Source organism: Oryctolagus cuniculus, chromosome Y (assembly GCF_051225735.1).
Source record: "Oryctolagus cuniculus isolate XC-2025 breed Fujian yellow rabbit chromosome Y, ASM5122573v1, whole genome shotgun sequence".
Taxonomy (NCBI): Eukaryota; Metazoa; Chordata; class Mammalia; order Lagomorpha; family Leporidae; genus Oryctolagus; species Oryctolagus cuniculus.
In genome coordinates this window covers 3,440,784-3,510,767 of record NC_142889.1, presented here as the reverse complement: position 1 = coordinate 3,510,767, position 69,984 = coordinate 3,440,784, and the positions used below count along the sequence as shown (strand labels likewise).

At 53.5% G+C, this 69,984-nt stretch overlaps 1 protein-coding gene and 3 long non-coding RNA genes across 7 annotated transcripts; 3 read left to right on the top strand and 1 right to left on the bottom strand.

Annotated features, from left to right (window-relative positions):
- The first annotated feature begins 1,123 nt into the window (after window positions 1-1,123).
- Window positions 1,124-4,404, top strand: LOC149119121 (uncharacterized). 4 transcript variants are annotated; one of them, XR_016228675.1, is made up of 3 exons: window positions 1,205-1,346; window positions 1,995-2,495; window positions 3,139-3,430. It is a non-coding gene; the product is annotated as an uncharacterized LOC149119121 (long non-coding RNA). The 4 variants fall into 4 exon arrangements; XR_016228676.1 differs by lacking the exon at window positions 1,995-2,495 and adding an exon at window positions 3,502-4,404 and having other exon boundaries at window positions 1,208-1,346; window positions 3,139-3,295; XR_016228674.1 differs by having other exon boundaries at window positions 1,208-1,346; window positions 1,834-2,495.
- Window positions 4,405-26,347: 21,943 nt separating this feature from the next.
- LOC149119120 (heat shock transcription factor, Y-linked-like) lies at window positions 26,348-39,671 on the top strand. Its single transcript, XM_089325276.1, has 3 exons — window positions 26,348-26,860; window positions 27,290-27,435; window positions 39,668-39,671. Exons 1-3 carry the CDS (start codon window positions 26,348-26,350, stop codon window positions 39,669-39,671), a joined length of 663 nt encoding a protein of 220 aa, XP_089181402.1.
- A 14,500-nt stretch (window positions 39,672-54,171) lies between these two features.
- LOC149119119 (uncharacterized) lies at window positions 54,172-56,804 on the bottom strand. The gene is made up of 2 exons (XR_016228753.1): window positions 56,220-56,804; window positions 54,172-55,581 (listed from the first exon to the last, which is right to left on the bottom strand). It is a non-coding gene; the product is annotated as an uncharacterized LOC149119119 (long non-coding RNA).
- Window positions 56,805-56,931: 127 nt separating this feature from the next.
- On the top strand, window positions 56,932-58,665 carry LOC149119118 (uncharacterized). Its single transcript, XR_016228752.1, has 2 exons — window positions 56,932-57,732; window positions 58,374-58,665. It is a non-coding gene; the product is annotated as an uncharacterized LOC149119118 (long non-coding RNA).
- The last annotated feature ends 11,319 nt before the right edge of the window (window positions 58,666-69,984 follow it).

The window sequence follows — 69,984 nt, the reverse complement described above, 5'->3', positions numbered from 1 at the left end:
AGACTCTCGGGTCGTGGTGCGTATCCCTAGCGGGCACCGGCAGTGTACATGTGTGTGTGAGGGGGGCTCACCCACAAGGAAGCTGAGGCGGCTGGTGGTGCCGCTGGACCCCATGTTATTGATGAAGACGAAGAGCCTAGCGGGATCCAATACGTGGAACTGGAAGGAGGTCTGGCCCTCGACTGTAGGGAGAGAGGTGGGTGTTCTGGATGTGCCGGGGCATGCTGGGACATTCTAGCGCATTCTGGAACATTCTAGAACATTGAGGAACTGGAGCATCCTGGGACATTTGCAGCATCCTGGAACATTTCTGGGAACATTCTCGAACATTCTGGAACACACCGGACATTCCCTGGGGTCGTCTGGAATTGTCTGGAACTTTCCGAAATGCTCTGTACTCACAGTCAGTGGTGTAGATGCCGTCTGCGTTCTTCTGGGCCACAACCGTGTGCGGGGTGCATACCTCGTTCTTCCTGAAGGAGAGACCGGGAACATGGCCACTCGCTGTGGGCTCAACTGCTCCTGTCTGCTCTCCCTCTGGGCTCGCCTGGTCCACCATGGCCTGCTCTTTGACTCTGGGATCGGCTGGTCCTGTCTGCTCTCTCTCAGCTCCATTACTCCCCTCTAGCCCACCTGTTCTCTGACTCTGGGCTCAACTGCTCCTGTCTACTCTTTCTCTGGGCTCGGCTGGTCCACCATGGCCTGCTCTTTGACTCTGGGATCGGCTGGTCCTGTCTGCTCACTCTCAGCTCCATTACTCCCCTCTAGCCCACATGCTCTCTGACTCTGGGCTCAACTACTCCTGTCTGCTCACTCTCCCTGGGCTCGGCTGGTCCCCCCTAGCTTGCTCTTTGTCTCTGGGCTCAACTACTCCTGTCTGCTCACTCTCAGCTCCATTACTCCCCTCTAGCCCACATGCTCTCTGACTCTGGGCTCAACTACTCCTGTCTGCTATCTCTCTCTCTGGGCTCGGCTGGTCGCCCTGGCCTGCTCTGTCTCTCTCTCTGGGATCGCTTGGGCTTGGCGGCGCCTGTCTTCCCCGCTCTGTGGGCTCGATTGCTCCCCCCTGGCTCTCTGTCTCTGGCCTTGGCTTGTCTCCCCTGGCCCCGCCCCTCACTTGACATAGAAGAAGACGTTCAGGGCGTTGCAGTCCTCGTTGCACTCCATCTCGCGGAACAGCATCCGGAGTGGCCCATCCTCCAGGATCATTTCCAGGTTGTCGGAGGCCATGGCGGAGGTGCGCCAGGGCCCGGAGAGCTGGGGAGTGTAGGACCCCAAAAGCGGTGTCCTCTTGTGACGACCCCAGAAACACAGACTCCAGACCAGACGATGCAATAGAGCAGGAGGTAATTTTTATTTCATTTGCGCAAATGGGCCCCCTACTGCTGCAAGCAGCAAGCAAGCGAGAGGAGCCCCGAGCAGCTATCTCACACAGCTTTTAAGGGGCAAAACCACAAAATTAACATACCATAGGGTGGCGTAAGTTTATTGGGTAACTACAAGGGGAGGAGGTCGTCGAGGAGGAGGAGAGAACAGAAACCGGGGCTACGTGCCCTACGTGTCTAAGCTTGGACAAGGGGAGGGGGTCCTTGAAGAGCAGAAAGGGGTGGCTACGTGCCCTACGTGTCTCGCGGTTTCTTTGTTAAGCTTGAACAAGCACAGGGGAGGGGGCTTATGTGCATACCAGGATGTTCTGTCGCCCTTATCTCTGGCTAGTAGCCCTTATCTCTGGCTAGTAGCTATCTGCTTTCTCTGTGAACTTAGTTTACTCCCCATTTCCCAGGACTGTTTTATTAAGGCCATTTTATGGCGGCTCTCGGCCGCTCCTTTCAGGGAGGTGAAGAAATGACGCGCATTAATGATACGGCTGAAGAAACAATGCAAAGTAGTGATGCGAATTAGTGATGCGAAGTAATGATGTGAAGAAATGATATGAATTCATGACGAGAATTAATACTGGGAACTAATGATGCAAATTTATGATACCTGGGCAGGGTCGATGTCCGCACAGGCCACGCCCACCGTGAGGGCGAGGAGGAGAGCCTTCGTCACCGTCATCTTCATCACCATCGTCTTCGTTGTCGTCTGAGCCGGCGGGGACCCGGCGTCTATTTATTGCCAGGGCTGGGGGAGGAGTTGGCGGGGCCGAAGGTTGTGCAAACATCCTGGTGGACACCAGGGACGTTCCGGAACGGTCAGTGCTCCCAGGGAATTCTGGGAGAGTCTGTCGTGCGTTCTTGGGCCTTGGAATTTTCCAGAACCCCTGGTGGGTGTTTCCAGGATTCCAGAATGTTCTAGAATGCCCAGGGAATGTCCTTGGAATCGCGAGGAATTCTGTGGAATGTTCCAGAATGTTCCAGAACACGTCCAGAGAGCCCGGCGCACGTCCTCGGGGCCTTAGAGTATTCTAGAGCGCCTGGTCTTGGAGTGTTCCGGAATACTGGCGGATGACGTAGAATTTTCTAGAATGTTCGTAGGATGCCCTGGACCGCTTGGTGAGTGTCTTTGGGGTCTTGAAATGTTGTAGAATGTTCCAGTATGTTCCAGAGAACCCAGCGAGCGTCCTGGGGGGTCTGAGACCCTCTGCCGACGTGCTGGAAGTTTCCGCAGCCCCGGTGGGCGCGGGATGTCACGTCAATGTCCGCAGGGCCAGGCCGGCACCAGGTCACCCGTCACACCCAGCCGGGAAACTTCTACTCAGACCCGTATCCCAGAATCCCCCCAGACTCACTTGGTGATGTTCTGGTACATTCTAGAACACCTCGGAAAAATTCTAGGGATCCCGGAACATTCTAGAATGTCCTAGAATGTTCCAGAACCTGGATTTTTTTAGCTTTTTTCGTGCCCAGGCACCCAGACGTGACCTTGAGAGCTCCAGGGAGGTCACTCTAGTTTCTGTCTCTCGATGGGAAAAACCGACTTGACCGGTTCTGCGTTGTGTAATCCTTTAACCTGGTTTTCTGCTCCACTCACTCCATGGCTCAGGCTGGCTCTTCTCTCAGGGAGAGGAGGGTCATCAACGTGGCGTGTAGAGCACGTTGGACAAGGCAGATTCATAACTACAAAGTTTGCTCATCTTCTAATACCAAGACCCCCAATATCTCAGTTATTTTTTTTTTTTATTTTTTTTTTTGACAGGCAGTCAGATCCATCGGAAATGCCTTGAAAACATGGTCGTGTATAGACACGACTTCTTGAAAGGGTTTGCAGCTTCGTCGTCAGTACTGTCTCCTCAGTGACTTTAGAGCAGGAGAGAACAGGACACAGCGGACACTCTGAACAGCAACTTCAGTGAGTGAGTGATGAAGTGCCCAGACGAGGGAGGCGCAGTGGGTGACACGTCGATTCAGAAACGAGAGCAACTAGCCTGGAATTACCATGAGTGTGTTGGCAGAAGAATTAAAACTTGAAATAAGACTCCCGAAACGTACGCGCGGTCTTCACCACCTTGAACGAGTCTTGGTTTTTGCTGATAGGCTCTTTTTTTTTTTTTTTTCACAGGCAGAGTGGACAGTGAGAGACAGAGAGACAGAGAGAAAGGTCTTCCTTTGCCGTTGGTTCACCCTCCAATGGCCGCCGCGGCCGGCGCACCGCGCTGATCCGATGGCAGGAGCCAGGTGCTTTTCCTGGTCTCCCATGTGGTGCAGGGCCCAGGCACTTGGGCCATCCTCCACTACATTCTCTGGTCACAGCAGAGAGCTGGCCTGGAAGAGGGGCAACCGGGACAGAATCCGGCGTCCCGACCGGGACTAGAACCCGGCGTGCCGGCACCGCAGGTGGAGGATTAGCCTGGTGAGCCGCGGCGCAGGCTTGTATGATTATTTTCATAAACTATGCTTTGAACAGGGACACAAGTGATTGAGCACAAGCCATGCAGTGTCCTCTGAGCCACTCAGTGAAAGCTGAGGGTCTCCGTCCTTTATAGACTTCAAGTTGTGAGCCAGGGGTTAGTGTCTGAAGGCACGCTACATGAAGAGGTAGGGAGAGATCACCTGTTGTGGGCCACTTTGTAAACCATCTTGAATGTCACACACTTGCCATCTGACCAGATGTGTGCACTGTCTGTTCTTCCCTAGTTTCTGCACCCAGCTGGACTTTCACATTCAGATATGGCGGAGAAACCACTCCCTTAGGATCCACTGAGTGCCCCTGACTGGATCAGGAACTGTCGCAGAGTGACAGGTTCTGGGTCAGTCAGGGGCAGGCAGGAGAGCTAAGGACTTGGGGTTCCTGCCGCAGACTGACAGGTTCCCGGTCCTGTCAGGGGCAGGCAGGGGAGCCAAAGACGGCGTTTCTGGCCCTAGACTGGCAAGCTACCAGTCCCATCAGCGGCAGGCAGGGGAGACAAGGAGGTGGGGTTCTGGCCCCAGACGGACAGGTTCCCAGTTCCATCAAGGGCCGGCAGGGGATCCAAGAGGTGGGGTTGTAGTCCGAGACTGTCCGGTTCTCAGGCCAGAAAGAGGCAGTCAGGGGAGCCAAGGAGGTGGGGTTCTGGCCGCAGAATGACAGGCTCTGGTTCCAGTCAGGGGCAGGCAGGGTAGTGTAAGAGGATGGTGTTCCTGCCACAGACATACAAGTTCCCTGTCTAGTCAGGGACAAGCCGGGGAGCTAAGCATGTGGGGTTCTGGCCGCACATGGACAGGTTCCCGGTCCATATGGCCAGGCAGGGAAGCTAAGGCGTTCTGGCTAAGGTTCTGGCAGCAGCATGACAGGTTCCTGGTCCCATCGCGGGCAGTCAGGGGAGCCAAGGAGGTTGGTTCTGGCCACAGACTGACAGGTTCAGGTCTATCAGGGGCAGGCAGGGGAGCTGAGGACATGGGGATCTGGCCACAGGCTGACAGGTTCCCGTTGCTGTCAGGGGAGCCCAATGAGGTGGGGTTCTGGCTACAGAGTGACAGGTTCCTGGCCCCCTCAGGGAAAGTCAGGGGAGCCACGCAGGTTAGGCTCTGGTCGAGACTGACAGGTTCCGAGTCCCGTCACAGGTAGGCCGGGGAGCCTAAGGAAGCGGGGTTCTGGCCACTGGTGACAGTTGCAGGTCCATCAAGGGTAGGGAGGGGTGCTGATGGGGTGGGGTTCTGGCTGCAGACTCACAAGTTCCTGGTCCAGTCAGGGGCGGGCAGCGTAGCCTACGGAGGTGGGGTTCTGGCCACAGAATGACGACAGGTCTCTGGTCCCATCAGGAGTAGGCAGGGAGCTAAGGACATGGGGTTCCTTCCGCAGACTGACTGACAGATTCCAGGTCCAGTCAGGGGCAGGCAGGGGAGCTAAGGAGTGGAGTTCTGGCCACAGACTACCAGGTTCCTGGTCCAGTCAGGGACAGTCAGAGGAGCCAAGGATGTGGGGTTCTGGCCACAGACTGACAGGTTCCCAGTCCAGTCAGGGACAGTCAGAGGAGCCAAGGAGGTGGGGTTCTGGCCACAGACTGACAGGTTCCTGGTCTAGTCAGGGGCAGGCCTGGGAGCTAAGGGGTGGAGTTCTGTCCGCAGACTGAAAGGATCCCAGTCCCATCAGGGGGACTCACTGGAGCCTCAAGGTTGGGGTTCTGGCTGCAGACTGATGGGTTCCCGGTCCCATCAGTGGCAGTCAGGGGAGCCAAGGAGGGTGGTTCTGGCCTCAGAGTGACACGTTTCGGTCCAGTGACGCCAGGAAGGGGAGTTAGCTACGTGTGGTTCTGGCCACAGACTGACAGATTCCTGGTCCAGTATGGTCAGGCAAGGGAGCTAAGGGGGTGGAGTTTTGGCCGCAGACTGACTGGTGCCCGGTCCTGTCAGGAGCACTCAGCAGAGACTAGAGGGTGGGGTTCTGGCTGCAGACTGACAGGTTCCTGCTCCAGTTAGGGGCAAGTCAGGGGAGCAAAGAAGTTAGGGTTCTAGTGGCAGACTGACACATTCCGGGTCCATCTGGGGCGGGAAATGAGCCCAGGAGCTGGGCTTCTAGCCGCAGACTTACAGGTACTGGGTCCAACAGAGGCAGGCAGTGGAGCTAAGGATGTGGGGTTCTGGCTGCACACTGACAGGTTCCCGGTCCAGTCAGGGGCAGGAAGGGCAGCTAAGGACATGGGGTTCTGGCCGCAACTGACAGGTTCCCAGTCCTGTCAAGGGCAGGCAGGGGAGCCAAAGTGGGTGGGGTTCTGGCCACAGACTCACGGGTTCCATTTCCAACAGGGGTAGGCAGTGGAGCTAAGGATGTGGGGTTTGGCTGCACACTGACAGGTTCCTGGTCCAGTCAGGGGCAATAAGGGGAGCTAAGGACATGAAGTCTGCATGCAGACTGACAGGCTCCTGGTCCCATCAGGGGCAGCCAAAGGAGCTAAGGATGTGGGGTTCTGGCGGCAGACTTACAGGTTCCATGTGCGTGTGGAGTAGGACAGGGAGGCACGGTGGTGAGGTTCTTTCTGCAGACTACAGGTTCCAGGTCTATCAAAGGCGGGCGGGCAGCTAAGGACGTGGGGTTCTGGCCACAGACTGACAGGTTCCCGGTCCTGTCAAGAGCACTCAGTGGAGCCAAGCTGGGTGGGGCTTTGGCTGCAGACTGACAGGTTCCTGGTCCAGTCAGGGGCAGACAGGGGAGCCTAAGGAGGTGTGGTTCTGGTCACAGTCTGACAGGTTCCTGCTCCTGTCATGGGCAGGCGAGGGAGCTCATGGTGTGGGGTTTGGGCTGCAGACCGACAGTTCCCCTGTCCAGTCAGGGGCAGGCAGGGAACCAAGAGGTGGGTTTCTGGCCGCAGACCAACAGGTTCCCATTCTCCTCGGGGGCAGGCAGGGGAGCTAAGCAGGTGCAGTTCTGGCGGCAGACTGACAGGTTCCTGTGCCAGTCAGGGGCGGGCAGGGGAGCCCAGGAGGTGGGGTTCTGGCGGGAGACTGGCAGGTTCCGGGTGCCGTTAGGGGCGTCAGGAGAGCTAAGGGGCTGGGTTTTGATAGCAAACTGACAGATTTCTGGTTCAGTCAGTGGACCCGCGAGGGAGCGAAGGGTGTGGGGTTCTGGCTGCAGACTGACAGGTTCCCTGTCCAGTCAGGGGTACTCAGTGGAGCTTAAGGGGGTGGGGTTATGGTGGCAGACTGACCGGTTCCTGGTCGTGAATGGATAGGCAGGGGAGCTAAGGGGGTGGAGTTCTGAACAGACTGAGGTTTCCTGGTCCCATCAGGGGCAGGCAGGGGAGCTGAGGATGTGGGGTTCTGGCCACAGACTGACGAGATCACAGTCCTCTCAGGGGCATGCTGGGGAACTAACAAGGTGGGGTTCTATGTGCTGACTGACAGGTGTCCGGTCCTGTCAGGGGCACTCAGTGGAGCCTAAGAGGGTGGGGGTTCTGGCTGCAGCCTGACAGTATGGACGGCCCAGTATGGACAGGCAGGGGAACTAAGGACCCTGGTTTCCTGCCGCAGCCTGACAGTTCCAAGTACCGTCAGGGGCATGTGGGGAGCTGGCGAGTGGGGGTTCTAGATGCTAGCTAACAGGTTCCTCATCCAGTCAGGGGCATTCAGTGGATCCTAAGGCAGTGGGTTTCTGGCTGCAGACCGAGAGGTTCCCCGTCCCATCAGGGGCAGGCAGGGGAGCTAAGGGGGTGGGGTCCTGGCGGCAGACTGACAGGTTCCCGGTGCAGTCGAGAGCAGGCAGTGGAGCCTCAGGGGGTGGGGTTCTGGGCGCAGAATGACGAGTTCACAGCCAATGGCTCCCCCCGTCTCAGACGCGGGGACCAATCAGACGCTGGGCGGGCGTGTGCTTCCTGTTTCAGCGGCTCGGGGCGGAAGTGGTGTTGAACCGCGATTCCACACAGCTCTCTTCTCTCTTTTCTTTTAAAAAAAAAAGCTCCTTGATCTAATTTTGCTGACCGAAATTATCATTTTGCTTCTATCATCTGTGGGCCATATGTCCTGGTTTCACACCGTCCAGCCACAGTAGGCTTGGACAGGGAGGAGCGGGGAGACTACAACTCCCAAACGGCTCAGCGAGAGCGTCGCTTTGCGTCTGGGCTGGACTCGCCTGGGTGACACGTCGGGCAGCCAATGGCTTCCCCCTGTCTCAGACCCGGGGGCCAATCACAGGCCGGGTTGGTGTGTGCGTCCTGTTTCTGCGACTCGGTGCAGACATGGTCTTGAAAGGAACCCCGTTTCAACACAGATCTCTCCCTTTCTTGGAAAAAAAAAAAAGGCTCTATGATCTAATTTTCCTGACCTAAGTTATCATTTTTCTTTTATCATCTGTGGGCCATATTCCCTGGTTTCACATTGTCCAGCCACGCTCGGCTTGCACAGAGCGGGGCGGGGAGACTTCCACCTCCCCGAAGCCTCAGCGGCGGCGGCGACGCTCTACGTGTGGGCTGTACTGGCCTGAGTGACAGGTAGCCCACCCAATGGCTTCCCCGGTCTCAGACTCCGGACCACTCAGACGTGGGGTGTGTGTGTGCTTCCTGTTTCGGAGGCGTCTGCTCGGGGCGGAAATGGTGTGGAAAGGAACCGTGTTTCAACCCAGCTGTCTTCTTTCTCTTCTTTGAAAAAAAGCTCTGAGGCCTAATTTTCCTGACCTAAATGATCATTTTTCGTCTGTCACCTGTGGGCCATATTTCCTGATTTCACATTGTCCAGCCGCCCTATGCTTGGACAGGGCGGAGCGGGGAGACTACAACTCCCGGAAGCCTCGCCGCCGACCTCGCCCTCCGTCTGGGCTGGACTCACCTGGGTGACACGTCAGGCAGCCAATGGCTTCCCCCTGTCTCAGACCCGGGGGCCAATCACAGGCCGGGTTGGTGTGTGCGTCCTGTTTCTGCGACTCGGGGCGGACATGGTCTTGAACCCAGCTCACTTCTCTCTTTTCTTATTTTTATTTTATTTTATTTTTTTAATTCTATTTTATTTTATTTTATTTTTTGAAGGCAGAGTGGACAGTGAGAGAGAGACAGAGAGAAAGGTCTTCCTTTGCCGTTGGTTCACCCTCCAATGGCTGCTGCGGCCGGCGCACCGCGCTGATCCGATGGCAGGAGCCAGGTGCTTTTCCTGGTCTCCCATGGGGTGCAGGGCCCAGGCACTTGGGCCATCCTCCACTGCACTCCCGGGCCACAGCAGAGAGCTGGCCTGGAAGAGGGGCAACCGGGACAGAATCCGGCGCCCCGACCGGGACTAGAACCCGGGTGCCAGCGCCGCTAGGCGGAGGATTAGCCTAGTGAGCCGCGGCGCCGCCTTTTATTTTTTTGACAGGCAGCGTGGACAGTGAGAGAGAGAGACAGAGAAAGGTCTTTCTTTTGCCGTTGGTTCACCCTCCAATGGCCGCTGCGGTGGGGCACTGTGGCCAGTGCACAGTGCTGATGCGATGGCAGGAGCCAGGTGCTTAACCTGGTCTCCCATGGGGTGCAGGGCCCAACACTTGGGCCATCCTCCACTGCACTCCCGGGCCACAGCAGAGAGCTGGCCTGGAAGAGGGGCCACCGGGACAGAATCCGGCGCCCCGATCGGGACTAGAACCCGGTGTGCCAGCGCCGCAAGGCGGAGGATTAGCCTAGTGAGCCGCGGCGCTAGCCTTCTCTCTTTTCTTGAAAATAAAAGCTCTATGATCTAATTTTCCTGACCTAAGTTATCATTTTTCTTTTATCATCTGTGGGCCATATTCCCTGGTTTCACATTGTCCAGCCACGCTCGGCTTGCACAGAGCGGGGCGGGGAGACTACAACTCCCAGAAGCCTCAGCGGTGGCGGCGACGCTCTACGTGTGGGCTGTACTGGCCTGAGTGACAGGTAGCCCACCCAATGGCTTCCCCGGTCTCAGACTCCGGACCGCTCAGACGCGGGGTGGGTGTGTGCTTCCTGTTTCGGAGGCGTCTGCTCGGGGCGGAAATTCTATATGTAAGAGCTGAGAAAGCTTTCTTTTCTTTCAAAAAAAAAAAAAAAAAGCTGTGAGGCCTAATTTTCCTGACCTGAGCTATCATTTTCCTGTTATCATCTGTGGGCCATATTTCCTGGTTTCACATTGCCCAGCCACCCTCTGCTTGGACAGGGTGGACCGGGGAGACTACAACTCCCCAAAGCCTCAGCGGCAGGGCGCTCTGCGGCTGGGCTCGTCTGAGTGACAGGTCGGGCAGCCATTGGCTTCACGCGGTCTCAGACTCCGTTGCCAATCAGATGCTGAGTGGTTGTGTCGCCCTGTTTCTGCGGCTCGGGGCGGAAATGGTGTGGAAAGGAACCGCCTCGAGCCACGCCCCTCGCGGCTCCTGACTGGACGCGGGAAGTGACGTCTGCGCGCACCACGCGGCAGTCGTCCCGCCCATGTCCAGCTCGGAACAGACCGGGCAGCTTCGGGTCTGGGTCCCGCACGTCCCTGGCAGCCCCTGAGCGGGCGCGTACCCGCCTGTCCGTCCGCCAGAACCTCGCCCTGTAGCTTGGCCCTGCCTGCCCTTGTCTGGGAGGAGGAACACGCAGTAGGAGCCCAGACCCTGTCTTCTGCCACGGTGCCTGCCCGCGCCCAGCACGGGCGGGACAGGCCGGACTGTTCCTCCTCATCCAGCAGAGCCACTCAGGGCCGGGCAGAGGGCGAGGTTCTGAACCTAGACCTGCGCCTCACTCGTCCAGGGAGGCCAGGCAGCCACCGGCGAGGAAGGAGGTGGCGTTCTGAGCGCGCACTGGAAAAAGTCATTAGCGGCAGTGCAGAGGGCGGGAGGAGGCGCCCTCCGGCAGATTCCGGGTCGCGTTAGGGGCAGCAGGAGCGCTAAGGGGGTGGGTGCTGGCGGGAGACTGACAGATTCCCGGTCCAGTCAGGGGCAGAAGGAGCGCCAAGGGGGTGGGGTGCTGGCGGGAGAGTGACAGGATCCCGGTCCAGTCAGGGGCAGGCAGCACCGCCAAGGGGATGGGGTTTAGGCGGGAGACTGACAGGTTCCCCGTCCAGTCAGGGGCAGAAGGAGCGCCACGGGGGTGGGGTGCTTGCGGGAGAGTGACAGGATCCCGGTCCAGTTAAGGGCAGGCAGAACGGCCAAGGGGGTGGGGTTTAGGCGACCGACTGACAGGTTCCCCGTACAGTCAGGGGTAGGCAGGGGAACGCTAAAGGGGTGGGGTTTAGGCGGGAGACTGACAGGTTCCCCGTCCAGTCAGGGGCAGAAGGAGCGCCACGGGGGTGGGGTGCTGGCGGGAGAGTGACAGGATCCCGGTCCAGTCAAGGGCAGGCAGAACGGCCAAGGGGGTGGGGTTTAGGCGGGAGACTGACAGGTTCCCCGTCCAGTCAGGGGCAGAAGGAGCGCCGAGGGGCTGGGGTTCAGACGGGAGACTGACAGGATCCCAGTCCAATCAGGGGCAGGGAGTGGAGCCTAAAGGGGTGGGGTTTAGGCGGGAGACTGACAGGTTCCCGATCCAGGCAGGGGCAGGCAGGGGAGCTAAGGGGGTGGGCTTCTGGCTGGAGACTGACAGGGTCCTGTCCAGTCTGGGGCAGGCAGGACCGCCAAGGGGGTGGGGTTCTGGCGGCAGAGTGACAGTTTCCCGGTGCAGTTGTGGGCCGGCAGGGGAGCTAAGGCCTTGGGGTTTGGGCGCAGACTGACAGGTTCCTGGTCCAGTCAGGGGCAGGAAGGGGAACCAAGGAGGTGGGGTTCTGGCGGGAGACTGACAGGTTGCGGGTCCATCAGGGGCAGGCAGAGGAGCTGAGGTGGTGGGTTTCTGGTCGTCCACTGAGAGCTTCCCGGTCCCGTCAGTGGCAGTCAGGGGAGCCAATGGGGGTGGGGGTTCTGGCTGCAGACTGACAGTATGGACGGCCCAGTATGGACAGGCAGGGGAACTAAGGACCCTGGTTTCCTGCTGCAGCCTGACAGTTCCAAGTACCGTCAGGGGCATGTGGGGAGCTGGCGAGTGGGGGGTTCTAGATGCTAGCTAACAGGTTCCTCATCCAGTCAGGGGCATTCAGTGGATCCTAAGGGAGTGGGTTTCTGGCTGCAGACCGAGAGGTTCCCCGTCCCATCAGGGGCAGGCAGGGGAGCTAAGGGGGTGGGGTCCTGGCGGCAGACTGACAGGTTCCCCGTCCAGTCGAGAGCAGGCAGTGGAGCCTCAGGGGGTGGGGTTCTGGGCGCAGAATGACGAGTTCACAGCCAATGGCTCCCCCCGTCTCAGACGCGGGGACCAATGAGACGCTGGGCGGGCGTGTGCTTCCTGTTTCAGCGGTTCGGGGCGGAAGTGGTGTTGAACCGCGATTCCACACAGCTCTCTTCTCTCTTTTCTTTTAAAAAAAGCTCCTTGATCTAATTTTCCTGACCGAAATTATCATGTTGCTTTTATCATCTGTGGGCCATATGTCCTGGTTTCACACCGTCCAGCCACAGTAGGCTTGGACAGGGCGGAGCGGGGAGACTACAACTCCCGGAAGCCTCGCCGCCGACCTCGCTCTCCGTCTGGGTTGGACACGCCTGGGTGACACGTCGGGCAGCCAATGGCTTCCCCCTGTCTCAGACCCGGGGGCCAATCACAGGCCGGGTTGGTGTGTGCTCCTGTTTCTGCGACTCGGGGCGGACATGGTCTTGAACCCAGCTCACTTCTGTCTTTTCTTATTTTTATTTTATTTTATTTTTTTTATTTTTTAAAGGCAGAGTGGACAGTGAGAGAGAGACAGAGAGAAAGGTCTTCCTTTTGCCGTTGGTTCACCCTCCAATGGCCGCTGCGGTCGGTGCGCTGTGACCAGCGCACCGTGCTGATGCGATGGCAGGAGCCAGGTGCTTAACCTGGTCTCCCATGGGGTGCAGGGCCCAAGCACTTGGACCATCCTCCACTGCACTCCCTGGCCACAGCAGAGAGCTGGCCTGGAAGAGGGGCAACCGGGACAGAATCCGGCGCCCCCACCGGGACTAGAACCCGGCGTGCCGGCGCCGCAAGGCGGAGGATTAGCCTAGTGAGCCGCGGCGCTGGCCTTCTCTCTTTTCTTGAAAATAAAAGCTCTATGATCTAATTTTCCTGACCTAAGTTATCATTTTTCTTTTATCATCTGTGGGCCATATTCCCTGGTTTCACATTGTCCAGCCACGCTCGGCTTGCACAGAGCGGGGCCGGGAGACTACAACTCCCAGAAGCCTCAGCGGCGGCGGCGACGCTCTACGTGTGGGCTGTACTGGCCTGAGTGACAGGTAGCCGACCCAATGGCTTTCCCGGTCTCAGACTCCGGACCGCTCAGACGCGGGGTGGGTGTGTGCTTCCTGTTTCAGAGGCGTCTGCTCGGGGCGGAAATTCTATATGTAAGAGCTGAGAAAGCATTCTTTTCTTTCAAAAAAAAAAAAAAAAGCTGTGAGGCCTAATTTTCCTGACCTGAGCTATCATTTTTCTGTTATCATCTGTGGGCCATATTTCCTGGTTTCACATTGCCCAGCCACGCTAGGCTTGAACTGGGCGGAGCGGGGAGACCACAACTCCCAAACGGCTCAGCGAGAGCGTCGCTTTGCGTCTGAGCTGGACTCGCCTGAGTGACAGGTCCGCAAGCCAATGGCTTCACGTGTCTCAGACCCGGGGGGGCCAATCAGATGCTGGGTGGTTGCTGGCTTCCTGTTTCTGCGGCTCCGGACGGACGTGGTCTTGAAACAAACCACGTTCAACCCAGCTCACTTCTCTCTATTCTTGAAAATAAAAGCTCTATGATCTAATTTCCCGGACCTAAGTTATCATTTTTCTTTTATCATTTTTGGGCCATCTTTCCTGATTTCAAATTGTGCAGGCACACTTCCTTGTCTGAACGCAGCCCTGAACTACAGCTGCCAGGAGCCCTAGCGGCGGCGGATGCGGCGCTCTACGACTGGGCTGGGCACGTACGAGTGACAGGTAGCACAGCCTATGGCTTCTCCTGTCTCAGACGCGGGGACCAATCAGACGCTGGGCGGGCGTGTGCTTCCTGTTTCAGCGGCTCGGGGCGGAGGTGGTGCTGAACCGCATTTCACACAGCTCTCTCCTCTCTTTTCTGTTAAAAAAAGCTCCTTGATCTAATTTTCCTGACCTAAATTATCATTTTGCTTTTATCATCTGTGGGCCATATGTCCTGGTTTCACACCGTCCAGACACAGTAGGCTTGGACAGGGAGGAGCGGGAAGACTACAACTCCCAAAGGGCTCAGCGAGAGCGTGGCTTTGCGTCTGGGCTGGACTCGCCTGGGTGACACTTCAGGCAGCCAATGGCTTCCCCCTGTCTCAGACCCGGGGGCCAATCACAGGCCGGGTTGGTGTGTGCGTCCTGTTTCAGCGACTCGGGGCGGACATGGTCTTGAAAAGGACCCCGTTTCAACCCAGATCTCTCCTTTTCTTGGAAAAAAAAAAAAAACTCTATGATCTAATTTTCCTGACCTAAGTTATCATTTTTCTTTTATCATCTGTGGGCCATATTTCCTGGTTTCACATTGTGCAGCCACGTTAGGCTTGCACAGAGCGGGGCCGGGAGACTTACACCTCCCCGAAGCCTCAGGGGCGGTGGCGACGCTCTACGTGTGGGCTGTACTGGCCTGAGTGACAGGTAGCCGACACAATGGCTTCCCCGGTCTCAGACTCCGGACCACTCAGACGTGGGGTGGGTGTGTGCTTCCTGTTTCGGAGGCGTCTGCTCGGGGCGGAAATGGTGTGGAAAGGAACCGTGTTTCAACCCAGCTGTCTTCTTTCTCTTCTTTGAAAAAAAGCTCTGAGGCCTAATTTTCTGACCTAAATTATCATTTTTCGTCTGTCACCTGTGGGCCATATTTCCTGATTTCACATTGCCCAGCCACCCTCTGCTTGGACAGGGTGGACCGGGGAGACTACAACTCCCCAAAGCCTCAGCGGCAGGGCGCTCTGCGGCTGGGCTCGTCTGAGTGACAGGTCGGGCAGCCATTGGCTTCACGCGGTCTCAGACTCCGTTGCCAATCAGATGCTGAGTGGTTGTGTCGCCCTGTTTCTGCGGCTCGGGGCGGAAATGGTGTGGAAAGGAACCGCCTCGAGCCACGCCCCTCGCGGCTCCTGACTGGACGCGGGAAGTGACGTCTGCGCGCACCACGCGGCAGTCGTCCCGCCCATGTCCAGCTCGGACCGGACCGGGCAGCTTCGGGCCTGTGTCCCGCACGTCCCTGGCAGCCCCTGAGCGGGCGCGTACCCGCCTGTCCGTCCGCCAGAACCTCGCCCTGTAGCTTGGCCCTGCCTGCCCTTGTCTGGGAGGAGGAACGCGCAGTAGGAGCCTAGAACCTGTCTTCTGCCACGCTGCCTGCCCGCGCCCAGCACGGGCGGGACAGGCCGGACTGTTCCTCCTCATCCAGCAGAGCCACTCAGGGCCGGGCAGAGGGCGAGGTTCTGAACCTAGACCTGCGCCTCACTCGTCCAGGGAGGCCAGGCAGCCACCGGCGAGGAAGGAGGTGGCGTTCTGAGCGCGCACTGGAAAAAGTCATTAGCGGCAGTGCAGAGGGCGGGAGGAGGCGCCCTCCGGCAGCTTCCGGGTCGCGTTAGGGGCAGCAGGAGCGCTAAGGGGGTGGGGTGCTGGCGGGAGACTGACAGGATCCCGGTCCAATCAGGGGCAGGCAGCACCGCCAAGGGGGTGGGGTTTAGGCGGGAGACTAACAGGTTCCCCGTCCAGTCAGGGGCAGAAGGAGCGCCACGGGGGTGGGGTGCTGGCGGGAGAGTGACAGGATCCCGGTCCAGTCCGGGGCAGGCAGCACCGCCAAGGGGATGGGGTTTAGGCGGGTGACTGACAGGTTCCCCGTCCAGTCAGGGGCAGAAGGCGCGCCAAGGGGGTGGGGTGCTGGCGGGAGACTGACAGGATCCCGGTCCAGTCAGGGGCAGGCAGCACCGCCAAGGGGGTGGGGTTTAGGCGGGAGACTGACAGGTTCCCCGTCCAGTCAGGGGCAGAAATAGCGCCAAGAGGGTGGGGTTTAGGCGGAGACTGACAGGTTCCCCGTCCAGTCAGGGGCAGGCAGGGGAACGCTAAAGGGGTTTGGTGGTGGCGGGAGACTGACAGGTTCCCCGTCCAGTCAGGGGCAGAAGGAGCGCCGAGGGGGTGGGGTTTAGGCGGAGACTGACAGGTTCCCCATCCAATCAGGGGCAGGCAGGGGAGCTAAGGGGGTGGGTTTCTGGCGGGAGACTGACAGGTTCCCGGTCCACGCAGGGGCAGGCAGCACCGCCAAGGGGATGTGGTTTAGGCGGGAGACTGACAGGTTCCCCGTCCAGTCAGGGGCAGAAGGAGCGCCAAGGGGGTGGGGTTTAGGCGGGAGACTAACAGGTTCCCCGTCCAGTCAAGGGCAGGCAGGGGAACGCTAAAGGGGTGGGGTGGTGGTGGGAGACTGACAGGTTCCCCGTCCAGTCAGGGGCAGAAGGAGCGCCGAAGGGGTGGGGTTTAGGCGGGAGACTGACAGGATGCCGGTCCAATCAGGGGCAGGCAGGGGAGCTAAGGGGGTTTGGTTTAGGCGGGAGACTGACAGGTTCCCGGTCCAGGCAGGGGCAGGCAGGGGAGCTAGGGATGCGGGGTTCTGGTTGACGACGGGCAGCTTTTGGTCCGAGTCAGGAGCTGGCAGGGGAGCCAAGGAGGTGGGGTTCTGGCGGGAGACTGACAGGGTCCCGTCCAGTCTGGGGCAGGCAGGACCGCCCAGGGGGTGGGGTTCTGGCGGCAGAGTGACAGTTTCCCGGTGCAGTTGTGGGCCGGCAGGGGAGCTAAGGCCTTGGGGTTTGGGCGCAGACTGACAGGTTCCTGGTCCAGTCAGGGGCAGGAAGGGGAACCAAGGAGGTGGGGTTCTGGCGGGAGACTGACAGGTTGCGGGTCCATCAGGGGCAGGCAGAGTAGCTGAGGTGGTGGGTTTCTGGTCGTCCACTGAGAGCTTCCCGGTCCCGTCAGTGGCAGTCAGGGGAGCCAGTGAGCTGTGGTTTGAGCGGCAGACTGACAGGTTCCAGGTCCACTGGGGTAGGGAGGGGAGCTGAGGAGGTGGGGTTCTGGCTGCAGACTTGGAGGTTCCGGGGCCCATCGGGGCAGGCAGAGGAGACGAGGTGGGGTCCAGGCTGCAGAAAGAGAGATTCCTCGTCCAGCAGGGGCAGGCAGAGCAGATAAGGAGGTGGGGTTCTGGCCACAGACTGACAGGTTCCCGTTCGGCGAGTCAGGGGCACTCGGGTGAGCCAAGAAACTGTGGACGTTTATTTCTTCCTGAGAGGATGCGTTCTGAGAGGAGGAGCGTGGTGGGGGCAAGAGGTGCGGAGTCACCGCACGGACGCCGGGAGGCGGGTGAGAGCAGTCCTGAGGCGGGCAGCCAGCAGACTGACTCGTTTATTTCAGTTGCTACAGCTGCTTCTATGGCCAAGACAGCCCATCCAGTCAAGGGGCGGTCTAGGCCCTGACCAATCACAGGCTGTGGCCAGGCGGTTTCCAAAGCCATCCAATCACAGCCTGTGGCCAGGCAGGCTCTTGGTGCCAGGCAGGTTCTGAAACCATCCAGTCACGGCCCGCCATCAGTCAGGCTCTGTTGTCATGTGGTTTTTGAAAGCATCCAATCACGGCCGGCTGTCAGTCAGGCTCTGTTGTCATGTGGTTTCCTCTGTTGTCATGTGGTTTCAGAGGCCATCCAATCACGGCCTGGTGCCAGGCAATTTCTGTGGTCAGCGGCCATCTTGGCATGACCTTTTCTCCTCGGCGGCCATCCTGGCATGACCTTTTTCCCTCAGTGGCTATCTTGACAGGACCTCTTCACCTTAACGACCTTTTCACCTTACCCCTTGCCATAGTGCACAGGGAACCTGTCAGCCTGCGACCAGACACTCCCCCTTAGCTCTCATGCCTGGACGTTTTGGTCCAGGATCCTTTCCGTCTGTGGCCAAACCTGGGAACCTTTCCATCTGCGGCAGGAATCTCACGTCCTTGGCTCACCTGCCTGCCCCTGAGGGGACCAGGAACCTGTCGGTCAGCAGCCAGAGCCCACCCCCTTAGTCTCCACTGAGTGGCCCTGACGGGACCGGGAACCTGTCGGCCTGCCGACAGAACCCCACGTCATTGGCTCCGCTGACTGCCCCTGACAGGATGGGAACCTGTCCGTGAGTGACCGGAAACCAACCGCTTTAGCTCCTCTGCCTGTCCCTGATGGAGGTGGAATCCGTCACTCTGCAGCCAGAACCCCTTGGTTCCACTGACTTCCCCTAATGGACCCAGAACCTCTCAGCCTCTGGCCAGACCCCACCTCCTTGGCTCCCCTTCCTGCCCCTGATGGGACCGGGAATCTGTCAGTCTGCCGCCAAAACCCCACCCCTTAGCTCCCCTGCCTGGCCGTTCTGGACTGGGACCCTGTCAGTCTGCGACCAGAACCCCACCTCCATGGCTTCCCTGACTGCCACTGACAGAACTGAAACCCTGTCAGTCTGCGTCCAGAACCCTGCCTCCTTAGCTCCCCTGCCTTTCCCTGATGGGACCAGGAACCTCTCAGTCTCTGAGCAGAACCCCACTCCATCTGCTCCCCTTCCTGGACATCCTGCACCGGGACCTGTCAGTCTGACTCCAGAACCCAAACTCCTTAGGCTCCCCTGCCTGCCCCTAACAGCACCGGGTCATGTCAGTCTGCGACCAGAGGCTCACCTGTCTGCCCCTGACTCGACCTGGAACCTGTCAGTCTGCGGCAGGAATCCCACGTCCTTAGCTCCCCTGCCTGCCCTGAACAGAACTGGGAACCTGTCAGTCTGTGGCCAGGACCCCACCTCCTTAGGCTCCCCTGCCTGCCCCTGACTGGACCCGGAACCTGTCAGTCTGCAGCCAAAGCCCCACCCAGCTTGGCTCCACTGAGTGCTCTTGACAGGACCAGGAACCTGTCAGTCTGTGGCCAGAACCCCACGTCCTTAGCTGCCTGCCCGCCTTTGATAGACCTGGAACCTGGAGTCTGCAGAAAGAACCCCACCACCCTGCCTCCCTGTCCTACTCCACACGGACATGGAACCTGAAAGTCTGCCGCCAGAACCCCACATCCTCAGCTCCTTTGGCTGCCCCTGAGGGGACCAGGAGCCTGTCAGTCTGCATGCAGACTTCATGTCCTTAGCTCCCCTTAATGCCCCTGACTGGACCAGGAACCTGTCAGTGTGCAGCCAAACCCCACATCCTTAGCTCCACTGCCTACCCCTGTTGGAAATGGAACCCGTGAGTCTGTGGCCAGAACCCCACCCACTTTGGCCCCCCTGCCTGCCCTTGACGGGACTGGGAACCTGTCAGTTGCGGCCAGAACCCCATGTCCTTAGCTGCCCTTACTGCCCCTGACTGGACCGGGAACCTGTCAGTGTGCAGCCAGAACCCCACATCCTTAGCTCCACTGCCTGCCTCTGTTGGACCCAGTACCTGTAAGTCTGCGGCTAGAACCCCAGCTCCTGGGCTCATTTCCCGCCCCAGATGGACCCGGAATGTGTCAGTCTGCCACTAGAACCCTAACTTCTTTGCTCCCCTGACTTGCCCCTAACTAGAGCAGGAACCTTTCAGTCTGCAGCCAGAACCCCACCCTCTAGTCTCTGCTGAGTGCTCCTGACAGGACCGGGCACCAGTCAGTCTGCGGCCAAAACTCCACCCCCTTAGCTCCCTTGCCTGACCATACTGGACCAGGAATCTGTCAGTCTGTGGCCAGAACCACACGTAGCTAACTCCCCTTCCTGGCGTCACTGGACCGAAACGTGTCACTCTGAGGCCAGAACCACCCTCCTTGGCTCCCCTGACCGCCACTGATGGGACCGGGAACCCGTCAGTCTGCAGCCAGAACCCCAACCCTTGAGGCTCCAGTGAGTCCCCCTGATGGGACTGGGATCCTTTCAGTCTGCGGACAGAACTCCACCCCTTAGCTCCCAGGCCTGCCCCTGACTAGACCAGGAACCTGTCAGTCTGTGGCCAGAACCCCACCTCCTTGGCTCCTCTGACTGTCCCTGACTGAACCAGGAACCTGTCAGTCTGTGGCCAGAACTCCACCCCTTAGCTCCCCTGCCTGCCCCTGACTGGACCTGGAATCTGTCAGTCAGTCTGCGGAAGGAACCCCATGTCCTTAGCTCCCTGCCTACTCCTGATGGGACCAGAGACCTGTCGTCATTCTGTGGCCAGAACCCCACCTCCGTAGGCTACGCTGCCCGCCCCTGACTGGGCCAGGAACTTGTGAGTCTGCAGCCAGAACCCCACCCCATCAGCACCCCTACCTACCCTCGATGGACCCGCAACTGTCACCTGTGGCCAGAACCCCACCTCCTTAGGCTCCCCTGCCTACCTGTGACGGGACTCGGAACCTGTCAGTCTCGACCAGAGCCTAACCTGCGTGGCTCCCCTGACTTTCCCTGAGGGGGCCAGGAACCTGTCACTCTGTAGCCAGAACCCCACCTCATTGGGCTCCCCTGACAGCAACGGGAACCTGTCAGCCTGTGGCCAGATCCCCATGTCCTCAGCTCCCCTGCCTGCCCGATAGACCTGAACCTGTCAGTCTGTGGCCAGAACCAACCTCCTTGGCTCCCCTGACTGCCCGCGATGGGACCAGGAACCTGTCATGCTGCTGCCAGAACCTTAGCCAGAACGCCTTAGCTTCCCTGCCTGGCCATATGGACCGGGAACCTGTCCATGTGCGGCCAGAACCCCACATGCTTAGCTCCCCGGCTTGTCCCTGACTAGACAGGGAACTGGTATGTCTGTGGCAGGAACACCATCCTCATACACTACCCTGCCTGCCCCTGACTGGAACCAGAGCCTGTCATTCTGCGGCCAGAACCCCATCTCCTTGGCTCCCCTGACTGCCTCTTTCTGGCCTGAGAACCTGACAGTCTAGGACTACAACCCCACCTCTTGGATCCCCTGCCGGCCCTTGATGGAACTGGGAACCTGTCAGCCTGGGGCCAGAACCCCACCTCCTTGTCTCCCCTGCCTGCCGCTGATGGGACTGGTAGCTTGCCAGTCTAGGGCCAGAAACGCCGTCTTTGGCTCCCCTGCCTGCCCCTGACAGGACCGGGAACCTGTCAGTCTGCGGCAGGAACCCCAAGTCCTTAGCTCTCCTGCCTGCCCCTGACTGACCCAGAACCTGTCACTCTGCGACAGTTCCTGATCCAGTCAGGGGCACTCAGTGGATCCTAAGGGAGTGGTTTCTGGCTGCTGCAGACTGAGAGGTTCCCTTCCCATCAGGGACAGGCAGGGGTCTAAGGAGGTGTGGTTCTGGTCACAGTCTGACAGGTTCCTGGTCCTGTCATGGGCAGGCGAGGGAGCTAATGGTGTGGGGTTTGGGCCGCAGACCGACAGTTTCCCTGTCCAGTCAGGGGCAGGCAGGGAACCAAGAGGTGGGTTTCTGGCCGCAGACCAACAGGTTCCCATTCTCATCGGGGGCAGGCAGGGGAGCTAAGCAGGTGCAGTTCTGGCGGCAGACTGACAGGTTCCTGTGCCAGTCAGGGGCGGGCAGGGTAGTGTATGAGGATGGTGTTCCTGCCACAGACATACCAGTTCCCTGTCTAGTCAGGGACAAGCCGGGGAGCTAAGCATGTGGGGTTCTGGCCGCACATGGACAGGTTCCCGGTCCATATGGCCAGGCAGGGAAGCTAAGGCGTTCTGGCTAAGGTTCTGGCAGCAGCATGACAGGTTCCTGGTCCCATCGCGGGCAGTCAGGGGAGCCAAGGAGGTTGGTTCTGGCCACAGACTGACAGGTTCTTTTAAAGAAAGCTCTGAGGCCTAATTTTCCTGACCTAAATGATCATTTTTCGTCTATCACCTGTGGGCCATATTTCCTGATTTCACATTGTCCAGCCACCCTCTGCTTGGACAGGGTGGACCGGGCAGACTACAACTCCCCAAAGCCTCAGCGGCAGGGCGCTCTGCGGCTGGGCTCGTCTGAGTGACAGGTCGGGCAGCCATTGGCTTCACGCGGTCTCAGACTCCGTTGCCAATCAGATGCTGAGTGGTTGTGTCGCCCTGTTTCTGCGGCTCGGGGCGGAAATGGTGTGGAAAGGAACCGCCTCGAGCCACGCCCTTCGCGGCTCCTGACTGGACGCGGGAAGTGACGTCTGCGCGCACCACGCGGCAGTCGTCCCGCCCATGTCCAGCTCGGACCGGACGGGGCAGCTTCGGGTCTGTGTCCCGCGCACGTCCCTGGCAGCCCCTGAGCGGGCGCGTACCCGCCTGTCCGTCCGCCAGAACCTCGCCCTGTAGCTTGGCCCTGCCTGCCCTTGTCTGGGAGGAGGAACGCGCAGTAGGAGCCCAGAACCTGTCTTCTGCGACGCTGCCTGCCCGCGCCCAGCACGGGCGGGACAGGCCGGACTGTTCCTCCTCATCCAGCAGAGCCAGTCAGGGCCGGGCAGAGGGCGAGGTTCTGAACCTAGACCTGCGCCTCACTCGTCCAGGGAGGCCAGGCAGCCACCGGCGAGGAAGGAGGTGGCGTTCTGAGCGCACACTGGAAAAAGTCATTAGCGGCAGTGCAGAGGGCGGGAGGAGGCGCCCTCCGGCAGCTTCCGGGTCGCGTTAGGGGCAGCAGGAGTGCTAAGGGGGTGGGGTGCTGGCGGGAGACTGACAGGTTCCCGGTCCAGTCAGGGGCAGAAGGAGCGCCAAGGGGGTGGGGTTTAGGCGGGAGAGTTACAGGATCCCCGTCCAGTCAGGGGCAGAAGGAGAGCCAAGGGGGTGGGGTTTAGGCGGGAGACTGACAGGATCCCCGTCCAGTCAGGGGCAGGCAGCACCGCCAAGGGGGTGGGGTTTAGGAGGGAGACACACAGGATCCCCGTCCATTCAGGGGCAGAAGGAGCGTCGAGGGGGTGGGGTTTGGCGGGAGACTGACAGGTTCCCCGTCCAATCAGGGACAGAAGGAGCGCCAAGGGGGTGGGGTGCTGGCGGGAGACTACAGGATTCCGGTCCACTCAGGTGCAGCAGGAGCGCCAAGGGGGTGGGGTTTAGGAGGGAGACTGACAGTTTCCCCGTCCAGTCAGGGGCAGCAGGAGCCCCAAGGGGGTGGGGTGCTGGCGTGAGACTGACAGGATCACGGTCCAGTCAGTGGCAGGCAGCACCGCCTAGGGGGTGGGGTTTAGGCGGGAGACTGACAGGTTCCCCGTCCAGTCAGGGGCAGAAGGAGCGCCAAGGGGGTGGGGTGCTGTCGGGAGACTGACAGGATCACGGTCCAGTCAGGGGCAGGCAGCACCGCCAAGGGGGTGGAGTGTAGGCGGGAGACTGACAGGTTCCCCATCCATTCAGCGGTAGAAATAGCACCAAGAGGGTGTGGTTTAGGCGGGAGACTGACAGGTTCCCCGTCCAGTCAGGGGCAGGCATGCGAACGCTAAAGGGGTGAGGTTTAGGCGGGAGACTGACAGGTTCCCCGTCCAGTCAGGGGCAGAAGGAGCACCGAGGGGGTGGGGCTTACGCGGGATACTGACAGGAACCCCGTCCAATCAGGGGCAGGCATTGAGCCTAAAGGGGTGGGTTTCTGGCGGGAGACTGACAGGTTCCCGGTCCAGGCAGGGGCAGGCAGGGGAGCTAAGGGTGTGGGCTTCTGGCGGGAGACTGACAGGTTCCCCGTCCAGTCAGGGGCAGAAGGAGCGCCGAGGGGCTGGGGTTTAGGCGGGAGACTGACAGGATCCCGGTCCAATCAGGGCCAGGCAGGGGAGCTAAGGGGGTGGGTTTCTGGCGGGAGACTGACAGGTTCCCGGTCCAGGCAGGGTCAGGCAGGGGAGCTAAGGGGGTGGGGTTCTGGCGAGAGACTGACAGGTTCCCGGTCCAGGCAGGGGCAGGCAGGGGAGCTAGGGATGCGGGGTTCTGGTTGACGACGGGCAGCTTTTGGTCCGAGTCAGGAGCTGGCAGGGGAGCCAAGGAGGTGGGGTTCTGGCGGGAGACTGACAGGGTCCCGTCCAGTCTGGGGCAGGCAGGACCGCCAAGGGGGTGGGGTTCTGGCAGCAGAGTGACAGTTTCCCGGTCCAGTTGTGGGCCGGCAGGGGAGCTAAGGCTTGGGGTTTGGGCGCAGACTGACAGGTTCCTGGTCCAGTCAGGGGCAGGAAGGGGACCCAAGGAGGTGGGGTTCTGGTGGGAGACTGACAGGATCCCCGTCCAGTCAGGGGCAGAAGGAACGCCGAGGGGGTGGGCTTTAGGCAGGAGACTGACAGGTTCCCCGTCCAGTCAGGGGCAGAAGGAGCGCCAAGGGGGTGTGGTTTGAGCGGCAGACTGACAGGATCCCGGTCCAGTCAGGGGCAGGCAGCACCGCCAAGGGGGTGGGGTTTAGGCGGAAGACTGACAGGTTCCCCGTCCAGTCAGGGGCAGAAATAGCGCCAAGAGGGTGGGGTTTAGGCGGGAGACTGACAGGTTCCCCATCCATTCAGGAGCAGGCAGGGGAACGCTAAAGGGGTGGGTTTCTGGCGGGAGACTGACAGGTTCCCCGTCCAGTCAGGGGCAGAAGGAGCGCCAAGGGGGTGGGGTTTAGGCGGGAGACTGACAGGTTTCCCGTCCGGTCAGGGGCAGAAATAGCCCCAAGAGGGTGCGGTTTCTGGCGGGAGACTCACAGGTTCCCCGTCCACTCAGGGGCAGAAGGAGCGCCGAGGGGCTGGGGTTTAGGCGGGTGACTGACATGATCCCGGTCCAATCAGGGGCAGGCAGGGGAGCTAAGGGGGTGGGTTTCTGGCGGGAGACTGACAGGTTCCCGGTCCAGGCAGGGGCAGGCAGGGGAGCTAGGGATGCGGGGTTCTGGTTGACGACGGGCAGCTTTTGGTCCGAGTCAGGAGCTGGCAGGGGAGCCAAGGAGGTGGGGTTCTGGCGGGAGACTGACAGGGTCCCGTCCAGTCTGGGGCAGGCAGGACCGCCCAGGGGGTGGGGTTCTGGCGGCAGAGTGACAGTTTCCCGGTCCAGTTGTGGGCCGGCAGGGGAGCTAAGGCCTTGGGGTTTGGGCGCAGACTGACAGGTTCCTAGTCCAGTCAGGGGCAGGAAGGGGAACCAAGGAGGTGGGGTTCTGGCGGGAGACTGACAGGTTGCGGGTCCATCAGGGGCAGGCAAGGGAGCTAAGAACATGGGGTTATGACTGAAGATTGACAGGGTCCGGTCTAGTAAGGCCAGGCAGGGGAACAAAGGAGATATGGTTCTGACTGCAGACTTACATATTCCTGCTCCTTATGGCCTGGCAGGGAGGCTAAGAGTGTGGGGTTCTGCCCTCAGACTCACAGGTTCCTGATCCACTCATGGGCAGGCAGGGGAGCAAAAAGTTGGTGTGATGGCCACAGACAGACAGGTTTCCAGTCCCATCAGGAGCAGTCTGCAGACCTAAGGATGTGGGGTTCCTGTTACAGATTGACATGTACAGTCAATGCTACTCAGCACAGCCACAGGAAGTTGGGTTCTGGGCACAGGCTGTCAGGTCTAGGTACCATCAGGGCCACACAGGGCAGCCTCAGGGAGTGAGGTCCTGGCAGCAGACTGACAGGTTCCCGGTGAAGTCAAGGAAGTGGATTCTGGCTTCAGTACAGTAGAGATTGCTGAACAAAGTAACTCCCTGCATCCAAAGCTTCTGTGCTGTAAGCCCCCCTGTGACTCCCTGTATCCAAAGCTTCCATGTTGTATGTAACTCCGTTTTCCTGCTGATGTAGCCCTTTTTCCCTTTAAAAACTCTCCCTAAGAAAGATCGGGGCCTCACTCCTTCCTCTGCTGTGCTGGTTGGTTGGATGGGGTCCCTGTCGCGGCTTGTACTCCTGAATAAACCTTGCTTTTGCAGTTCGGTGTGATCGACACTCTGGGGGTCTCTGCAGGGATCTAATGATCTGGGCACAGCATACTTTTTGGTACCCAGCAGTTGAATTATTAATAAAGACCCTCCACGACATTGAGAAACTGAGGACTGGATGACTTCAATGCTGAACATGATCCAAAGAAAAATTGATTCCAATTGTTCTCAAGCTTTTGAAAACATGGATATTATCCCAGACTCCTTTTATGAGGCCAGCATCACCTAATTCTAAAACCAGAAAAAGATACAATAAGGAAAGATAATTATAGAGCAATGTCTGATGAATATAGATGCAAAAGTCCTCAACAAAGTACGATATAATTAAATCCAACAATGTATCAGCAAGAATGTGCATCAGGACCAAGTCAAATTTATTCCTGGCATGCAGGAATCATTCAACTTATGAAAGTTTAGTAAAGAATGTAGCTAGAAAGAAGGGAAAACTTCTAATTTAGGCATTTTATCCATTTTATTTAACCAAAATATTTGCTGCGACAAGACTTTGCAACATGTGTATTGTGTAAATTATCTGTGAATGTTTTATTTTAACTTGTTTTGCAGGGAGGAAAACCAACATTAGGCAGAAAGTCATATTTGCATTGCTAAGAGACAAGTCCTCTTATGATGTCACAGTAACTCAGGACCATGGTGATGGCTGACATCAGCTAGTCTTGTGTAAGTCTACTAAAGCAACATTTGAGGCCTCAGTTCTCAAAACCAGGCAGAAGCCAAAGAAAAATTTATTTGAGATGGCCCAGGTTCCCTCAGAAGTTCAAGGTGTCTCTCCTCAGAGTGGAACAACTGATTCAGAAAACACCACTGAAGCTCCAGGCTGGTATCCCACAATTGATAATGACTTGGATTTAAGGTCTGTAGTTGAAGAAAATGCCTTTCAAGCTTTATCTGAAGGACCCTTGATAAAAAGACCACGCTATACACTTTGTATGTCTGACACCCCAGAAGGGAATGATTTTGTTTCTCTGACCTTTCCTGTAAAACTTTGGAAGATAGTTGAAAGTGATCAATTTAAGTCAATTTGGTGGGACGAAAATGGGACTTCTATTGTGATAAATGAAGAATACTTTAAGAAAGAAGTGTTGGAAAGAAAGACCCCTTTTAAGATATTTGAAGCAGACAGCATGAAAAGTTTAGTTCGACAGCTTAACCTTTATGGATTTAGAAAAATACGACAAGATTTCCAAAGCTCTGCATCCCTGACTGACTTTCTGGAAGAAGAAAACAACATACCTATTTTTAGCAAGGTATTCAACATATTCACTTACAACTAATGTAGGCATCACAACTAAGTTTAGTTTGTACCTCACTTAATATATTTATTTATGGAGTAAGACACAAAGTTTAAAATTAGCTGGATCAACATTAAATTTTTATGAGAAGAAAGTTTGAAATTCAAAAATATAAGCAATGTTACTAGTTATTTTGAATCTTATCAATGAGCTCCACACAAAGAAGTTAAGGTCAGTTTAGTGGAACGGTTATCATATTTAAATGTTTGCTAACTTTTACATTTAGGAATAATCAAGTTTTATTTGTTGTAATTATGTTGAACCTGATATTTTAGATTTAATAATTTTATCTATTCATTTATTCATAGATTGCATATATTCATATATATTAATTTGTGACTCTTGGTTTGAAGTATCACTAAATGCTTTCTCCTTTGGTTTCAGTTACAGTTCTATCAGAATCCAAATTTTAAGCGAGGATGTCCCCAACTTCTAGTAAGAATGAAGCGCAGAGTTGGGATTAAACACACATCTCCACCATCTGCTTCTTTAGTTCACAATCTTGACAAGACATACCACAGTGCAGGCGAGTATGTGCATACTCAAAATCCTAGCTCATCTACAGAAACTAATGAAGAAAGGTTACTTTCAACTTCTACAAATTTAAATGTGCCTCCTACTAGCCACAGAATTGCTAATTCAAATGATCCAGTGACAAGTAATATTTTGACTCCATCATCAACTTTAATTGCACCATCAGTACAATTTGTAACAAATCAACATGCTCTTTTAAATCAAATGACCACTTCTCATAGGCATTCATATAGCACCTACTCTCAAGCACATGGCCATATCCTGAATGTTGTGACAACTACAACTTCTATTTCCCAATTTCAAATATTGTCTCCAGTACAGAATAATTATTTTGGACTGATGGCAAACCGTCCTGTTTTTGCACCTAGACATCCTTCTTTAGCAACAATTGTGGGTCCTTTTTCTAGCACGTTAACAGCAAGCAATCCATGGTTCACTATGCCAATGATAGCTAGTAGAACTGCTGCCTCCCCGCCAATGTCAACTAATCAACCATCCTCAATATACCAATATCCTAATTTTAACTGACCTTCGACTAAATGAAAATTAGACACGGAAAGGTGTTATGTTCATCAGTTCTGAAAAAATAACTGAAATTCTATTACTTGAACAATAAAATGACATGTTCAACTTTATGATTTTTTTTCTTTTCAAAATATAGTTTTATAGTAAATATTTTATATTGACAGGAGGCTAGTCTACTATTAGTTGTATAGTTTATGAAGTTCCAGTCATTTGATATGAAACTTCACATTGAATATTTGAAAGTTAACTTTATTTCATTTTATATTTTATAAAGAAATGTATTAATACATTGCATTCTCAGGGTCAAAGCAAATGCATTAATAATTGCTAGAACATAATTCTATTCAATTTTTTTAAGTTAGTCTGTTTTTTTTTTTTGTAGCTTTTATTTAATCAATATAAATTTCCAAAGTACAGCGTATGGATTACAATGGCTTCCCCCCCATAACATCCCTCCCACCCGCAACCCTCCCCTTTCCCACTCCCTCTTCCCTTCCATTCACATCAAGATTCATTTTCGATTCTCTTTATATACAGAAGATCAGTTTAGCATACATTAAGTAAAGATTTCAGGCCAGCGCCGCGGCTCACTAGGCTAATCCTCCGCCTAGCGGCGCCGGCACACCGGGTTCTAGTCCCGGTCGGGGCGCCGGATTCTGTCCCGGTTGCCCCTCTTCCAGGCCAGCTCTCTGCTGTGGCCAGGGAGTGCAGTGGAGGATGGCCCAGGTGCTTGGGCCCTGCACCCCATGGGAGACCAGGAAAAGCACCTGGCTCCTGGCTCCTGCCATCGGATCAGTGCGGTGCGCCGGCCGCAGCGCGCCGGCCGCGGCGGCCATTGGAGGGTGAACCAACGGCAAAGGAAGACCTTTCTTTCTATCTCTCTCTCTCACTGTCCACTCTGCCTGTCAAAAAAAAAAAAATTAAAAAAAAAAAAGATTTCAACAGTTTGCTCCCACACAGAAACATAAAGTGAAAAATACTGTTTGAGTATTAGTTATAGCATTAAATCTCAATGTACAGCACACCAAGGACAGAGATCCTACATGAGGAATAAGTGCACAGTGACTCCTGTTGTTGACTTAACAAATTGACACTCCTGTTTATGGCATCAGTAATCACCCTAGGCTCTAGTCATGAGTCGCCAAGGCTATGGAAGCCTTTTGAGTTTGCCGACTTCGATCTTGTTCGGACAGGGTCATAGTCAAAGTGGAAGTTCTCTCCTCCCTTCAGAGAAAGGTACCTCCTTCTTTGATGGCCCATTCTTTCCACTGGGATCTCACTCACAGAGATCCTTCATGGAGGTCATTTTTTTTTTGCCACCGTGTCTTGGCTTTCCATGCCTGAAATACTCTCATGGGCTCTTCAGCCAGATCTGAATGCCTTAAGGGCTGATTCTGAGGCCAGAGTGCTGTTAGGACATCTGCCATTCTATGAGTCTGCTGTGTATCCCGCTTCCCACATTGGATGGTTCTCTCCCTTTTTGATTATATCAGTTAGTATTAGCAGACACTAGTCTTGTTTGTGTGATCCCTTTGACTCTTAGACCTATCAGTGTGATCAATTGTGAACTGAAATAAATCACCGGGAGTAGTGAGATGGCATTGGTACATGCCACCTTGATGGGATTGAATTGGAATCCCCTGGTATGTTTCTAACTCTACCGTTTGAGGTAAGTCAGCTTGAGCATGTCCCGAATTGCACATCTCTTCCCTCTCTTATTCCCACTCTTATGTTTAACAGGGATCACTTTTCAGTTAAGTTTCAGCACTTAAGAAGAATTGTGTGTTAATTACAGAATTCAACCAATAGTAATAGAACAAAAAAAGAAAAAATACTGAAATGGATAAAGTATTACATTGTACATCAACAGTCAGGACAAGAGCTGATCAAGTCACCGTTTCTCACAGTGTCCATTTCACTTCAACAGGTTTCCTCTTTGGTGCTCAGTCAGTTGTCACCGATCAGGGAGAACATATGATATTTGTCCCTTTGGGACTGGCCTATTTCACTCAGCATGATGTTTTCAAGGTTTCTCCATCTTGTTGCAAATGACTGGGTTTCATTGTTTTTGACTGCTGTATAGTATTCTATAGAGTACATGTCCCATAATTTCTTTATCCAGTCTACTGTTGATGGGCATTTGGGTTGGTTCCAGGTCTTAGCTATTGTGAATTGAGCTGCACTAAACATTAATGTGCAGACAGCTTGTTTGTTTGCCAATTTAATTTCCTTTGGGTAAATTCCAAGGAGTGGGATGGCTGGGTTGTATGGTAAGGTTATATTCAGGTTTCTGAGGAATCTCCAGACTGACTTCCATAGTGGCTTGACCAGTTTGCATTCCCACCAACAGGGGGTTAGTGTCCCTTTTTCCCCACATCCTCGCCAGCATCTGTTGTTGGTAGATTTCTGAATGTGAGCCATTCTAACTGGGGTGAGGTGAAACCTCATTGTGGTTTTGATTTGCATTTCCCTGAGTGCTAGTGATCCTGAACATTTAGGTTTTCTGTCTTCCTGGTTCAATTTAGGTAGATTGTATGTGTCCAGGAATCTCTCCATTTCTGATAGATTTCCCTGTTTGCTGGCATACAAGTCTGTGAGTCTAATTGGAGATCCTCTGAGAGTAATCTGACGTTTCTCTCTTGCACATTTTAGGATCTTTTCTTTATGTTTCACTGTGGTGAGTTTAATTACCACGTGTCGTGGTGAGGATCTCTTTTGGTCATGTTTATTGGGGGTTCTATGAGCTTCCTGTACTAGGATGTCTCTGTCCTTCTCCACACCCATAAAGTTCTCTGCTAGTATCTCACTAAAAAGGCCTTCTAATCCTTTCTCTCTCTCCATGCCTTCAGGAACTCCTAGAACTCGAATGTTGGTTTTTTCAATAGTATCCTGTAGATTCCCAACAATATTTTTTAGATTTCTAATTTCCTCTTCTTTTCTTTGGTTTGACTGTATGTTTTCCTGTGCTCTGTCTTCTAAGCCCAATATTCTCTCTTCTGTTTCACTGACTCTGTTTTTAAGGCTTTCTAATGTGTTTGTCATTTGATCTATTGAGCTCTTCATTTCATTTTGGTTTCGCCTCACTATCACACTTTCCTGTTCTACTAGTTTCTGTGTTTCATTTTGATTCTTCCTTAAAATTTCATTTTCATGAGAGAGATTTTCAATCCTGTCCAGTAAGGATTTCTGTAGTTCAAGGATTTGCTTTTGAAAACTTCTAAATGTTCTTATCATAAATTTTTTGAAATCTCTATCTTTCATTTCTTCTATCTCATCATCTTCATAATCTTGAATTGGGGTGTCTTGTTCATTTTGGGGGTGCCATAATGTCTTCCTTGATCTTGTTTCCTCGGTTTCTGCATTTGTTGCTTGGCATTGTGGATACTCTTTGGATGCTTCTTCCCTTGCTGTGGTGTTTTTTTCTTGTTATACTATGACTGTATTAAGTGGACTGTCTGCTTTTGATGGAGCCTTAGAGGCTTGAGATAGGTGTGGCCTGAGAGCCTGTTTGGTTCCTCAGGGTTAAGGGTATGCCAAAGGTGACACTCCCAGGTTAGGCATGGTAAATCTCTCTCTTTTTTTATTTATTATTTTTTTATTCAGAAGGGAAGTAATGCTGCACAGCTAAGCAGAATTGAAGGTAGTCAGCGTCCAATCTCTGGCTCCTGTGGGTATAACATTCATCTGCTCTTTCCCAAGGACCACACAGGTAATCAGTAGAGGGATTTGTCTGTGGAGAAAATCCTGAACAATCATACAACATTGAGTGGGAGAGAGGACCATCAGTACACACGGGTTGGGAGTAGAGCCACTGATGTTAGAGTAGAGGCTGTGATTACAAAGGAATGAGGCCCCAAGTGGGCTAGACAGGGTCTAGAAGAGTTACTAGTGGAGGACCTAAGGAAGCTGCTGTCTAAGCCACAAATAAGTTCTCTGATTGAGAGGCAAATAGAACCTGACAGAAGGGGCTTGATAATCTGCTGGGCTTTATGGTCCTGTCAGTTATGAGGCCCAGACTCATCTATCTCTTTACATGGGGTACATTTTAAGAGAGGTGTGAACCTCCTTGGGGAAGGCACCCTGTTGACTTCCATTACCAGCTGGCCTGGGAGGAGAGTTGGCCAGGTAAAGGCAGATGGCATCTCCAACAGGAAATTTACAGTTCTGCCTGTAATGTTGCAGACCCTGCTTGGCCACCCCTTCAGCAGCAGTGGTCACCTTGGAAGCTGGGCTGAGTGAAAGACTTTTCAGCTTAGAGCCAATAAGATCCATGACTCTCACCTGGGTATCCTTCAACTCCAGGGCAGGTCCATTTCCAGTGATCCAACTCTTGGCTGGCAGAGCTGCCAGGGCTCTTAATGAGCTGATTTCTATTAAAGTCCAGGCTTACCTCATTGAAAGCCACTGTGGTGGGCCGGCGCCGCGGCTCACTAGGCTAATCCTTCGCCTTGCAGCACTGGAACACCGGGTTCTAGTCCTGGTCGGGGCGCCGGATTCTGTCCCAGTTGCCCCTCTTCCAGGCCAGCTCTCTGCTGTGGCCAGGGAGTGCAGTGGAGGATGGCCGAAGTGCCTGGGCCCTGCACCCCATGGGAGACCAGGAGAAGTACCTGGCTCCTGCCATTGGATCAGCGCGGTGCACCAGCCACGGCGGCCATCTTGGAGGGTGAACCAACGGCAAAAGGAAGACCTTTCTCTCTGTCTCTCTCTCTCACTGCCCACGCTGCCTGTCAAAAGAAGAAGAAGAAGAAGAAGAAGAAGAAGAAGAAGAAGAAGAAGAAGAAGAAGAAGAAGAAGAAGAAAGAAAGAAAGCCACTGCAGTGGACTGGCCTGTTGGGTCTCTAATGGCAGATCACTGTACAGAGCTACATTTAATAGGCCTTCCACCCATCTTTACATTGCTTCTGAAGCCTAGCTCTCTTCCTTCCAGTTTTTGTTAAACCAGGCCAGAGGATGCAAGTCAAAGGGGGTGCTCAAGTCCCATCTCAAATCTGTAATTTACAGTCTGTAATTACAGACATGTTCTGATAAAGGTTTATTTCATGCCCATGAGGAAAGCTATGTCCTTACTTTAAAACCTTTCTGGTCTGAAAGGGAGATTTTGACTGTTTACTGTGCTGATGGCAAAGTAATCCAAGCAATAAAATTATAATTTAAGCTTTAATTTTGGGTATGCTGTTACAGAATATATTTGCCATCCCTTTTATTATATGTAAAGATCAAATCGTGCATCCTAGAGAGTCCTTCAGTATAGTCAGTTTCCTACCTTGAAGAGAATAGAGAAATAAGGGAGCAAGTCCCAGATCACTTGCTGATGGTAACAATATCAAATGAAAACTTCTATACATTTTAATGATACTTGTATTTGGAAACATCTCTTAAATATCTAACATGGTATAGCTTTTTTAGCCAGTAAATTCAAGCACAAACATATAAAAATGGTGGGGGCTGGCACTGTGGCACAGTGAGTTAAAGCCTTGGCCTGCAGTGCTGGTATCCCACCAGTTCATGTCCTGGCTGCTCCTCTTCTGATCCAGCTCTCTGCTGTGGCCTGGGAAAGCAGTAGAAGTTGGCCCAAGTCCTTGGGCCCCTGCACCCACGTGGGAGACCTGGAAGAGGCTCCTGGCTCCTGGCTTTGGATGGGCGCAGCTCTGGCTGTTGCAGCCATCTGGGGAGTGATGCAGTGGGTAGAAGACCCTCTCTCTGTCACTACCTCTCTCTGTAACTCTTTCAAATAAATAAAATAAATCTTAAAAAAAAAAAAACTGTGTTAGTTTCTTTCTACCACCAAGTTTAAAACATCTGATCCAGACTCAGGTCACATGAATCAAAATGTATCTGATTAATTTAGCAGTTTAAACTTATGAGCAATCTTTTATCTATAAGCCAATTAAAACAGAGTTCTTAATCAATTATCCCATGTAGACAAACAATATGTACACACATGTAACATAACATACAAGATAGGACAATAAAGCAGCTTCAGTAATAGCTTCTTAAACTCTTTGTTTTTTAAATTACTAATTGATTCAAATTACTTTCTGCTCTAAGTAGCCTGTATTAACCATGCTTTCTCTGAATTGGAACCTGTAGTGCATTATTGGCTTCATCTGTTTACAGAACCATCCCATAGTACTGAATACAATAGAAGTAACTGGAAAAAGTCCATCAGAAGCTATGGGAGGGCAGCTAAACACAGAATCAACAATGTTTTAGTTTCATGAGCAGAAAATCTGATATATAAAACTGTGGATGACAAGACTTCAAATAGCCATGTTTAAAATTATAAACACATCAACCAACAAGAGGCACTTGCTAACTCCACACAGTATTTTCAAAAGCACCTGTAGGATTTTAGAAAGCATCTAATCCTTTTAGACCTCAGGGCCTTTCTCATTAAGATGACCATTAATTTAGTAACACAAGATCATTAAACTTTTTAACATTCAGACATTTATATCAGTAGCATTTTATATTATAAAACTTAAAATTTAGCACCACTTCACATCTTGACAGTACTTCTAATATAATCCAAATAGCCTGATTAGTTGTGTCTCTCTATGATGAGACATATGTCTTTGAAATTTCCAGGAGCACATCTGGAATTGTCAAAGTGTAAATTTTTGGAATTTTGATTTTTTGAATGACTGTCAAGGATGTCAAGAAAGCTCAAAATCTAAAATATCTGGTTGAAATAAAATTCTTTAACATCATGACATTATATAGACCAAATCTGATCCTTGTTACAAGGTGACTATTCAAATGCTTGGAAAAAAAAAAAAAGCACATATTTAAATAACCCACAGCTCTAAATAAAAACTCAGCTATTTTTAAATAATTAGGATTTAACAGAGACATCAAGGGAACATAATAGATAGCTTTAACTCACTGCTTTAAGAATCATATCCTGGCTGGCACCGCGGCTCACTAGGCTAATCCTCCGCCTAGCGGCGCCGGCACACCGGGTTCTAGTCCCGGTGGGGGCGCCGGATTCTGTCCCGGTTGCCCCTCTTCCAGGCCAGCTCTCTGCTGTGGCCAGGGAGTGCAGTGGAGGATGGCCCAAGTGCCTGGGCCCTGCACCCCATGGGAGACCAGGTTAAGCACCTGGCTCCTGCCATCGGATCAGCGTGGTGCGCTGGCCGCAGCGCGCCAACCGTGGCGGCCATTGGAGGCAAAAGGAAAACCTTTCTCTCTGTCTCTCTCACTGTCCACTCTGCCTGTCCAAAAATTAAATAAATAAAAAAAATAACTTATAAAGTGTTACTCAGGTTCTATGTCAATTTCTCCAGGTTTATTTTAACTCGTCAACTAATTTTCTACTGCCAAATTTTATGTGCCTGGAGAGCAGGCACTGGGTCTGCTTCTACACCAAAAGACAGTGTATGACATTAGAAAGATAGATCATTAATTAATGTTCAAAAATACACAAGGGTCAATGAACTCATGGGATAGTAGGACTGATGGATAGCTGGACTAGTGGGTGGATGGAAGGATAGTTGTGTGGATGAATGGGTGGTTGTATGTGAGTGGATGAATGGGTGGATAGGTAGGTGACTGGTTGTGGATGGATGGGTAGTTGTTATGTTTGGATGAGTTGGTATGTTCATGAGTGTATGAATGGGTGGATAGGTAGGTGACTGGATTCTTGGATGACTTGATCAGATGGACTGAGAAGAAGCCAAGAAGTCTAGGAGGCTTAGGATTTCATGGAGATGCTTGACAGGATTCTGTGAGAATTTTTCCTCAAGTGGCTAAATGCAGATTTTCTAATCATCACTTAATATATGCAGAGCATATGTATAGAGGGTATTATCATGATCTAAAAGGACTAGAGTAGAAATGGAAGCTTCTAGTACATGTCATAATATGACTGTATTGTAACTTCAAATGATGATCAGAGGGCCCTGGAACAACCTGTCATAAAATAGGCACATCAGATGGCTTCTGGATCTTTAAAGTGGCTTGTTGTAGAGGCACTCTCCAATTGTCAGTCATATACAAAAGTCATACCATGGAATTATATTGAAATACCCTAGAGACCCCAACAATTATCAAGCTGAATAATCTCACATTAACATAGTACTTAAAGAGTTGGAAATGTCTTTCTATATGTATTTACTCATTTAATTTTCCCACCTTTTTGTGAGGCATGCACTAATCTCATTTTACAATGAAAATCGAGCATCAGATAGGTTGAGAGATATGCTTTAATAATGGATAAAACTGTTTACATGAATGAAGTCAAGGGCCATTTGTGTCTTTTCATCCTACATTGAGTGCCTTTTCTCTTTCCTGATACCTGTGGGTAGAGGAAATGTATAGTACAAAGTGCACACTGCAAAATCAATCCATGCAGGACTGATAAGTCAATGGGCAACACTGGGAACTTAAGTTTTTTGTCATACATTGTCTCATGTACAACACATCCCTATTTTTTTCCAGAGAACACACAGGAATGGAGAACAAAGTGTTCCATCCCAACCTCATTATTCTTTTGGCAAACCCAATAAAATTCTCTCCTCCTACAGAATCTGACAGGCACACAGATGAATGCACCAGTTCCTAAAGAAATTCTTTCTTTACTGTTCTGACATACTGAGTGTCCAGGCTTGCAAAATACCAGAGTGGAATGTACCCTGGCCCTTGCCTATGCTGCTGCTGGCTCCTGACTTCAGAGCAGCACAGCACCGGCTGTTGTGACCATCTGGGGAGTGAACAAATGGTTCTCTGTCTCTCTCTCTAACTCTGCTTCTCAAATAAATAAAATCTATAAATTAAAAAAAAAAAAAGAAAGAAACCTGACAGAGTACTACAACCAAACCCACAGTCAGTCACAGGCAGGCATGGTCAATCAAAACTTAGACACAGAAAGCTAGAATTAATCAAACCCATACACACATAGCCACTCGAACCTGAGACAGACAAGTCAGAACAAATCTAAAGGAGAGAAAACAGCTCTGAGAGGCAGTAACACAGATGCAGCCATGGGCAATAAAACCTGAAACAGAGAGAAGGTAGAATCAGTTGAACCCACAGACTAACAGACGGGGGTAAGGCCAATGAAACCTCAGACAGACATACAGAAGTCAGAAAGTGGCACAGAGGCAGCCATGAGCAATCAAACTTGAGACAGTTACAGAGAGAGGTAGAGACAGAGAGAGAGGTCTTCCATCCGCTGGTTCACTCCCTAGATGGCCACAACAGCCACAGCTGAGCCACGAGCCAGGAGATTCCTCCGGGTCTCCCATGCGGGTGCAGGGGCCCAAGGACTTGGGCCATCTTCTACTGCTTTCCCAGGCCACAGCAGAGAGCTGGATCAGAAGAAGAGCAGCTGGGACTAGAACCAGCACCCATATGGGATGCCGGCACTGCAGCGGCGGCTTTACCCACTATGCCATAGCACTGGCACCATAAATTTATATTTTTCATTTCATTTCTTATTAATGTTGTGAAGTACACTGCCATTCTGCTGGGTATTTCAATTCAGAATAGTGTTACAATCCCAAGAGAGGCTCTCAGGGAAGTTTCCTGCTCACCCATCCATTCATTAAGCTGCTCAAGCTGCAACCATAGCAAGTTCCTGGGGACACTACAGGACCTTGTGCACTTGCTGCAACCACCTGGGAGACACACAAACCACATGGCTGAATCATATTTGTTTGCCAATCAATGGCAGAAAACTTTAAACAGTAAAATAACATGAGAGAAAACTGTTTATAAAGTTTTTCTCAGAGAAAATGCCTATGACAACTTGTAACCATGCATCTTCCAAATATTCCAAATGAGAACCGGTATGTTCTGAAGACTGTTTGAACTGTGAACACGTGATCTTTTTTGTATATCATGGGAGAAAACTTCCTGCAGCAAACGGATAAATGGTACACAGATGATAGAAAAATATCCATGAATGAAAGATATTTGCACTACTATGAGTATGACAGCTCAATTTATGATACCTCACATATAGAATCAATCAACTTATCCATCAACTCATGCTGAATTTTAAAATTCTGTTAAATATACACTATGGAATACTACTCATGCATAAAAAGGAATGAAAGCCTGTCTTTTTAACAAAATGGATGTGACTTGAGATCATGTTGCGTAATGAAATAAGGCAGTTCCTAAAAGACAAATATGTTTTCTCTGATATACAGTACTCAGTGCAAAAACAATGCATAAAAATGAAACTTACATGTTTTTCATTGCTTTTTGAAGCAATAAGGAAATGTCCATCTCAAGCTCACCTTTTAGCTTTGGGTGGTTTGGGAATGGAATACAGGTGAATTCTATAGCAGTATATTATCATTTCAAATCCTTTCTTCTCAGCACCTGCAATCCTCAACTATTTTCTCCTCTCTCCTTGTCTCCTTTACTTCTGCATGTTTCCAACCATGGAGTCCCTCACCTTATTAACAATTCTGTCATCACACCCTGCCTTCTGGGGTTGGGCAGTTCCCTTGCCCTCTGGGAAAAGTGATGCCTTACTGCATTCTGAGATAATAAAGCTCCATTGTGTTCTTGGAAAATGAGGTTCCAGTCTTCTTGTGAAGACAGATGTCCCATTACATTGAAAATGACAGGAAGTTTTGTGTACACAGGAAGAATACCATACTCCAAGTTCAGGAAAAGATTTACAATTTTTTGGTTTAAAAAATTTACTAAGAAGTTAGTTTTCCACTTAAATACTGAATTCATCTGTTTATGAAGCTTAAAACTGGATTACAATGGATGACTGTTATAAATAAAATTTCACCTTTTAACATACTTTTCATAGAGTAAAAAATACTCGATGTACCTTACCATCTTGACAATTTTTCCATGCATGCTAAAGAAAATGGCATCAATTACTATGCTACTTCTTCCAGTTTCAATATACTATTTCTGGAGCCACAAGTCTTATAAATTCAAAACTGTAACATACATCCTTATTTTGAAAACTGCATTTTACAAATGGACTTACAAGGATGAAAACAAATAGTTACAAAAATATAAAAGGTAACAAACTCAGTATAAAAATACTTAAGCTGACACCATTCCAAAGTATATTTTGATCATTCTTAAATGTTATAGAGACCATAAATATATTTCTGAAAGATACAGAACAAGTCCATAGACTATAGAAATTAGTTAAATACTATTCCAGACAAATCTATGACTTTCAATTTTGATTTTCAATTCTGATTAAACATCAATTTCTTGCAACTGTGACTGTCAATGGTTGAAAAGGCATTTCTTTCTCTTTTTTAAAAATGTTTTATTTCTAAGTCTCATTATATAAAAAATAAAGAATTAATATGTCACCTAAGATGGTTCAACATCAATTTTTAAAGAAATATAGTATAGTAAATACATTAAAAAAAAAACGGAATTAAGACAATTTGTTTTAATAAACAATACTCATGGTAAATAAAGTTCTATTCTTCTTAAGTTGATGGTCAAAATTCCCAGTTAATGTCTTCAGAAAATGAAAACTGAATTCAATTTAGATCTGTAAGTGAAAAGAAAGAGACCCATGAAGAAATAATTATTGTAACATAGGAATCTCTTCAGGATTACATGTCAAATTCCTTTTAAATGAAATAGATTATACATTAGATTTTCTCAATTCCTATCTACTATTAGTAAAATCTTTCTGTTTCAGATGTTCTACTATGGGAAATATCCTTAAAAGTTCAGTATACCCTTCTGTCCTTTAACAATTAGATGAGGCACAGTCCTACCCAAATCTGTTCTCTGAGTGATTAGTCACAGGAGCAAAATTATATAACCTATAAACCTCCCAGAAAAATGATCCAGAAGTTGTTAGGATTTTAGGTAATGAAGGAAAAGTAAAATCTTATAAAAATGCACAAATCTACCCTGAATCCATGATAGTTACACTTTTGATGCTTGACAAAGAAATTAACTGTTAATACTTTCTACCCTTGGGAATCCATCGTATCTAGGATCTGCAAAGGAAGTTCTGTATGTTTTTTTTTTTTTTTTTGACAGGCAGAGTGGACAGTGAGAGAGAGAGACAGAGAGAAAGGTCTTCCTTTGCCGTTGGATCACCCTCCAATGGCCGCCGCTGCAGCCGGCGCACCACGCTGATCCGATGGCAGGAGCCAGGAGCCAGGTGCTTTTCCTGGTCTCCCATGGGGTGCAGGGCCCAAGCACCTGGGCCATCCTCCACTGCACTCCCTGGCCATAGCAGAGAGCTGGCCTGGAAGAGGGGCAACCGGGACAGAATCCGGCGCCCCAACCGGGACTAGAACCCGGTGTGCCGGCGCCGCAAGGTGGAGGATTAGCCTATTGAGCCACGGCGCCGGCCGGAAGTTCTGTATGTTTTAAGATAGATTAAGATATATAGTATAAACTATATATTAAACTTATATAAAACCAGCAGATTACTTTGTGTTTAAAATTTTTTAATGCACATACACAAAGATACTAGCCTTCATAATTTTTGGAAACTCTGGTTATTATATTGCATGAACTTGGTCAAAAACAACTGCAAAAAACCATTTTGTGTTTTTCTATGTGTGCATTGTTTGTGTGTGCAACTATGCAGATTTTTTTTCTGAACTATTTTTGTTGCACTGTGGTAAGAAAAAATCTAGATTGAAATGTAAGCTATATAGTTATTTTAATAGATAAACAGAAAATCAGGATGTTTCATTTAAATTGAGTTAACAACAGAACAGTAGCAAGGCATTCAGTTCTGTGTCCTCATCACTTTTTTAGGTTTGCACAAAATAAGCATGCAACAAGACCAAACCAAGGATCTGGGCAATAACAATGCCTCACAAAGAAATTAGTATTTTCCTATTACATGCTCCATAATATCTGTCTCCACAATCAGGCTTTAAGAGTTTGCAGTAGGGCCAGCACACTGTGGAATAGTGGGCTAAGCTTCTGCCTTGAAGAGCAGTATCCATGCTGCTCCGTATCTGATCCAGCTACCTGCTAATGGCCTGTGAAATCCAGCTAAAGATGGCCCAAGCAGAAGGCCCTGCCACCCATATGGGAGATCCAAATGAAGCTACCTAGACCAGCACTGGCTGCTGCAGCTATCTGCAAATGGAAGATCCTGTCTCTCTCTGTCTCTCTTCACATCTCTTTCAAAATAAGTAAATTAGCCCCTGCACCACATGGAAAAAGCTCCTGGCTCCTGGCTTCAGCTCAGCACAGATGCAGCCATTGCAGACATTTGGGGAGTGAACCAGAAGATGGAAGACCTCTGTCTCTCTCTCTCATACCTCTCTGTAACTCTGCATCTCAAATAAACCTTTAAAAAAATGCAGCAACTTCAGTATATCACTAAGTTAGTTCAAACAAAAATCTTCTACTATTTTATTTAACAGAAATATCTATTTAGATACTCTGCTTATACAAACTGTAACCATGCAATATCCACTGGGAAAGTTAATAATTACTTTTCAGAAAGTGCTTGTCCAAGTATAAACACCTAGATTGGCTAGATTGTTTCTAATAATATATTCAAATTCACAGCATTTCCATTATGCATTAAGCACTAAACATTATTAGCAAACACACCCCCTCAACCTTTAGGGTCATGTACTTACATCATCAATGTCTTCATCATCATCTCCAATATCATCAAACTGGATTTCATCATCATCTCCAGGACCAAATGTATCGGTTTCATTGATTTTAGCTAAATAAATAATAAATGCATAAAAAACATTCATTACACAATTAAAATGTTATTAAAATGAGTAACCGCAAGAGTCTTATTATAGGCCAACCTTCCATTCAACCAAAGTTCTGCTATTAGGAGCAAAATATATTGCTTTATGAAGCTATATAAAGCAATCTAACAACAAAATCCCCCAGAAATTCATCTATTCCTAAGTCATTACAACAGAGAATATATGTGCTGCACTTTTGTTCAGTGCAACATAATTTTAATAACATTTTAAAAATTTAACAATTTTAAAAACATCAAATGAGTATGACTAAACAACATGTAGTCACATGAAGTATAAAACATCATGAGATTAAAACAACTAGTTCTACAACTACTGGAGAAACTTAGCAAACCAGAGCAAGATTTAGTCAAATCATGTTTATCATTTAAGAAATAACAGTGACGCACAGCTTGTGCTGTGGCATACTGGGCTAAGCATCTGCCTGCAGCGACACCATCCCATATGGGCACCAGTTCGAGTCCTGGCTACTTCATTTCTGATCTAGCTCTCTGCTCTGGCCTGGGAAAGCAGTTGGAGATGGCTCAAGTCCTTGGGCCCCTGCACCCACATGGGAGACCCAGAGGAAGCTCCTGGCTCCTGGCTTCAGATCAGCACAGCTCTGGCCATTGCGGCCAATTGGAGAGTGAACCAGTGGGTGGAGGACCTCTCTCTCTCTGTCTCATCTCTATGTCTCTCTGTAATTTTGTCTTTTAAATAAATAAATAAATCTTTTTAAAATAAATACATAATAAAAGAGAAAAGGAGGTGCTAGACTAATTCACAGACATCGGCACTTCCTCAAATGCAAAGAATTTCAATTGATTTTCAGATCTTTCTCTGTGTCTCTCCCTCTCACTGTCTGCAACTCTACCTCTCAGATAAATAAATAAAATCTTTTTAAGAAAATGAAAACTATGAGTCGGCTGAGAAATGTTAAATGGAAAAATGCTAATAATGTGTTACTTTGACAGACGTTTATACAAATCCAGGTTTCAAAGTTTTGCAAACTTACAAACTCACCAGAAAGTGTATATATTTAATGTCACAGACAACTCCATGAAAATTCCTTCAACTAAACACAAAGAATGAAAATATCTATGACATAGCCGGCACCGCGGCTCAGTAGACTAATCCTCCGCCTTGCGGCGCCGGCACACCGGGTTCTAGTCCCGGTCCGGGCGCCGGATTCTGTCCCGGTTGCCCCTCTTCCAGGCCAGCTCTCTGCTGTGGCCAGGGAGTGCAGTGGAGGATGGCCCAGGTGCTTGGGCCCTGCACCCCATGGGAGACCAGGAAAAGCACCTGGCTCCTGGCTCCTGCCATCAGATCAGCGCGGTGCGCCGGCCGCGGCGGCCATTGGAGGGTGAACCAACGGCAAAGGAAGACCTTTCTCTCTGTCTCTCTCTCACTGTCCACTCTGCCTGCCAAAATAAATAAATAAATAAATAAATAAATAAATAAATAAATAAATAAATAAATAAATAAAATAAAATAAAAATAAAAAAAAGAAAAAAAAGAAAATATCTATGACAGAGTAGATTAATAATAATAGACATTACCATGTTCAGGAAGCTCGCCATATGCCTTCAGACTTCTAGCTTCATCTGCATTGTATTTTAAAATTACGTCTGCTTTGTTATCCTTAGAAATAAACAAACTTGTAAAACTCATAACACTGCACTGCTTTTCTTCCTTTACCCACCCGTACTCTAGTAAAAAATTCTAAAACAAATAGAAAAAAATATATAATTTTAAATAATTAAAAATATAGGACATCTGTAATTTCATCTGAATAAAGTAGGACAGGGAAACAATCTTCTATTTTTCATAAATCACTAAAAACAAGCAGTAGTAACAAAACATCATAATGACATACAAAATATTCAGTTTTGAAAAACAACAAATTATGACTTAAGAACAGGTTTTTGGAAAACTAAAGAGGCTGGGACAACCCTCAAATCCTATAGGAAAACTAGATTGAGTTTCAGGTTCCTGGCTTTGGCTTATTCCAGCTTTGACTGCTCTGTGCATTCTGCGAAGTTTTTTTCTTTTTTTTAAAGATTTATTTTATTTATTTGAAAGACAGATATACAGAGAAAGAGGAGGAGACAGAGACGTCTTCCAACGTTGGTTCACTCTCCAGTTGGCTGCAACAGCCAGAGCTGCACCTGGCTCCTGGATCGTGGAGCTCTGGCTGTTGCAGCCAACTGGACAGTGAACCAACGGATGGAAGATGTCTCTTTCTCTGCTTCTCTCTGTAAATCTTTCAAATAAAGGCCTTTCTTTCTCACTCACTGCTTCTGTCTCGGGCTCTCTGTAACTCTGCCTTTCAAATAAATAAATAAATATTTAAAATAAATACATATATAAATAGAAACTGTATTGACCAAGTCTTCTTACAAAAAATAAAAACAAATACACGATTAATAAATTGTAGTAAAAACACTATAGTGTTAAACAAAATGCAAACAGCAGAATGGTTAAAAACACACTGGCCTAGAATTGCCCAACAATGTTAATTCTGTGTTTCCTAACAATTAATGACTTGCTATGGAGGCTGCAACATAAATTTAAACTTAGTTTTTACCTGATACTCTCGGAGACCAATCAAAATAATGTCTGAGGTATTTATCCAAACCTATGAAACAGATTTTACAGCATATTATTTTCATTTGAAGATGATTTTAATGTTAAATGAATCTTTCCACAAAACACATACTACAAAGGGTTTTCCAACAGTTCAGAAAGAAATTAAAAAAGAAATTCTGGTACCCAAAATATGAAATCCACACATAGGAAGTCTCTTCAAAAGTGTTCAAGTGAAATGGATACTATCATTAAACAATGTATACATTTCAAAAGGAATCTATAGGACTTCACATTCAAATTTCTCATACCATTTGCAGTTCTATTTAACTAAAATGTAACACATAAACTGAATGAATTACCCATCTCTTTTGTCACTTTTAAAACCAAAAAATTGTTTTTTTCACATTAACATTTAGTTGAATGTAGTACTGTAGAAATCATTTATCATTTCTATATTAACTATCCAGTAAACATTTACAGCTACAATATATAATTCTTTATACAAATAGAATCTTTTGAGAAGTTTAATTTGTGTTCTCAAATAAATAACTGTTTCGTTTTAAGTCTTTGGCAATTTACAAAATTGAACTGCTTGGCAAACAGTTGTATACCTGAAGTAAAGTAATTCTTTGCAGCAAATTTTATAATAAAAGAAATCTATACACCTACCTTCTTTCTCAATTTTCCTCTAATATGGCATAATCGCTTTACACCATCAAAGCACATTGCTTCTAATCGTCCATTTCCCAGCATTTTGATTACTTGTGCATACTCTGAGGAGAATAAAAGAGTTGCAAAAAATGTTCTTTGTTCTCATAAAAATCTCAGTGATTTTTTTCAAGATTTATTTATTGAAAAGTCAGACTTACAGAGACAGAGAGAAACAGAGCCAGACAGAAATACAGAGAGATTGCCCTTTTGTTGCTTTATTTCCCCAAGGGCCACAAAAAACTCTAGGCTGAGTCATTTTCTACTGCTTCTCTCAACCAACAACATCGGGCCCAATTTCAGTAGAAACAAGCCTAGGAATAAGCAATCTGATACAGTGGGCTGGGTTGCCTATATCACATGCCAAAGTCATCACCGCTCCAGTTCTGATGCAGCTTCCTGTTAATGTACCTGATGACCACACAGGAGAGCTAAATGGTGTTCTTGGCTGCAGGCTTCCACCTACCCAAGCCCTGGCTGTTATAACCACTTGTTGAAAGAAGTGGTGGTGGAAGATGTCGTTCTCCATGTCACCCTCTCTCTTTCTCTCTGTGTTTCAAAGAAATCTTTAAGAACATGAGTGCAACAACAAATGGTAGCTCTTTCTCTTTTTCTCAAAAAAAAAGCCATTCTTTAAAAAAATCTGAGCCTGATTTAATTATTGCACATTTGTATATATGAATCTATTACCATACTATACCACAAAAATATGGGCAATTAAAACAATAATTTTAAAATAAAGAAAAAATAAAAATATGAATGATAGCACACAGCAATCTTCTAGAAATAATCAATAAACAAATAGAAGGGAAACAGATTACAAAATCCTCACAAGAGTAAAATTTCAGAACTCTATGACACAATATTGATGAATTTATAATTATATTTTCATTAATTTGAAAACCTAAATTGTGAAGTTTTCACATGTTAGCTGGTCACTTTTCCTGATTTCTGAGTTAACTGTCCAATGTGCATTTTTTTTAAAGATTTTATTTATGGGGCCAGCGCTGTGGTGCAGTGGTTTAACACCCTGGCCTACAATGCTAACATCCCATTTGAGCACCGGATTCTGTCCCGGTTGCCCCTCTTCCAGGCCAGCTCTCTGCTGTGGCCAGGAAGTGCAGTGGAGGATGGCCCAAGTGCTTGGGCCCTGCACCCCATGGGAGACCAGGAGAAGCACCTGGCTCCTGGCTTCGGATGAACGCGGTGCGCTGGCCGCAGCAGCCATTGGAGGGTGAACCAACGGCAAAGGAAGACCTTTCTCTCTGTCTCTCTCTCACTGTCCACTCTGCCTTCAAAAAAAACCAAAAAACAAAAAACAAAAAAAAACTTAAAGATTATACATTAGCTCATAGCTTCTTGTGAATAAAAACTTCTGTGTAACCCTTTCAAATACATAAATCTTTAAAAAAAAAGATTACATTTATCTGAGAGGCAGAGTTATAGACCATGAGAGAGACACAGAGAGAAAGGTCTTTTCCGTTGGTTCACCCTCCAGTGGCCAAAGCGGCCAGCGCACCGCGCTGATGCGATGGCAGGAGCCAGGTACTTCTCCTGGTCTCCCATGGGGTGCAGGGCCAAGCACCTGGGCCATCCTTCACTGCACTCCCGGGCCACAGCAGAGAGCTGGCCTGGAAGAGGGGCAACCGGGACAGAATCCGGCGCCCCCACCGGGACTAGAACCCGGCGTGCCGGCGCCGCTAGGCGGAGGATTAGCCTAGTGAGCCGCAGCGCCGCCTTTTATTTTTTTGACAGGCAGCGTGGACAGTGAGAGAGAGAGACAGAGAAAGGTCTTCCTTTTGCCGTTGGTTCACCCTCCAATGGCCGCTGCGGTCGGTGCGGCTGATCCGATGGCAGGAGCCAGGTACTTTCCCTGGTCTCCCATGGGGTGCAGGGCCCAACACTTGGGCCATCCTCCACTGCACTCCCTGGCCACAGCAGAGAGCTGGCCTGGAAGAGGGGCAACCGGGACAGAATCCGGCGCCCCGACCGGGACTAGAACCCGGTGTGCCGGCGCCGCTAGCTGGAGGATTAGCCTAGTGAGCCGCGGCGCTGGCCTTCTCTCTTTTCTTGAAAATAAAAGCTCTATGATCTAATTTTCCTGACCTAAGTTATCATTTTTCTTTTATCATCTGTGGGCCATATTCCCTGGTCTCACATTGTCCAGCCACGCTCGGCTTGCACAGAGCGGGGCGGGGAGACTACAACTCCCCGAAGCCTCAGCGGCGGCGGCGACGCTCTACGTGTGGGCTGTACTGGCCTGAGTGACAGGTAGCCGACCCAATGGCTTCCCCGGTCTCAGACTCCGGACCGCTCAGACGCGGGGTGGGTGTGTGCTTCCTGTTTCGGAGGCGTCTGCTCGGGGCGGAAATTCTATATGTAAGAGCTGAGAAAGCTTTCTTTTCTTTCAAAAAAAAAAAAAAAGCTGTGAGGCCTAATTTTCCTGACCTGAGCTATCATTTTTCTGTTATCATCTGTGGGCCATATTTCCTGGTTTCACATTGCCCAGCCACGCTAGGCTTGAACTGGGCGGAGCGGGGAGACCACAACTCCCAAACGGCTCAGCGAGAGCGTCGCTTTGCGTCTGGGCTGGACTCGCCTGAGTGACAGGTCCGCAAGCCAATGGCTTCACGCGTCTCAGACCCGGGGGCCAATCAGATGCTGGGTGGTTGCGGGCTTCCTGTTTCTGCGGCTCCCGACGGACGTGGTCTTGAAACAAACCACGTTCAACCCAACTCACTTCTCTCTTTTCTTGAAAATAAAAGCTCTATGATCTAATTTTCCGGACCTAAGTTATCATTTTTCTTTTATCATTTTTGGGCCATCTTTCCTGATTTCAAATTGTGCAGGCACACTTGCCTTGTCTGAACGCAGCCCTGAACTACAGCTGCCAGGAGCCCTAGCGGCGGCGGATGCGGCGCTCTACGACTGGGCTGGGCTCGTACGAGTGACAGGTAGCACAGCCTATGGCTTCTCCGGTCTCAGACTCGGGGACCAATCAGAGGCTGGGCGGGCGTGTGCTTCCTGTTTCAGCGGCTCGGGGCGGAAGTGGTGCTGAACCGCATTTCACACAGCTCTCTCCTCTCTTTTCTTTTAAAAAAAGCTCCTTGATCGAGCCGGCGCCGTGGCTCAATAGGCTAATCCTCCACCTTGCGGCGCCGGCACACCGGGTTCTAGTCCCGGTGGGGGCGCCGGATTCTGTCCCGGTTGCCCCTCTTCCAGGCCAGCTCTCTGCTGTGGCCAGGGAGTGCAGTGGAGGATGGCCCAGGTGCTTGGGCCCTGCACCCCATGGGAGACCAGGAAAAGTACCTGGCTCCTGCCATCGGATCAGCGCGGTGCGCCGGCCGCAGCAGCCATGGGAGGGTGAACCAACGGCAAAGGAAGACCTTTCTCTCTGTCTCTCTCTCACTGTCCACTCTGCCTTCAAACTAAGAAAAGAGAGAAGTGAGCTGGGTTCAAGACCATGTTGCCTGCCCCTGACTGGACCGGGATCCTGTCAGTCTGCCGCCAGCACCCCACCCCTTTAGCATTCCCCTGCCTGCCCCAGACTGGACGGGGAACCTGTCAGTCTCCCGCCTAAACCCCACCCCCTTGGCGGTGCTGCCTGCCCCTTACTGGACCGGGATCCTGTCAGTCTCCCGCCAGCACCCCACCCCCTTGGCGCTCCTTCTGCCCCTGACTGGACCGGGAAGCTGTCAGTCTCCCGCCAGCACCCCACCCCCTTAGCGCTCCTGCTGCCCCTAACGCGACCCGGAAGCTGCCGGAGGGCGCCTCCTCCCGCCCTCTGCACTGCCGCTAATGACTTTTTCCAGTGCGCGCTCAGAACGCCACCTCCTTCCTCGCCGGTGGCTGCCTGGCCTCCCTGGACGAGTGAGGCGCAGGTCTAGGTTCAGAACCTCGCCCTCTGCCCGGCCCTGAGTGGCTCTGCTGGATGAGGAGGAACAGTGCGGCCTGTCCCGCCCGTGCTGGGCGCGGGCAGGCAGCGTGGCAGAAGACAGGCTCTGGGCTCCTACTGCGCGTTCCTCCTCCCAGACAAGGGCAGGCAGGGCCAAGCTACAGGGCGAGGTTCTGGCGGACGGACAGGCGGGTACGCGCCCGCTCAGGGGCTGCCAGGGACGTGCGGGACCCAGACCCGAAGCTGCCCGGTCGGGTCCGAGCTGGACTGCCGCGTGGTGCGCGCAGACGTCACTTCCCGCGTCCAGTCAGGAGCCGCGAGGGGCGTGGCTCGAGGCGGTTCCTTTCCACACCATTTCCGCCCCGAGCCGCAGAAACAGGGCGACACAACCACTCAGCATCTGATTGGCAACGGAGTCTGAGACCGCGTGAAGCCAATGGCTGCCCGACCTGTCACTCAGACGAGCCCAGCCGCAGAGCGCCCTGCCGCTGAGGCTTTGGGGAGTTGTAGTCTCCCCGGTCCACCCTGTCCAAGCAGAGGGTGGCTGGGCAATGTGAAACCAGGAAATATGGCCCACAGGTGACAGACGAAAAATGATCATTTAGGTCAGGAAAATTAGGCCTCAGAGCTTTTTTTCAAAGAAGAGAAAGAAGACAGCTGGGTTGAAACACGGTTCCTTTCCACACCATTTCCGCCCCGAGCAGACGCCTCCGAAACAGGAAGCACACACCCACCCCAGGTCTGAGCGGTCCGGAGTCTGAGACCGGGGAAGCCATTGGGTCGGCTACCTGTCACTCAGGCCAGTACAGCCCACACGTAGAGCGTCGCCGCCGCCGCTGAGGCTTCGGGAAGGTGTAGTATCCCCGCCCGGCTCTGTGTAAGCCGGAGGGAATCCATAGACTCGGATGGAGCCTTAGGAACCCAGATAGAGCCTTAGGAACTCGGATGGAGTCTTAGGGACCCGGATGGAGTTCAGAGACTCGGATGGAGCCTTAGGTACCCGGAATGAGCCAAGAGACCCGGATGCAGCACAGAGACTCGGATGAAGCCCAGAGAACCCGATGGAATCCAGAGACCTGGAGGTGGCCCTGTGGACCCGGATGTGGCAATGGGGACTCGGATGTGGCCCGGAGACCCTGGTGGAGCCCAGAGACTCGGATGGAGCCCAGAGACCGGAATGGAGCCTTAGGGACCCGGATGGAGCCCAGAGACTCGGATGGAGCCCAGAGACTCGGATGGAGCCCTGAGACTAGGATGGAGCCCAGAGAAGAGGATGGAGCCTTAGGGACCCGGATGTAGCTCAGAGACCTGGAGAGAGCCCAGAGACTCGAATGGAGCTCAGAGAGCCCGATGTGGCCCAGAGACCCGGATGGAGCCAATGACCCTGATGTGGCCCAGAGACCCGGATGGAGCCCAGTGACCCGGATGGAGCTCAGAGAGCCTGATGTGGCCCAGAGACCCGGATAGAGCCCAGAGACTCGGATGGGGCCCAGAGACCTGGATGGAGCCCAGAGACTCTAATGGAGCCCAGAGACCCAGATGGAGCGCAGTGATCCGGATGTTGCCCTGGAGACCCGGGTGGAGCACAGAGACCGGAATGGATCCTTAGCGACCCGGATTGAGCCCAGAGACCCGGATGGAGCCTTAGGGACGCGTATGGAGCCTTAGGGACCTGGATGGAGCCTTAGGGACCTGGATGGAGCCCAGAAACCCGGATGGAGTCTTAGGGTCCCGGATGGATCCCACAGACCCTAATGGAGCCCAGAGACTCGGATGGAGCTTTAGGGACCCGAATGGAACCTTAGGGACCCGGATGGAGCCTTAGGAACCCGGATGGATCCTAGGGACCTTGCTGGTGCCCAGAGACTCGGTTGGAGCCCAGACTCGGATGGAGCCTTATGGACACGGATGTAGCTCAGAGACCTGGAGAGAGCCCAGAGACTCAGAGAGAGCCCAGACACCCAGATGTTGCCCAGAGACCCGGATGGAGCCCAGTGACCCGGATGGAGCCCAGAGAACCCGATGTAGCCCGGAGACCTGTTGGTGGCCCTGGGGACCCAGATGTGGCCCTTGGGACCCGGGTGGAGCCCTGGGACCCAGATGTAGCCTTGGAGGGAGCCCTGGAGACCCGGATGTGGCCCTGGAGACCTGGATGTGGCCCTGGACCCGGATGGAGCCCTGGAGACCCCAATGTGGGCCTGGAGACCCAGATGTGACCCTAGAGATCCTGATGTAGCCCTAGAGACCTGAATGTAGCCCTGGACACCTGAATGTGGCCCTGAGGATCCGGATGTGGTGTGGAGACACGAATGTTGCCCTGGAGACAGGGGTGGAGCCCTAGAGACCCGGATAGAGCCCTTGAAACCCGAATGTGGCCCTGGAGGGAGCCCTGGAGACCCGGATGTGGCCCTGGAGACCCCTATGTGGCCCTGAGGAACCGAATGTGGCCCTGGAGACCCGGGTGGAGCCCTGGAACCCAGATGTGGCCCTGGAGGGAGCCCTGGAGATAATGGATGTGGCCCTGGAGACTCGGATATGGCCCTAGAGACCCGGATGTAGCCTTAGGGACCCGGATGGAATCTTAGGGACTCGGATGGAACCCAGAGACCCGGATGGAGCCTTAGGGACCCCGATGGAGCATTAGGGACCCGGATGGAGCCCAGAGACCCGGATGGAGCCCAGAGACCCGGATGGAGCCTTAGGGACCTTGATGGAGTCTTAGGGACCTGGATGGAGCCCAGAGACTTGGATGGAGCCTTAGGAACCCGGATGGAGCCCAGAGACCTGATAGAGCCCAGATATCCGGATGGAGCCTTAGGGACCCAGATGGAGCTCAGAGACCTGATGGAGCCTTAGGAATCCGGATGGAGCCCAGAGACTTGGATGGAGCCCAGAGAGTGAGATAGAGCATTAGGGGCTCGGATGGATCCCAGAGACCCGGATGGAGTCTTAGGAACCTGGATGGAGCTCAGAGATACGGATGGAGCCCAGAGACTCTGATGGAACCCAGAGACTTGGATAAAGCCTTAGAGACCTGGATGGAGCCCTGGAGACCCGGATATGGCCCTAGGGACCTGGATGTGGCCCTGGGACCCGGGTGTGGACGTGGGGACCCGAATGTGGCCCTGGGAGAACTGGATGTGGCCCTGGGGACCTGATGTGGACCTGGATGGAGCCCTGGGAGACCCTGATGTGGCCTTGGCAACCCGGATGTGGACCTGGGGGACCCGGATGGAGCCCTGGGAGACCCAGATGTGGCCCTAGAGACCCGGGTGTGGCCCTGGAGACCCCCATGTGACTCTAAGGACCCGGATGTGGCCCTGGGAGCCCGTATGTGGCCCTGGAGATCCGGATGTGACCCTGGAGACCTGGATGGCGCCATAGAGAGCCGGATGTAGTGATGGAGACCTGGATGTGGCCCTGGAGAGAGCCCTAGAGACCCGGATGTGGCCCTGATCATGCTGATGTGGCCCTGGAGACCCAGATGTTCCTGGAGACCTGGATGGAGCCCTGGAGACCTGGATGTGGCCCTAGACCCGGATGTGGCCCTGGAGAACCGGTAATGGCCCGAGACACCTGGATGTGGCCCTGGGGACCCCGATATGTCCCTTGGGGAACCGGATGTGGCCCTGGGTCCCGTATGTGGAGCCCTGGGAGACCCGATGTGGCCCTGCAGACCCGGATGGAGCTCAGAGACCCGGATGGAGCCCAGAGACTCGGATTGAGCCAAGAGACCGGATAGAGCCTTAAGGACTCGGATGGAGCCCAGAGACCCGGATGGAGCCTTAGGGACCCCGATGGAGTCTTAGGGACCCGGATGGAGCCCAGAGATCCGGATGGAGCCATAGGAACCCAGATGGAGCCCAGAGACCCAGGTGGAGCCCAGAGACCCAGATGGAGCCCAGAGATCCGGATGGAGCCTTAGGGACCCGGATGGAGCCCAGAGACCAGGATGGAGCCCAGAGACCAGGATGGAGCCCTAGGGACCCAGATGGAGCTCAGAGATATGGATGGAGCCCAAAGACCCGGATGGAGCCTTATGGACCCGGATGGAGCCTTATGGACCCAGATGGAGCCCAGAGTCTCGGAAGAGCCTTAGGGAACTGGATGGAGCCTTAGGGACCCGGATGGAGCCTTAGGAACCCGGATGGAGCCCAGAGACTTGGATGGAGCCCAGAGACCTGGTTGGAGCCCAGAGACCCGGATGGATCCTTAGGGACTTGGATGGAGTCTTAGGGAATTGGATGGAGCCCAGAGACTCGGATGGAGCCAGGAGTCCCAGATGGATCCTTAGGGACCCAGATGGAGCCCAGAGATATGGATGGAGCCCAGAGACCTGGATGGAGCCCAGAGACCTGTATGGAGCCCAGAGACTCGGATGGAGCCAGGAGTCCCGGATCGATCCTTAGGGACCTGGATGGAGCCCAGAGACCAGGATGGAGCCCAGAGACCAGGATGGAGCCCTAGGGACCCAGATGGAGCTCAGAGATATGGATGGAGCCCAAAGACCCGGATGGAGCCTTATGGACCCGGATGGAGCCTTATGGACCCAGATGGAGCCCAGAGTCTCGGAAGAGCCTTAGGGAACTGGATGGAGCCTTAGGGACCCGGATGGAGCCTTAGGAACCCGGATGGAGCCCAGAGACTTGGATGGAGCCCAGAGACCTGGTTGGAGCCCAGAGACCCGGATGGATCCTTAGGGACTTGGATGGAGTCTTAGGGAATTGGATGGAGCCCAGAGACTCGGATGGAGCCAGGAGTCCCAGATGGATCCTTAGGGACCCAGATGGAGCCCAGAGATATGGATGGAGCCCAGAGACCTGGATGGAGCCCAGAGACCTGTATGGAGCCCAGAGACTCGGATGGAGCCAGGAGTCCCGGATCGATCCTTAGGGACCTGGATGGAGCCCAAAGACCCGGATGGAGCCCAGAGACTCTAATGGAGCCCAGAGACTCAGATGGAGCCTTAAGGACCTGGATGGAGCCCAGAGACCCGCATGGAGCCTTAGGGATGCGGATGGAGCCTTAGGGACCCAGATGGAGCCCAGAGACTCGGGCAGAGCCCCGAGACCAGGATGGAGCCCAGAGACTCAGATGGAGCCAGGAGTCCCGGTTGGATCCTTAGGGACCTGGATGGAGCCCAAAGACCCGCATGGAGCCTTAGGGATGCGGATGGAGCCTTAGGGACCCGAATGGAGCCCAGAGACTTGGGCAGAGCCCCGAGACCAGGATGGAGCCCAGAGACCAGGATGGAGCCTTAGGGACCCGGATGTAGCTCAGAGACCTGGAGAGAGCCCAGAGACCCTGGGTGGAGCCCTGGGACCCAGATATGGCCCTGGAGGGAGCCCTGGAGATCCGGATGTGGCCCTGGAGACCCTGGTGTGGCCCTGGAGACCCTGGTGTGGCCCTGGAGACCCGGATGGAGCCCTGGGGAACCGGATGTGGCCCTGGAGACCCGGATATGGCCCTGGGGACCTGGATGTGGCCCTGAAGATCGGGGTGGAGCCCAGAGACTCGGATGGAGCCCAGAGACTGGATGCAGCCTAAGGGACACTGTTGGAGCCCCGAAACCCGGATGGAGCCCAGAGACCCGGATGTGGTCCAGAGACCTGGATGGAGCCCAGAGACCTGGATGGAGCCTTAAGGACTCGGAAGAAACCTTAAGGACCCGGATGTAGCCTTAGTGACCCTGAAGGAGCACAGAGACCCGGATGGAGCCTTAGGGACCAGGATGTTTCCTTAGGGACCCAGATGGAGCCCAGAGATACAGATGGAGACCAGAGACCCCGATGGAGCCCAGAGACCTGTATGGAGCCCAGAGACTCGGATGGAGCCAGGAGTCCCGGATGGAGCCCAGAGACCCGGATGGAGCCCTTAGGGACCCAGATGGAGCCCAGAGACCCGGATGGAGCACTTAGACCCGGATGTGGCCCTGGGGACCAGGATGTGCCCCTGGGGACCTGGATGTGTCACTGCGGACATGAGTGGAGCCCTGGGGAGCCGGATATTGCCCTGGAGACCCGGATGTGGCCATGGGGACCCGGATGTGGCCCTGGGATCCTGGTGGAGTGTGACTGGCTGCCAGTGGAGTCGGGGAGAACCCCCCCAGTGTCACTCAGGGCTGATTGACAGCCACCAGATGACAGAGCCCACCCCCTTGTCAGTGAACGGTGACTGACAGTGCAGGGAGACCCGGAGGTAGCCCCTGGGTTCCTCCACCAGCTCGCTCTGTCTTTTGACGGAACAATAAAAATCGTTTAAAATAAACGACTGGGACTGTGCCTGGGATGAGTTTATTCCATGAACAGGAAGCAGAGAAAGCTGGGGACGGCCGATTCTAGAATGTTCCGAAGCTTTCTAGAAATTCTGGAACAATCCAGACCATCTTGGATCAATCCAGAATGCTCTAGAATGTTCCGGAGCATACTAGCGCGTTCGCAGGTGGGAGGAGATGGTGAGGCGATCAGGGGAGGAATCATTGTGCAGGAGGGGCGGTTCTGGAATGGTCTAGAACGTTCTGGCACCTTCTCCAAGGGAGGCGTCCTCAGGGTGGACAGGTGTCTGTTGGAGAGAGAGGAAAGCCGAGTCAGCGCCGAGTCAGCGCCAAGTCAGCCCGGAAGCTGCCGCAGCCTCACCTGTGTCGCCCACACGCCGGATGTACTTCCGCGGGATCCCATTCTGCTCCGTGAGCCTCGCGTAGTCCTCCAGCCGGTCGTCATTTATGACTTTCAATTTGACTGTGGCAAGAGTGGGTGCCGACTGAGTACGCTTGCTTTAGTGTGAGCCTACTGCATACACTCACTTTAGTGGCTGTATACACTCACCCCATCTAGCGAGCGCCAACTGTATATGCTAGCGTTAGTGGGCACCGACTGTATATGCCCACCATGTCTAGTGGGCACTGACTGTATACACTCGCTTTATCCAGTGGGCACCGACTGTATCCCCCCTTTCCCTGTATACAGTCGGGCTCAGACTCTCGGGTCGTGGTGCGTATCCCTAGCGGGCACCGGCAGTGTACATGTGTGTGTGAGGGGGGCTCACCCACAAGGAAGCTGAGGCGGCTGGTGGTGCCGCTGGACCCCATGTTATTGATGAAGACGAAGAGCCTAGCGGGATCCAATACGTGGAACTGGAAGGAGGTCTGGCCCTCGACTGTAGGGAGAGAGGTGGGTGTTCTGGATGTGCCGGGGCATGCTGGGACATTCTAGCGCATTCTGGAACATTCTAGAACATTGAGGAACTGGAGCATCCTGGGACATTTGCAGCATCCTGGAACATTTCTGGGAACATTCTCGAACATTCTGGAACACACCGGACATTCCCTGGGGTCGTCTGGAATTGTCTGGAACTTTCCGAAATGCTCTGTACTCACAGTCAGTGGTGTAGATGCCGTCTGCGTTCTTCTGGGCCACAACCGTGTGCGGGGTGCATACCTCGTTCTTCCTGAAGGAGAGACCGGGAACATGGCCACTCGCTGTGGGCTCAACTGCTCCTGTCTGCTCTCCCTCTGGGCTCGCCTGGTCCACCATGGCCTGCTCTTTGACTCTGGGATCGGCTGGTCCTGTCTGCTCTCTCTCAGCTCCATTACTCCCCTCTAGCCCACCTGTTCTCTGACTCTGGGCTCAACTGCTCCTGTCTACTCTTTCTCTGGGCTCGGCTGGTCCACCATGGCCTGCTCTTTGACTCTGGGATCGGCTGGTCCTGTCTGCTCACTCTCAGCTCCATTACTCCCCTCTAGCCCACATGCTCTCTGACTCTGGGCTCAACTACTCCTGTCTGCTCACTCTCCCTGGGCTCGGCTGGTCCCCCCTAGCTTGCTCTTTGTCTCTGGGCTCAACTACTCCTGTCTGCTCACTCTCAGCTCCATTACTCCCCTCTAGCCCACATGCTCTCTGACTCTGGGCTCAACTACTCCTGTCTGCTATCTCTCTCTCTGGGCTCGGCTGGTCGCCCTGGCCTGCTCTCTCTCTCTCTCTCTCTGGGATCGATTGGGCTTGGCGGCGCCTGTCTTCCCCGCTCTCTGGGCTCGATTGCTCCTCCCTGGCTCTCTGTCTGTGGCCTCGGCTTGTCTCCCCTGGCCCCGCCCCTCACTTGACATAGAAGAAGACGTTCAGGGCGTTGCAGTCCTCGTTGCACTCCATCTCGCGGAACAGCATCCGGAGTGGCCCATCCTCCAGGATCATTTCCAGGATGTCGGAGGCCATGGCGGAGGTGCGCCAGGGCCCGGAGAGCTGGGGAGGTGAAGAAATGACGCGCATTAATGATACGGCTGAAGAAACAATGCAAAGTAGTGATGCGAATTAGTGATGCGAAGTAATGATGTGAAGAAATGATATGAATTCATGACGAGAATTAATACTGGGAACTAATGATGCAAATTAATGATACCTGGGCGGGGTCGATGTCCGCACAGGCCACGCCCACCGTGAGGGCGAGGAGGAGAGCCTTCGTCACCGTCATCTTCATCACCATCGTCTTCGTCGTCGTCTGAGCCGGCGGGGACCCGGCGTCTATTTATTGCCAGGGCTGGGGGAGGAGTTGGCGGGCCGAAGGTTGTGCAAACATCCTGGTGGACACCAGGGACGTTCCGGAACGGTCAGTGCTCCCAGGGAATTCTGGGAGAGTCTGTCGTGCGTTCTTGGGCCTTGGAATTTTCCAGAACCCCTGGTGGGTGTTTCCAGGATTCCAGAATGTTCTAGAATGCCCAGGGAATGTCCTTGGAATCGCGAGGAATTCTGTGGAATGTTCCAGAATGTTCTAGAGAGCCCGGCGCACGTCCTCGGGGCCTTAGAATATTCTAGAGCGCCTGGTCTTGGAGTGTTCCGGAATACTGGTGGATGACGTAGAATTTTCTAGAATGTTCGTAGGATGCCCTGGACCGCTTGGTGAGTGTCTTTGGGGTCTTGGAATGTTGTAGAATGTTCCAGTATGTTCCAGAGAACCCAGCGAGCGTCCTGGGGGGTCTGAGACCCTCTGCCGACGTGCTGGAAGTTTCCGCAGCCCCGGTGGGCGCCGGATGTCACGTCAATGTCCGCAGGGCCAGGCCAGCACCAGGACACCCGTCACACCCAGCCGGGAAACTTCTACTCAGACCCGTATCCCAGAATCCCCCCAGACTCACTTGGTGATGTTCTGGTACATTCCAGAACACCTCGGAAAAATTCTAGGGATCCCGGAACATTCTAGAATGTCCTAGAATGTTCCAGAACCTGGATTTTTTTAGCTTTTTTCGTGCCCAGGCACCCAGACGTGACCTTGAGAGCTCCAGGGAGGTCACTCTAGTTTCTGTCTCTCGATGGGAAAAACCGACTTGACCGGTTCTGCGTTGTGTAATCCTTTAACCTGGTTTTCTGCTCCACTCACTCCATGGCTCAGGCTGGCTCTTCTCTCAGGGAGAGGAGGGTCATCAACGTGGCGTGTAGAGCACGCTGGACAAGGCAGATTCATAACTACAAAGTTTGCTCATCTTCTAATACCAAGACCCGCAATATCTCAGTTTTTTTTTTTTTAATTTTTTTTTTGACAGGCAGTCAGATCCATCGGAAATGCCTTGAAAACATGGTCGTGTATAGACACGACTTCTTGAAAGGGTTTGCAGCTTCGTCGTCAGTACTGTCTCCTCAGTGACTTTAGAGCAGGAGAGAACAGGACACAGCGGACACTCTGAACAGCAACTTCAGTGAGTGAGTGATGAAGTGCCCAGACGAGGGAGGCGCAGTGGGTGACACGTCGATTCAGAAACGAGAGCAACTAGCCTGGGATTACCATGAGTGTGTTGGCAGAAGAATTAAAACTTGAAATAAGACTCCGGAAACGTACGCGCGGTCTTCACCACCTTGAACGAGTCTTGGTTTTTGCTGATAGGCTCTTTTTTTTTTTTGACTGGCAGGACTGGACAGTGAGAGAGAGACAGAGAGAAAGGTCTTCCTTTGCCGTTGGTTCACCCTCCAATGGCCGCCGCGGCCGGCGCACCGCGCTGATGCAATGGCAGGGGCCAGGTACTTCTCCTGGTCTCCCATGTGGTGCAGGGCCCAGGCACTTGGGCCATCCTCCACTGCACTCCCGGGCCACAGCAGAGAGCTGGCCTGGAAGAGGGGCAACCGGGACAGAATCCGGTGCCCTGACCGGGACTAAAACCCGGTGTGCTGGCGTCGCAGGTGGAGGATTAGCCTGGTGAGCCGCGGCGCCGGCTTGTATGATTATTTTCATAAACTGTGCTTTGAACAGGGACACAAGTGATTGAGCACAAGCCATGCAGTGTCCTCTGAGCCACTCAGTGATAGCTGAGGGTCTCCGTCCTTTATAGACTTCAAGTTGTGAGCCAGGGGTTAGTGTCTGAAGGCACGCTACATGAAGAGGTAGGGAGAGATCACCTGTTGTGGGCCACTTTGTAAACCATCTTGAATGTCACACACTTGCCATCTGACCAGATGTGTGCACTGTCTGTTCTTCCCTAGTTTCTGCACCCAGCTGGACTTTCACATTCAGATATGGCGGAGAAACCACTCCCTTAGGATCCACTGAGTGCCCCTGACTGGATCAGGAACTGTCGCAGAGTGACAGGTTCTGGGTCAGTCAGGGGCAGGCAGGAGAGCTAAGGACTTGGGGTTCCTGCCGCAGACTGACAGGTTCCCGGTCCTGTCAGGGGCAGGCAGGGGAGCCAAAGACAGCGTTTCTGGCCCTAGACTGGCAAGCTACCAGTCCCATCAGCGGCAGGCAGGGGAGACAAGGAGGTGGGGTTCTGGCCCCAGGCTGACAGGTTCCCAGTTCCATCAAGGGCCGGCAGGGGATCCAAGAGGTGGGGTTGTAGTGCTCGACTGTCAGGTTCTCAGGCCAGAAAGAGGCAGTCAGGGGAGCCAAGGAGGTGGGGTTCTGGCCGCAGAATGACAGGCTCTGGTTCCAGTCAGGGGCAGGCAGGGTAGTGTAAGAGGATGGTGTTCCTGCCACAGACATACAAGTTCCCTGTCTAGTCAGGGACAAGCCGGGGAGCTAAGCATGTGGGGTTCTGGCCGCACATGGACAGGTTCCCGGTCCATATGGCCAGGCAGGGAAGCTAAGGCGTTCTGGCTAAGGTTCTGGCAGCAGCATGACAGGTTCCTGGTCCCATCGCGGGCAGTCAGGGGAGCCAAGGAGGTTGGTTCTGGCCACAGACTGACAGGTTCAGGTCTATCAGGGGCAGGCAGGGGAGCTGAGGACATGGGGATCTGGCCACAGGCTGACAGGTTCCCGTTGCTGTCAGGGGAGCCCAATGAGGTGGGGTTCTGGCTACAGAGTGACAGGTTCCTGGCCCCCTCAGGGAAAGTCAGGGGAGCCACGCAGGTTAGGCTCTGGTCGAGACTGACAGGTTCCGAGTCCCATCACAGGTAGGCAGGGGAGCCTAAGGAAGCGGGGTTCTGGCAACTGGTGACAGTTGCAGGTCCATCAAGGGTAGGGAGGGGTGCTGATGGGGTGGGGTTCTGGCTGCAGACTCACAAGTTCCTGGTCCAGTCAGGGGCGGGCAGCGTAGCCTACGGAGGTGGGGTTCTGGCCACAGAATGACAACAGGTCTCTGGTCCCATCAGGAGTAGGCAGGGAGCTAAGGACATGGGGTTCCTTCCGCAGACTGACTGACAGATTCCAGGTCCAGTCAGGGGCAGGCAGGGGAGCTAAGGGGTGGAGTTCTGGCCACAGACTGCCAGGTTCCTGGTCCAGTCAGGGACAGTCAGAGGAGCCAAGGAGGTGGGGTTCTGGCCACAGACTGACAGGTTCCCGGTCCAGTCAGGGACAGTCAGAGGAGCCAAGGAGGTGGGGTTCTGGCCACAGACTGACAGGTTCCTGGTCTAGTCAGGGGCAGGCCTGGGAGCCAAGGGGTGGAGTTCTGTCCGCAGACTGAAAAGATCCCAGTCCCATCAGGGGGACTCACTGGAGCCTCAATGTTGGGGTTCTGGCTGCAGACTGACGGGTTCCCGGTCCCATCAGTGGCAGTCAGGGGAGCCAAGGAGGGTGGTTCTGGCCTCAGAGTGACACGTTTCGGTCCAGTGACGCCAGGAAGGGGAGTTAGCTACGTGTGGTTCTGGCCACAGACTGACAGATTCCTGGTCCGGTATGGTCAGGCAAGGGAGCTAAGGGGGTGGAGTTTTGGCCGCAGACTGACTGGTGCCCGGTCCTGTCAGGAGCACTCAGCAGAGACTAGAGGGTGGGGTTCTGGCTGCAGACTGACAGGTTCCTGCTCCAGTTAGGGGCAAGTCAGGGGAGCAAAGAAGTTAGGGTTCTAGTGGCAGACTGACACATTCCGGGTCCATCTGGGGCGGGAAATGAGCCCAGGAGCTGGGGTTCTAGCCGCAGACTTACAGGTACTGGGTCCAACAGAGGCAGGCAGTGGAGCTAAGGATGTGGGGTTCTGGCTGCACACTGACAGGTTCCCGGTCCAGTCAGGGGCAGTAAGGGCAGCTAGGGACATGGGGTTCTGGCCGCAACTGACAGGTTCCCAGTCCCGTCAAGGGCAGGCAGGGGGGCCAAAGTGGGTGGGGTTCTGGCCACAGACTCACGGGTTCCATTTCCAACAGGGGTAGGCAGTGGAGCTAAGGATGTGGGGTTTGGCTGCACACTGACAGGTTCCTGGTCCAGTCAGGGACAATAAGGGGAGCTAAGGACATGAAGTCTGCATGCAGACTGACAGGCTCCTGGTCCCATCAGGGGCAGCCAAAGGAGCTAAGGATGTGGGGTTCTGGCGGCAGACTTTCAGGTTCCATGTGCGTGTGGAGTAGGACAGGGAGGCAGGGTGGTGGGGTTCTTTCTGCAGACTACAGGTTCCAGATCTATCAAAGGCGGGCGGGCAGCTAAGGACGTGGGGTTCTGGCCACAGACTGACAGGTTCCCGGTCCTGTCAAGAGCACTCAGTGGAGCCAAGCTGGGTGGGGCTTTGGCTGCAGACTGACAGGTTCCTGGTCCAGTCAGGGGCAGGCAGGGGAGCCTAAGGAGGTGGGGTCCTGGCCACAGACTGACAGGTTCCCAGTTCTGTTCGGGGCAGGCAGGGGAGCTAAGGACGTGGGATTCCTGCCGCAGACTGACAGGTTCCAGGTCGAGTCAGGGGCAGACAGGTGAGCCTCTGGTCGCACACTGACATGACCCGGTGCTGTTAGGGGCAGGCAGGGGAGCCTAAGGAGTTTGGGTTCTGGAGTCAGACTGACAGGTCCCGGTGCAGGATGTCCAGGAAGGGGAGCAGATGGAGTGGGGTTCTGCTCAGAGACTGAGAGGTTCCTGGTCCCATCAGGGAAAGGCAGGGGAGCTAAGGAGGCGGGGTTCTGGACGCAGACTGACAGGGTTTCAGTTCTGTCAGTGGCAGTCAGGGAAGCCATGGAGGTGGGGTTCTGGTCGCAGACTGACAGGTTCCCAGTCCAGAACGGCCAGGCAGGGGAGCTAAGGGGTGGGGTTTTGGCGGCAGACTGACAGATTCCTGGTCCCATCAGGGGCAGGAAGGGGAGCCCAAGGAGGTGGGGTCTGGCCAGAGGCTGAGAGGTTCTGGGTCCATTAGGGGGAAGTCAGTGGAACCAAGGATGTGGGGTTCTGGCCGCAGAGTGACGGATTCCACCTCCATCAGGGGCAGGCAGAGGAGCTAAAGCGGTTGGTTTCCGGTCACACACTGACAGGTTCCCATGCTGTCAGGGGCAGTCAGCGGAGCCAATGACGTGGGGTTCTGTCAGCAGGCCGACAGGTTCCCGGTCCCGTCAGGGCCACTCAGTGGAGACTAAGGGGGTGGGCTCTGGCTGCTGACCGACAGGTTCCTGGTCCCCTCAGGGGCAGGCAGGTGAGCCAAGGACGTGAGATTCCTGCCACAGATGGAAAGGTTCCCAGGTTTGGCCACAGACGGAAAGGATCCTGGACCAAAATGTCCAGGCATGAGAGCTAAGGGGGAGTGTCTGGTCGCAGGCTGACAGGTTCCCTGTGCACTATGGCAAGGGGTAAGGTGAAAAGGTCGTTAAGGTGAAGAGGTCCTTTCAAGATAGCCACTGAGGGAAAAAGGTCATGCCAAGATGGCCGCCGAGGAGAAAAGGTCATGCCAAGATGGCCGCTGACCACAGAAATTGCCTGGCACCAGGCCGTGATTGGATGGCTTCTGAAACCACATGGCAACAGAGGAAACCACATGACAACAGAGCCTGACTGACAGCCAGCCGGCCGTGATTGGATGCTTTCAGAAACCACATGACAACAGAGCCTGACTGATGGCGGGCCGTGACTGGATGGTTTCAGAACCTGCCTGGCACCAAGAGCCTGCCTGGCCACAGGCTGTGATTGGATGGCTTTGGAAACCGCCTGGCCACAGCCTGTGATTGGTCAGGGCCTAGACCGCCCCTTGACTGGATGGGCTGTCTTGGCCATAGAAGCAGCTGTAGCAACTGAAATAAACGAGTCTGCTGGCTGCCCGCCTCAGGACTGCTCTCACCCGCCTCCCGGCGTCCGTGCGGTGACTCCGCACCTCTTGCCCCCACCACGCTCCTCCTCTCAGAACGCATCCTCTCAGGAAGAAATAAACGTCCACAGTTTCTTGGCTCACCCGAGTGCCCCTGACTCGACGAACGGGAACCTGTCAGTCTGTGGCCAGAACCCCACCTCCTTATCTGCTCTGCCTGCCCCTGCTGGACGAGGAATCTCTCTTTCTGCAGCCTGGACCCCACCTCGTCTCCTCTGCCTGCCCCGATGGGACCCGGAACCTCCAAGTCTGCAGCCAGAACCCCACCTCCTCAGCTCCCCTCCCTACCCCAGTGGACCTGGAACCTGTCAGTCTGCCGCTCAAACCACAGCTCACTGGCTCCCCTGACTGCCACTGACGGGACCGGGAAGCTCTCAGTGTACGACCAGAAACCCACCACCTCAGCTCCTCTGCCTGCCCCTGATGGACCCGCAACCTGTCAGTCTCCCGCCAGAACCCCACCTCCTTGGGTCCCCTTCCTGCCCCTGACTGGACCAGGAACCTGTCAGTCTGCGCCCAAACCCCAAGGCCTTAGCTCCCCTGCCGGCCCACAACTGGACCGGGAAACTGTCACTCTGCCACCAGAACCCCACCCCCTTGGCGGTCCTGCCTGCCCCAGACTGGACGGGACCCTGTCAGTCTCCCGCCAGAACCCCACCTCCTTGGCTCCCCTGCCAGCTCCTGACTCGGAGCAAAAGCTGCCCGTCGTCAACCAGAACCCCGCATCCCTAGCTCCCCTGCCTGCCCCTGCCTGGACCGGGAACCTGTCAGTCTCCCGCCAGAAACCCACCCCCTTAGCTCCCCTGCCTGCCCCTGCCTGGATCGGGAACCTGTCAGTCTCCCGCCAGAAACCCACCCCTTTAGGCTCCACTGCCTGCCCCTGATTGGACCGTGATCCTGTCAGTCTCCCGCCTAAACCCCAGCCCCTCGGCGCTGCTTCGGCCCCTGACTGGACGGGGAACCTGTCAGTCTCCCGCCAGCACCCCACCCCTTTAGCGTTCCCCTGCCTGCCCCTGACTGGACGGGGAACCTGTCAGTCTCCGGCCTAAACCCCACCCTCTTTGCGCTATTTCTGCCCCTGACTGGACGGGGAACCTGTCAGTCTCCCGCCAGAAAACCACCCCCTTAGCTCCCCTGCCTGCCCCTGAGTGGACCGGCATCCTGTCAGTCTCCCGCCTAAACCCCAGCGCCTCGGCGGTCCTTCTGCCCCTGACCGGACGGGGAACCTGTCAGTCTCCCGCCAGCACCCCACCCTCTTGGCGCTATTTCTGCCCCTGACTGGACGGGGAACCTGTAAGTCTTCCGCCAGAATCCCACCCCCTTAGCTCCCCTGCCTGCCCCTGCCTGGACCGGGAACCTGTCAGTCTCCCGCATAAACCCCACCCTCTTGGCGCTATTTCTGCCCCTGACTGGACGGGGAACCTGTCAGTCTGCCGCCAGGACCCCACCCCCTTAGCTCCCCTGCCTGCCCCTGATGGGACGGGGAACCTCTCGGTCTGCAGCCAGAAACCCACTCCCTTAGGATCCACTGAATGCCCCTGACTGGATGAGGAACCTGTTAGCTAGCATCTAGAACCCCCCACTCGCCAGCTCCCCACATGCCCCTGACGGTACTTGGAACTGTCAGGCTGCGGCAGGAAACCAGGGTCCTTAGTTCCCCTGCCTGTCCATACTGGGCCGTCCATACTGTCAGGCTGCAGCCAGAACCCCCACCCTCTTAGGCTCCACTGAGTGCCCCTGACAGGACCGGACACCTGTCAGTCAGCACATAGAACCCCACCTTGTTAGTTCCCCAGCATGCCCCTGAGAGGACTGTGAACTCGTCAGTCTGTGGCCAGAACCCCACATCCTCAGCTCCCCTGCCTGCCCCTGATGGGACCAGGAAACCTCAGTCTGTTCAGAACTCCACCCCCTTAGCTCCCCTGCCTATCCATTCACGACCAGGAACCTGTCAGTCTGCCACCATAACCCCACCCCCTGAAGCTCCACTGAGTACCCCTGACTGGACAGGGAACCTGTCAGTCTGCAGCCAGAACCCCACACCCGTCGCTCCCTCGCGGGTCCACTGACTGAACCAGAAATCTGTCAGTTTGCTATCAAAACCCAGCCCCTTAGCTCTCCTGACGCCCCTAACGGCACCCGGAACCTGCCAGTCTCCTGCCAGAACCCCACCTCCTGGGCTCCCCTGCCCGCCCCTGACTGGCACAGGAACCTGTCAGTCTGCCGCCAGAACTGCACCTGCTTAGCTCCCCTGCCTGCCCCCGATGAGAATGGGAACCTGTTGGTCTGCGGCCAGAAACCCACCTCTTGGTTCCCTGCCTGCCCCTGACTGGACAGGGAAACTGTCCGTCTGCGGCCCAAACCCCACGCCATTAGCTCCCTCGCCTGCCCATGACAGGACCAGGAACCTGTCAGACTGTGACCAGAACCACACCTCCTTAGACCCCTGCCTGTCCCTGATGGGACGGGGAACCTCTCAGTCTGCAGCAGCCAGAAACCACTCCCTTAGGATCCACTGAGTGCCCCTGACTGGATCAGGAACTGTCGCAGAGTGACAGGTTCTGGGTCAGTCAGGGGCAGGCAGGAGAGCTAAGGACTTGGGGTTCCTGCCGCAGACTGACAGGTTCCCGGTCCTGTCAGGGGCAGGCAGGGGAGCCAAAGACGGCGTTTCTGGCCCTAGACTGGCAAGCTACCAGTCCCATCAGCGGCAGGCAGGGGAGACAAGGAGGTGGGGTTCTGGCCCCAGACGGACAGGTTCCCAGTTCCATCAAGGGCCGGCAGGGGATCCAAGAGGTGGGGTTGTAGTCCTAGACTGTCAGGTTCTCAGGCCAGAAAGAGGCAGTCAGGGGAGCCAAGGAGATGGGGTTCTGGCCGCAGAATGACAGGCTCTGGTTCCAGTCAGGGGCAGGCAGGGTAGTGTATGAGGATGGTGTTCCTGCCACAGACATACCAGTTCCCTGTCTAGTCAGGGACAAGCCGGGGAGCTAAGCATGTGGGGTTCTGGCCGCACATGGACAGGTTCCCGGTCCATATGGCCAGGCAGGGAAGCTAAGGCGTTCTGGCTAAGGTTCTGGCAGCAGCATGACAGGTTCCTGGTCCCATCGCGGGCAGTCAGGGGAGCCAAGGAGGTTGGTTCTGGCCACAGACTGACAGGTTCAGGTCTATCGGGCAGGCAGGGGAGCTGAGGACATGGGGATCTGGCCACAGGCTGACAGGTTCCCGTTGCTGTCAGGGGAGCCCAATGAGGTGGGGTTCTGGCTACAGAGTGACAGGTTCCTGGCCCCCTCAGGGAAAGTCAGGGGAGCCACGCAGGTTAGGCTCTGGTCGAGACTGACAGGTTCCGAGTCCCGTCACAGGTAGGCAGGGGAGCCTAAGGAGGTGGGGTTCTGGCCACAGGTGACAGTTGCGGGTCCATCGAGGGTAGGTAGGGGTGCTGATGGGGTGGGGTTCTGGCTGCAGACTCACAAGTTCCTGGCCCAGTCAGGGGCGGGCAGCGTAGCCTACGGAGGTGGGGTTCTGGCCACAGAATGACGACAGGTCTCTGGTCCCATCAGGAGTAGGCAGGGAGCTAAGGACATGGGGTTCCTTCCGCAGACTGACTGACAGATTCCAGGTCCAGTCAGGGGCAGGCAGGGGAGCTAAGGGGTGGAGTTCTGGCCACAGACTGACAGGTTCCTGGTTCAGTCAGGGACAGTCAGAGGAGCCAAGGAGGTGGGGTTCTGGCCACAGACTGACAGGTTCCTGGTCTAGTCAGGGGCAGGCCTGGGAGCTAAGGGGTGGAGTTCTGTCCGCAGACTGAAAGGATCCCAGTCCCATCAGGGGGACTCACTGGAGCCTCAAGGGTTGGGGTTCTGGCTGCAGACTGACGGGTTCCCGGTCCCATCAGTGGCGGTCAGGGGAGCCAAGGAGGGTGGTTCTGGCCTCAGAGTGACACGTTTCGGTCCAGTGACGCCAGGAAGGGGAGTTAGCTACGTGTGGTTCTGGCCACAGACTGACAGATTCCTGGTCCGGTATGGTCAGGCAAGGGAGCTAAGGGGGTGGAGTTTTGGCCGCAGACTGACTGGTGCCCGGTCCTGTCAGGAGCACTCAGCAGAGACTAGAGGGTGGGGTTCTGGCTGCAGACTGAAAGGTTCCTGCTCCAGTTAGGGGCAAGTCAGGGGAGCAAAGAAGTTAGGGTTCTAGTGGCAGACTGACACATTCCGGGTCCATCTGGGGCGGGAAATGAGCCCAGGAGCTGGGGTTCTAGCCGCAGACTTACAGGTACTGGGTCCAACAGAGGCAGGCAGTGGAGCTAAGGATGTGGGGTTCTGGCTGCACACTGACAGGTTCCCGGTCCAGTCAGGGGCAGTAAGGGCAGCTAAGGACATGGGGTTCTGGCCGCAACTGACAGGTTCCCAGTCCCGTCAAGGGCAGGCAGGGGGGCCAAAGTGGGTGGGGTTCTGGCCACAGACTCACGGGTTCCATTTCCAACAGGGGTAGGCAGTGGAGCTAAGGATGTGGGGTTTGGCTGCACACTGACAGGTTCCTGGTCCAGTCAGGGGCATTAAGGGGAGCTAAGGACATGAAGTCTGCATGCAGACTGACAGGCTCCTGGTCCCCTCAGGGGCAGCCAAAGGAGCTGAGGATGTGGGGTTCTGGCGGCAGACTTTCAGGTTCCATGTCCGTGTGGAGTAGGACAGGGAGGCAGGGTGGTGGGGTTCTTTCTGCAGACTCCAGGTTCCAGGTCTATCAAAGGCGGGCAGGCAGCTAAGGACGTGGGGTTCTGGCCACAGACTGACAGGTTCCTGGTCCTGTCAAGAGCACTCAGTGGAGCCAAGCTGGGTGGGGCTTTGGCTGCAGACTGACAGGTTCCGGGTCCAGTCAGGGGCAGGCAGGGGAGCCTAAGGAGGTGGGGTCCTGGCCACAGACTGACAGGTTCCCAGTTCTGTTCAGGGCAGGCAGGGGAGCTAAGGACGTGGGATTCCTGCCGCAGACTGACAGGTTCCAGGTCGAGTCAGGGGCAGACAGGTGAGCCTCTGGTCGCAGACTGACATGACCCGGTGCTGTTAGGGGCAGGCAGGGGAGCCTAAGGAGTTTGGGTTCTGGAGTCAGACTGACAGGTCCCGGTGCAGGATGTCCAGGAAGGGGAGCAGATGGAGTGGGGTTCTGCTCAGAGACTGAGAGGTTCCTGGTCCCATCAGGGAAAGGCAGGGGAGCTAAGGAGGCGGGGTTCTGGACGCAGACTGACAGGGTTTCAGTTCTGTCAGTGGCAGTCAGGGAAGCCATGGAGGTGGGGTTCTGGTCGCAGACTGACAGGGTCCCAGTCCAGAACGGCCAGGCAGGGGAGCTAAGGGGTGGGGTTTTGGCGGCAGACTGACAGATTCCCGGTCCCATCAGGGGCAGGAAGGGGAGCCAAGGAGGTGGGGTCTGGCCAGAGGCTGAGAGGTTCTGGGTCCATTAGGGGAAGTCAGTGGAACCAAGGGGTTCTGGCCGCAGAGTGACGGATTCCACCTCCATCAGGGACAGGCAGAGGAGCTAAAGCGGTTGGTTTCCGGTCACTCACGGACAGGTTCCCATCCTGTCAGGGGCAGTCAGCGGAGCCAATGACGTGGGGTTCTGTCGGCAGGCCGACAGGTTCCCGGTCCCGTCAGGGCCACTCAGTGGAGACTAAGGGGGTGGGCTCTGGCTGCTGACCGACAGGTTCCTGGTCCCCTCAGGGGCAGGCAGGTGAGCCAAGGACGTGAGATTCCTGCCGCAGATGGAAAGGTTCCCAGGTTTGGCCACAGACGGAAAGGATCCTGGACCAAAACGTCCAGGCATGAGAGCTAAGGGGGAGTGTCTGGTCGCAGGCTGACAGGTTCCCTGTGCACTATGGCAAGGGGTAAGGTGAAAAGGTCGTTAAGGTGAAGAGGTCCTGTCAAGATAGCCACTGAGGGAAAAAGGTCATGCCAGGATGGCCGCCGAGGAGAAAAGGTCATGCCAAGATGGCCGCTGACCACAGAAATTGCCTGGCACCAGGCCGTGATTGGATGGCCTCTGAAACCACATGACAACAGAGGAAACCACATGACAACAGAGCCTGACTGACAGCCGGCCGTGATTGGATGCTTTCAAAAACCACATGACAACAGAGCCTGACTGATGGCGGGCCGTGACTGGATGGTTTCAGAACCTGCCTGGCACCAAGAGCCTGCCTGGCCACAGGCTGTGATTGGATGGCTTTGGAAACCGCCTGGCCACAGCCTGTGATTGGTCAGGGCCTAGACCGCCCCTTGACTGGATGGGCTGTCTTGGCCATAGAAGCAGCTGTAGCAACTGAAATAAACGAGTCAGTCTGCTGGCTGCCCGCCTCAGGACTGCTCTCACCCGCCTCCCGGCGTCCGTGCGGTGACTCCGCACCTCTTGCCCCCACCACGCTCCTCCTCTCAGAACGCATCCTCTCAGGAAGAAATAAACGTCCACAGTTTCTTGGCTCACCCGAGTGCCCCTGACTCGACGAACGGGAACCTGTCAGTCTGTGGCCAGAACCCCACCTCCTTATCTGCTCTGCCTGCCCCTGCTGGACGAGGAATCTCTCTTTCTGCAGCCTGGACCCCACCTCGTCTCCTCTGCCTGCCCCGATGGGACCCGGAACCTCCAAGTCTGCAGCCAGAACCCCACCTCCTCAGCTCCCCTCCCTACCCCAGTGGACCTGGAACCTGTCAGT

Excerpts from the sequence above, each read along its gene's own strand:
- LOC149119120 (XM_089325276.1), top strand. The coding sequence starts at position 26,348 with ATGGCCCAGGTTCCCTCAGAAGTTCAAGGTGTCTCTCCTCAGAGTGGA. Across the intron at positions 26,861-27,289 it reads ACATACCTATTTTTAGCAAG|TTACAGTTCTATCAGAATCC; the intron begins GTATTCAACATA and ends CTTTGGTTTCAG.